This window comes from Melanerpes formicivorus, unplaced genomic scaffold (genome assembly GCF_026170545.1).
Source record: "Melanerpes formicivorus ecotype bairdi unplaced genomic scaffold, bMelFor1.0.p_v2 SCAF_762, whole genome shotgun sequence".
Taxonomy (NCBI): domain Eukaryota; kingdom Metazoa; phylum Chordata; class Aves; order Piciformes; family Picidae; genus Melanerpes; species Melanerpes formicivorus.
Window position 1 is genome coordinate 17,205 of NW_027143114.1, and position 66,223 is coordinate 83,427.

At 39.0% G+C, this 66,223-nt stretch overlaps 1 protein-coding gene across 1 annotated transcript; it reads left to right on the plus strand.

Moving 5' to 3' along the window:
- The first annotated feature begins 14,859 nt into the window (after positions 1 to 14,859).
- On the plus strand, positions 14,860 to 60,700 carry LOC137460797 (synaptotagmin-10). Its single transcript, XM_068170895.1, has 7 exons — positions 14,860 to 15,167; positions 27,856 to 28,213; positions 34,606 to 35,170; positions 45,439 to 45,559; positions 45,919 to 46,090; positions 47,537 to 47,666; positions 48,647 to 60,700. Exons 1-7 carry the CDS (start codon positions 15,017 to 15,019, stop codon positions 48,716 to 48,718), a joined length of 1,569 nt encoding a protein of 522 aa, XP_068026996.1. The 5' UTR covers positions 14,860 to 15,016; the 3' UTR covers positions 48,719 to 60,700.
- Positions 60,701 to 66,223: the final 5,523 nt, after the last annotated feature.

Consider the following 66,223-nt stretch of genomic DNA (forward strand, 5'->3'; position numbering starts at 1 on the left):
TTACCAGCACTAGTCTAATAGAAACTTCTCACCAGCACAGCAGGGGTGATGCAGTATTAGTGAGGTACACTACATGGCAAAATAAATTCATAACATCTACAGCTGAAGTCAGTACTTCTAGTCACTGAGTCTCAAAAATACTGTGCTAATGATTGACCATAGCGTGACCATTTTTCAAGAAGTAATATTCAGCAAAGAATAGCCATGTAGATGAAATTTGTTTCTCTTTCAGCAGATCAAATCTGAATCATCCTTGGGGAAAAGTGTAAGAAAAAATATGTCCTCATGTACCTCTTCTGTAGATAAACAGTAGCAGTTTTAGCATTCCACAAGAATAGAAAATATATTAAAAGATATATAATTATTATTTGAAGAAATAAATAGAAGTCTGTGACTGGCATTTCTTTATACGTAGATACAGACAGACATCCTCCTCCACCTATTTTATAGGTTTAACCCAGACATAATAGATAATATACATTAATCTCCATGCAAGCATGGAAGCCTTTCCTCAACAAATACTAACTAAACCATGTATTCATGGAACATTTGTGTGTGTATGAAAGTTGTGGGCTCAGGTTAGTAAAAATTAATTCACAGTTATTCATTTTATCAACGGCAGATACACATTTTAAGTTGAAGTATTTTTAAGATACAATTAAAAACACAAAACCCCCCCACAGCTTCTCTCTTCTCTTTATAAGAGATTTTAATAATTTTAGGTGGGTTGGATTGGTTGATGGGTTGGACACAATGATCTTGAAGGTCTCTTCCAACCTGGTTTGGTTTATTCTAAATAAAGTTTATTCTAAATATTTATATAACAACTACATGAAAGGCATCAAAAAGTTTTCATTCCTTCAATTTGTTACATTTCGCATCCCCTTGGAGATCATAAGTGACGAAGTTTGATTCTTTTCTCTGATGTCGTTTAAACTATTAGCATATTGACAAAAACTTATTTCAACCTACAGCATTTTATTTAGAATAAACCTTTATTTAGAATAAACCAAACCAGGTTGGAAGAGACCTTCAAGATCATCGTGTCCAGCCCATCAACCAATCCAACCCACCCAAACAGCTAACCCATCGCACCAAGTACCCCATCAAGTCTCCTCCTGAACAGCTCCAATGACGGCAACTCCACCACCTCCTTGGGCAGCCCATTCCAATGGGCAATCACTCTCTCTGTGTAGAACTTCTTCCTAATATCCAACCTGAACCTCCCCTGGCACAGCCTGAGACTGTGTCCTCTTGTTCTGGTACTGGGTGCCTGGGAGAAGAGACCATCATCTGCCTGTCTACAACCTCCCCTCAGGTAGTTGTAGAGAGTACTGGTATTAAAGCCAGTCAAAAGCAGCAAGGAATCAGCACCCTAGTTTCTTTATTAACAGATCACTTTTTTGCTGTAAACAAAGCCTGAAGGTTTTCTACTTTGCATATTTTAAATTATCTGTACCGAAAAGGGGAATAATGTCTATTGCCAGGACCTACACACACTATTCATTATGTCTGGAAAGAAAGGACAGGCTTAGTTCATTAAAAAATTGTTAAATTTTTTATTAGATCCTAGCTAGTTAATCTGTGAAAATGAACAAACTGCTTTGTCTCAGCGTTTAATAGCTTTCTGACATCTTGCTGTGAAATACGCAAGAATGTGCACAAGGGATGACTCAAGTTTTGAAAAGTTTTATCTTTTCACACTGTTTATCACATGAAACAGATATAAATACGGAGTAGTCTTGTTTAAGACACGGGAGGTTTTTTAATGAATATCTCACATTATGTTTACTGTCTTTTATACATTATTTTTGATCTATGATTTGATCTGAGTGCCCTCTACTGAAAAGTAAGATGAAGTGATTAATTATTTAGAACCCAAAGATGTAACACCTACAAAACACATTAGACAGCTGTACATTATTAAAAGATATATGTACGGATATATGGAAGGCTTTAGAGCAAAACTGCTGTTTCAGAGATAAGGGCATTATGCATATGCATACATACATATAATAAAAGGCAGAGTTCATTCCTTCTGCTTCCAATTTTCTGACAATATTTTTCTTCTATCATCTAGGATTATATAACAGCCCAAATCCAGTACATCTGTTGACTAACAGACATCTCTTGAGAGCTTGCTTCAAACCCCTGGAAGTCAATAAGAATCTTCTCATCAGATCAAATGGCTTTGGATTGGTCCTAAGTAGGTATTGGATATTAATCAATTACACAGACAGCTTCAGGACTCTTGTGATACTGAAGGAAAATAATAAACTAAGAAAGCCAAAGCAGTAGGTGATTGAAATTTGGACACTGAGAAACCAATTCTCGATGTGAATGTGTATAGTATATGTGTATATATATAAAAAATATGCACATATATTTCTCTGTGACAGGTAAAATTAAATGTTCATCTTGAATGCTAATTGGATTCTTTCTTCAACCATCTTCCTATCAACTAGGAACCACCATGATTCTATTCAAGTGGGATTGAACAAAATTCAGAATTTTGTATTATTGTATTTTTAAAGTGTTGAATGAAATCTTATTTACAGTATTTTAACCAGTACTTTTAACAAAAAAGTCTAAAAATTTAGACCCCTTTTTGTTCCAAAACTTCCATTGGGATAGTATAGATGTGCATTCCCAGTCTGTGTTGCAGAGGAACCAAGTACATTTTGATGTGATTTAACGTTGCTCCCAGCCAAAGGTCATACAGATTTTTGGTTCAGATGATTGATAAAGCCAACAAACTGTGATGCTTCTTCAGCATACTGTTTATTAAATGTGGATAAGAGTGGAAGCTGTCTAGTTCTATCAACAAAAATTAATGAGCTATAGATCCCCTGTCAATACAATGCAACCCCACACTCTCTCCAACATACTGCAGTATGATGTAGCACCAGCTCCTGAATCAAAACTAAAACTAAGTGCCTCTGAACTTTATCAGCCAACTTCACTGATTTTCTCCCCACTCAATACATTGCTCACTAATATATTGGTGTCAATCTCGGTCTCCTGTTCTAGCTTGTTTTTCCCATTTTAGTTCCTGTTTTAAAATTACCTTTTAAGAAAAGTTTGCTGCTTTTGAGTTTTGGGGTTTTTTTACTAGTCAGAGAAGACATTTATGCATTCATTTATTTCCCTAGTACCTGCCTTGTCTTTGATTCTGTCTTTTCAAATGTTTTTCCTTAGTTCCCCTGAAGAATCTCTTCTGTTTGATAATTCTCACCACTCAAGCTGTTGACTGACTACAGTTCATATTCATGCCAGTCTTTCTTCTGTTTTACACTTCATTTTCATCAGATGTGCTCACCAAATATCATGTAACTACTGTGTACTGCAAGTTTTTCTAAATGTTTTATAATAGATTCATTAGATGCCAGTCTCTGTTACATCTGCATGCTGATTTTTCCATGAAATCCACTTTCAGTTTGCATTTGACCATTACTTCCATGAAACATACCGATATAAATTGATTATTTCACTAGTTCCCAGTCTTACTGTCCTCTCTAAGGACTCAGATTTCTATCTTACTATTTAGAAATCATTAATAATGGAAGTAAATAATAATGTAGCTCTTATAACAATCTTATGGTCCACAATGGAGCCTCTGTGTGTTCTTTCATGTTCCAATCACACCCTACAGAACTCAGGCCTGATTGCTCCAGAGGAAAGGAAGTTAGGCAGGTTCTTACCCAAATCAGTTCCATTGCCACTCCATTTTCAGCCCTACCAGCAAATAATTATTCTGCCTTTCTGTGGCAGTCTGCCAAAACAGACACTGTGTGCAAGTGATCAGTGGAAGAGTTCTGGCTTCCCTGAAGATGAGTAGCTGAAGGAAGAGGCTGTACAACAGTGGTTGTACAAGAGTATTTTAGGACTCTTGTGACTTCCATCATAGATGATGTTGGAGCTTTCTACAAGTGTCACTATCTTAGCAGACTGAAATTCTAAATCACAGCATTGGACTTAATGTCTTGCAGAGGTTGTCATGTGTCTGTCTTAGTTGTCACTCCTTTGAAATCACTGGAGAAGAATAGGTATGCTAAGGGACAAATTTAGCTCATCTTAAGGTAAACAAGTAAGAGGGTTTAGATAAATCAGGGTACCATACCCACTTCTGTCCATAAGCTATAAATCTACAGTATAGATATCTAAAAGACTAATTCTACTCATAAATTATTCTACAGGTCTACAGGCCTAGATCTTAAGCACTCATGAGCTGTAGTTTCAAGCTTATCTTTATCTGAACTAGCACAATGGACACAAGTTCATGTAAAAGCTTTTAAGTTTATGAAAAACTTTGCTTTAAATTTTCTTTCATTTTGCTTTAAAACCTACATTTGTAAAGTTCATCTTCTCAGAGTTTTCCTCCTAAGGGCAACATTCATGTTAAGAAAGGAACACAAAGTACTCAATGTTGACAATTATTTGGCAGTGATTCTACCCTAAAACTGCAGATTGGTTTCTGACTCTTACAGTGAATGGGAGGATGCTGTAATTAGAGTACTCCAGATGTTTGTTCTCAGTCAGTTAATATGTGACTGACTCAAATGATCATTTTACTACCTTATCATGATATTTACTGCCTTTGAGTGTGTGTGTTGTAATTATATAGAGAGCTCACGTTTAAGAGAAAAAGGTACCTGTGACATCTAATTCTAACAAAAAAAACCCAAAAATGTAGGAGGGCAATTTTCCAGGTATACATTTTCTTAAGGGACCTTGAAATGGTAAAGCATCCTCCACAACTCTGTAATGTTCCCATTCTGACATGTGTTTTGTGAATGAAATACATATTACACCACCTTCTTGTAAGGACACAGAGATCAGATATCAAGAAAAGCTGCCTGTAAACCCCAGTGAATCATATTTTAGAGACTCAGATGTACCAGCAAGAATGTCTGGCTCTGCTCCCACCACTTTAACTTTGTGGCTCACTAGAATTTATTTATTTAAATACTGACTATAGATATAGATATAGATGATATATAGATGATATATATAGATATAGATGATATAGATGATACATAGATTAGATATAGATATCTCCTGGGTTTGGTGAGGATAGGGTAAATTTTCTTCACAAGAAGATGGGACAGCCAACAGGGTATCTGATACCATACAACCCCCATGCTCACTATATAAGGTGGGGGGTGGGGAGAGAGGGGGCTGGCACTGGTGGTGGCAGCAGTGGTTTGGCGCAGTGGGGTTTTTGGGGCATGGGTGTCAGGTGAGCATATCATATTTTATATTACTCAGTTTTATATATTGCTGATTTATTATTATTGTTATTCTCATTCATTTGTTCTTTGTATGGTTCCCCTGTGCTCAGTAGTGGCAAGGCCACACCTCGAGTATTGTGTTCAGTTCTGAGTTCCTCACTATAGGAAGGACATCAAAGTGCTGGAGTATTTCCATGGACAGGCCACAAGGCTCATGAAGTGTCTGGAGCACACTACCTGGAGCTGGGCTTGTTCAGTCTAGAGAAGAGGAGGCTGAGAGTGACCTTATTGCTTTCTACAACTACCGGAAGAGAGGTTGGAACGAGGAGAAGGCCATCCTCTTCTCCTTCATAATAAGCAACAGGACTAGAGGAAATGGTTATAAGCTGTGCCAGGGGAGGTTTAGGCTAGATATTAGGAAATACGTCTTCAATGAAAGGGTTAACAAATATTGGAATGGTCTGCTCAGGGCAGTGGTGGAGTCACCATCCCTGGGGGTGTTCATGTGATGTGTGGATCTGGCACTCAGGGACACACTTTAGTGTTGATCTGGTGCTGGGTCAAGAGTTGGACTGAATGATGTTTGAGGTCTCTTCCAACCAGATATATTCTGTCTTTCTGTGATTCTGTTCTATTTAACTCTCCTTATCACAACCAACGGAGTTTTGCATTTTGCTCCAAATTTCTTTTGCCCATCCTACCTGTGCAAGGGGTGTTCAGTTATGCGAGCAAGAGCGTGGTGCTCAGCTTCAGCTGGGCTTAAAGCCATGACAATGCATAATGACAGAATGACAAGTTAGAAATCTTGGCATGAAATCTTGATAAGAATATTCATGATTCAGTCACATTTGAAACACACAGATTTACATGTCTGTTACTCTGTTGCTGTTCCTGTTCTATATCCTCATCCATTCCAACATCTGTGTCTACATCACAGGACGCCTATCGATGTGGTGGGTCCATTGATAACATATTCTAACAAGCTGTAAAACTCCATTTTTTCCATAAACATAAAATTTAAAAAATAATAAATCATAGTGCACTTAAAATACAGTAGACCTGATATAGCCTTTACAATTGCTAAAAAGTGTGATCTCTGGGCAAGTTCTGCTGCTGTCGGTTTCTTCAGTGTGCACATAGTAGACCATGAAATTTGTAAATATTGTATTTTGAGATATGACAATGAAGTCAAGATAGATAGCCAGAGTTTGGGAAGGAGTGGAAGAAATCAGCATTCCTGGCATTTACTTAACACCATTTGCAAAACCTCAACTATTGTACAAGGAGGAGTCCACCAGGACATCTGACGTCCTGCAGGCCAAGTGGAAGAGAAAAAGCAAATCTTCAAAGAGGTGGAACATGCCTCTTCCAGTGCACCAGATTCCATAAGCAAGACTCTGCGTTATGCTAACACACTCTGTCAGCATCATTTCTGAGTGTATTCTCCTGACTGAAAAATAAACAGAGAGATGAAAAAAAACTTCCTGAAAGGGCTGATTATGCAAAATTGAAGTTGTGTTAATTAGAATTACCAGAGATCAGTTGCTTTCTCTCACTGAAAGAAAACAAATAAATAAATAATTTTACATATTATTAGAGAATAGAAAACAACCTTCTAAGCCCAAGACAAGTTAGGCCTATCATGACCTAGAAGGAAAACAGGCTCTCAGATTCAGCACATGATATATCACTTTATGATTGGGCACATTGCTATGGTCCCATGGTCCAGTCAATGTATTATGCAGCAGATGTTAAAGCATAAAAGACTTTAGCACAGCAAAGAGAATCCAATTAAGTGTCAATTGCCTAGATGCACCACTTTGGTTGAAAGTGGCCAAGGAGTATTGTATTCCTGCTGCCACCACCAGACCTTCAAAGAACATGTCTCACTGTGCAAATACCAAACATGGCTTGTAGGACATGTGAGACATCCCATTAGGGCAGCTCTTCACTTTTTATCCCAGAAGAATAAGGGCAGGTGGCAAGAAGAGAAAAAAGATAGCAGAGCTAGATTTATGCACAGATGAGTATTAAATTATATGTTCTCACTGTAAAAATAAGTTTTCTGAGTTCAATTTTCCAGCATCTGCTGTGAACAAGAAAAGTGAATTATGAGCCACTGGTTAAAAGCTGAGAATTAAGCTCAGTTCTGACACAAATGGACAGAATTTCTGTTGTGAGTAAATGGCACTGTACCCACCTCAGTGAAAGGTGAATTTGCCATAACATATATGAAGCTCCAAACTAGGTATGACAGAGATAATTAAGAAATAATGGCAATAGAATAGAACAATGTCACAGGATAAAGGTCTCCTGCCACTCAACAAATGCTGAAATGAGGTTCATTTATCATGAATGAATGTTGAGGCAGAGTTGGTGTCTCCAAAAAGCATGAAGTTTTACTCTTTTGACAATGCTTAGTAGCAGTTATTTGTTTCTATTATGTGGAACTAAATGATTGATATAGATGCAATAATTTTGTTCATTGGCTACTGATAGTGTAGATGAACAAGTGTTCATAAACACTTGACCTATTTTGTTCTAATTAGCTTAGACAGGAGATGCCTAATGTATTGTACCAAAAGAATGTAGTCCTTCAAAACAAATGTTTTTCTGGTTTTGCATTACCACAAATTACTTCAATGGGTTTCACAGTGCTCCACTGGGACCTAATCATACATTCACCACAGAGGCCTGCTGTGAGGGGAATACAAAATAATGGGCAAAAAAAAAAATTCCTTAATTCATTAGGCTTTTGAAATTAAATATTTTTCAAGCAAAATTTGGGGCTGTTACAGGAGCCACTCTACCATAAAATGATCGAGCACAGAGAAACAAAACCAGAACAAAAATTGGAATCACCAAACAAACTACCTGTGGACTGGATTCAGGTTGGTGATAGCATTTAGGAATCCATAAGATGCATACTCATAGCCATCTCACTAGAAGGTGCACAGAGATGTAAATTCACTAGATGCAGATGAATAGCCTGAATTCATTAGCAAAATCTGCCGGTGTCTACTATTCTAGTAGAAAAACATCTTATTTCACAAAGGCTTATGCTTAGCTTGTATTATGAGACAGATTATTTTGAGGAAGCTGGCTTTGAGGAAAAACTTCCAAAATCTGCTGAGAAAGAAAAAAAAAATCATAATTCTATTTTTCTGAGTTCTGTAAACCCACTTGCTTTGCAAATCACAAGATTATTTCAGCACAACGTTTTATGTACAGCTGAAGAGAATTCTCTAATACCAGTCATAAACTCATTCCTCAGTAAGTAAAACTAAGAGAAAGAAGGGAAGTTAACAGGAAGAAAAAAGGCAACAGGAATTGTTAGCATGCTACCATTCAGTACAATATGTTCTTTTAACAGACCACATCACACACACATACTTGAACACATCGCCTCTTTTTGACTATGTCTTTCTTCTGTTTCAAACAATAGGTGAAAAATGATAAAAATGGCAGGCGGTGTGATGCAGGTGATATAGCCAACAGGGCAGACACAAAGAAGGCCCTCAGCTAAGAAATAGCAGCCACAAAAGGCTTAATAGCCTCAAAAAGCCCACCTTATTTGTTAAAAAAATATAAAATAAAAATCTACCAGGGGAAACTCTACAGACTGCTTTTCTCACCTCTTCCAAGATGTAATTAGCCAACACACAACAGTTTGTGTCATCTGCCTGGAGCCAGTTCCTCATAGAGCACCGCATCTTCAACCACAGTCTCACTGTCTCCATTTAGGACTGATGATTAGCCAAATGAGGTTTTTCTAAGCACCTAATAATAATGACTTTTTTATGTATCAACTGCCAGGGCCCTGAGGGCACTACCAGATGACACTATCCCCATCCATGCTCTAGTGCTACCCTCACCCTGGCCACAGCTCAAGACCCCATTTCTGCCCCCCCAGGACCATCACCCTCTGTCCTAGTAACACTGCAGCAGGGCAGTGTTCCAACTTCCACAGCCCTGCCTGGCCGTGGCTCCCATCAGGCTGAGCCCACATCCTGGCCTATCTTCAGCCCATCTCTGGCCCCAGGGAGGTACTATATGCTCATGTCTGGGGCTGCACCCAATGCCCCACAGATGCCCTACTCCTGAATGGAGGGTGGGATGGGCCCTGTCTTGGAGGCTCTGCCCTCCTGCCCCCTAGACAAGGAGACCATGGCTTCAAGTCTGTGGCCCTCAGACAACTGCCACCTTTCCCATAGCCCCACAGCAGCATACTTGTGCATTTTGTGCCCATTAATCAATGAATGTTCACAGTTCCTTTGCACATAACTAGTTAGGTAGGCTTTAAAATTCTCACAGGGAGCAAATGATGTGCCACACCACATAGTCATTCCCATGGGACCACCAGGATTAGCTCTTGGAATCTGCTGGTTTCACAATCATTTCCCTACTCCTTCTGCTCAGCTAGCTACAGAAAAAAACATAAAACATGCTATAACTTCACAGTAAAAACAAAACAAAACAAAAGGTATTTTATTTAATTACCAGCTAGTAGCTTAAAAGCAAACAATTCACAGGATTCAGGACTGAGACAGCAAAAACTTCCCCAACACACATATCAGTTACAAAGCACAATTTGAACTGGAATAATCAGTTTGCCCTCTGTCCCTGAGTAATTATTCTCAAAGAACTAGAAGGTATTAAATCTCCATAAATTATTTCATGCCATGCATCTTTTAAAAACATTTCCACAAAACTGTTACATGCTGCTGATTCTCAGAAGTTTCTTCAGCTGCCTTTGCAGGTCCTGTAGGTCTCTCTTTGCTCAGATTTGTAGTCTTCAGTATCAGCTACACCAAATTATCAGGTACCAGGTAATTCCAGGAAATTACCAATACCACTTTTACCAGGTGCTAATGAAAGCACAAAAGTGAGAAGGGTAAATTGAGAAGAATCATGGGGGGAGGGGGAAAGGGGGAAGAGAGAGATTTAAACTGTTTTGTATTATTTCTAAAACTAAGATGGGGTTCCTATTCATAATTTTTGAGATTTGATGGAGGCAAGAGAATAAAGGATACCATAATGAGTTACTCTGTAACATGAGTCCTCATGTTACAGTTTGTACCGCAGAGGAATTAAGGGTCTCTCTCAAAGTCACAGAGACAGATGCACACCATGGCCATTCACTACTGCAGCCAGGAGGAGGCAGTTGTGAGTATTCAAAAAGCTGGAAGCTCTCTCCCAACCTATTTGTCTCTGATGACAAAACAATGACAAGCAATTACCTTTTCATGTCACAAGAAGGAAGGATGCAATTTCATGCATTGGATTCCTGTGCTAGCCTTTTACCTCATGAGCAGAGGCCAAATTCTGACCAAAATGATCTCATCTTTGTTCAGTCAGGATGCAGAGAATAGCAGCATTCCCATATCCAGATGATCTAATGTTTCAGCCTGTTATTACGGTACCTTTACATAGCTCATGGCACCCTTCCCCTCTAATTTGCAGGTTAGGAAGGTTCCATTTTGACTGTCTCCTGGTTTGCTGTATAACTATAATAATGCCTGTCAGACAGCTTCTATTTTATTTTTATTTTTCTTCTTTTTAACATTAGGAGTGAAAAGTATTTCTTACTCAAAATCAGAGGGTTAAAAATACACAGCTAGAGTAAAACAATCTTTAATGTTTCACTTTCTTCTACCCATAGCTTCCTAAAAGCTGGATGTTGAGATGTTTCTTTTCCACAGCTCTGTTGCTTTCTTAGTATCCTCATTTAATTGTAACTCAAGACACCAAGACTAAACTCTCAGCTGAGGCAAAGATACAGCTAAGATATGGGTCCCATCTTTTTAAAAATACAGGGAGTCCTTATGCAAAGACGTGAACATCCATCGCGTGGAAGAAGCTCAAGAGGGAGCTGTTCAAGACTACACAAGAGCAAATGGGGTTTGTCCCTGGGTGTATCTACAAAGCTTCCATTTGACCATGCCCAGCAGTAGCACTGATCGTAAGCTCTGCTTCAAAGTGTAGCTACAAATGCAGTCTGTCTAGGTGGTGCAGACATCTTTAGTATTCTATACTGCCACTCTATCTGAATTTCAGACAGAACTTCACTTCAGAAAGCAGTCAAAAGATATATGAACTCTAAAGTACACCATTACTATGATTATATTACACCTGTAGCAGAAAGGGTACTTTTTGCCTACGCACTAGACCAGCCCATTCTTCCTATGCAAATTAATAGGCTTTCACTCATTTACACCAAATAGTTCATGGCCTCCTGAAAGACATCTGAACCTTATCTGCCTTAGGCTACCCATATTGATTAAACTTCAAAAGCACTGTTTGTTAAAGAATACATGTAACAAAACTAGGCAATGCTCCAGTGTTTTTTCCAGTCTAGAGTGCAGTACCTTAACCACTGGTTAGATATGAGAACATGAATATATGCAATTAATGTGAAAAACAAGGACATTTTCTCCCTTAGTCAACATCAATCAACAGAAAGCACTCAAGCCAGTAGGAACTTGGTAATGACCAGTAATCATCATAGCAAGAGTGGATAAGGTCTGGTGTGATCACAGCAGCAGGCACCCATGAGGCATGAATCCACTGCATCCTAACAAATGACATATGGTGAGACAGCCTGAGAGGACTTCCAGAGGGGAAATAAAATAGCTGGACTTGTGGATACAGGGCACACCAGGCAACTGCATATGAATTTAAAAATTGTGAGGCTATTGAAAATCCAAGCAGCGGGAGCTGAAACTAGAAAACAAGCTTTTACATCCTTTCATATGCAGACAAAGTAGTTCTCCACTGAAAGCACACTTTGGAGAAAAATGCCATGATTCCTAACCTGGACTCATATTTTGGACTAAACTTCTCGATAGAAAAGTGAAGAATTTCCCTCATCAATAACTTGACCCCCAAGGACAAAATGTATGTCTGGATCTGATTGAACCTGATTGATATCTCACCAGCAGAATCATTCAACTCTTAGTGGAACTCTATTCTCATAGTACTTAGGCTGAGAAATACTATTCTGTTGATTTACACCCATGCTACTTACTCAGTAATAGGATTTAGATGGCAATACATTCAATAAAAGCATAGTGATACTACTTACTATGGCTGGCATCTTCTGTATGCTTATATGCATTTTTGGTAGTACTCAGGACAGTTAAGAGAGGTACCAGTTGGGCACCTCTCCACATCTGAAAACCTCAGTCTTTGATTTTTAATTTGGGGGGGTTTAATTACTAATTTAGAACATACCTGTTTATGCTTTCCTGTATTTAGGTACAGAATGTTATCAACAGTAAAGGTAATAAGATGTTACAGTCCTCAGAGAAGTTCTTGTGTGCAAAGGTGAACAATGTAAGTATGTACCACAGTCTCACTAAGTGAACAAGCAGGGTGACAAACTGATCTATGTGTGAAACTTTGACTCTGTAATAGAAATCATAGAATAATAGAACAGTTTTGGTTGGAAGAGACCTTGAAGATCATCAAGTTCAACCATTATCCCATCAATGCCAAGTCATCACTAAACCATGTCACTCGGCACCATATCTACATGTCTGTTAAATCCCTCCAGAGATGGTGACTCCACCACTTCCCCAGGTAGCCTTTGCAGAGGCAAAATATTTCACTTATCAACTGCGTGATACATCCATGGGCACAAAGACAGTCTATAGAAAGGATCTGAAATAGAACAGCTAAGATCTCAGCCTTTAAATGCAGCTCTTATTCTTGTTAAAAAAGTTTCTGTTCAAGACCCTCCATTCATCAGACTGTGTATGTATCTCCTGCGAGCTTCTGCTAGAGTTCTGAATATGCCTCAAAGATAAACAGACTGCTTAATTATTAGTTGCTGATGCATGACAGAATTTTGGAAACAGGACTGTAAATGTTGCATGAACCATAAATATGTTATTATTTTGAAGTTTGGAAATAGACATCAGTTGCCTTCACTGTAGCGAAAATATGTACATACCTTTTAATTGCTAGCAAGCCTATCCTCATGAGATGATTATACAGATTTAGGCTGTTATGAAGGTTAAATGACTATTCAAATAATACTATGGAGTTCTGTGTTCTGACTAGTTATAGTCTACACATTCTGGGATTTGTCAGAACATTTTGCAGAAACAACAGAGAGTTTTGACAATGTTAGTCTCTGGAAATGCATGAAATAGGGAATGATTTCTTTAGTAGCATTCGGTATTTCCAAAACACCTGATATATATATAGAAATGCTTTATGGAACAGAATTTCTGTTGATGATGCAGCTTGTATACAACAATCTCTTACTTTCCTAAGGTACAAAAAATACATGTGCATAAATTTATATGCATAAATGCATGAAACTTCACAATGCAAAGTGGGTTTTACGACTACCCATACTATGTAAAGCACAGAATTTCAGAATGAAAACTAAAATACACATTTCTGTATTATTTCATAACTTATAGTTCCTGATTGAATGTTACAAACTTTTCAAATGTTAATCTTTGCAGTTTGTTTGAGAGAATTATCAATTTTCCAGGTAACAGATACAAATTTTGAAATCTGGAGGGAAAATAACCAACAGCAGAACACAGCAGTACACAAATTAACTTCTCACGCTTATGAAACCAAGACATTCTAGCAGCAGAACTACAGGCAGTAAACTGCCTTTCAGCTATGCCTAATCAGAATTAAGTGTTGAAAGACACACATGTGCCATCGATGTAGAAACATTTTTCGTCACAAATATAAAAATGCATCAGGATTTCAGTAACTATAAGGACGAATTAGCAGTTTAAATCTTCTTTGGCTATGTGAAACAGTAACTGAAACAACCACTAGCAGTACAAACTGTACTGATTTTAGAAGTATGCTCAAGCACACACAGTAGTACCTGATACTTTCTAATATAATAAACCCCCCAAACTTTAGACAACTTGCTGAGGAAAGAGACCAGACAATCATAAGGTTATTCTAACTCCTTTCACAAGTTAAAGAAATAGCTGAATTCAACTATTCGGTAACTGGTGCTGAAAAGCGTAGCGGAGACAAAGTTATCTGACGTTGCTGGGTAGACCATATCGAACGTTACTCTAGCCAGGTCACCTATGAAATAACGTTCCGGGATAAATCACCGGAGCAGTTGAGAATAGACTCTACTTCGTCCTCCTGGTGCGATGAGCAACGCTCCGCACGAAGCGCACCGTCGCTACCGGGGCTCGGGGGTCGTGCTGGGAGGCGCGCGGCAGGCCTCCGACGGTCGCCACCAGCACAACCTCCGCACCACCTCGCACCGCTCCGCTAGTCCCTGCGCAGCCCCTGACCAAGGCCACCACCTGCTCTGCCGCGCTCCGACAGCAGCCGGCATCTCGGGAATCGTCCCGGGCACCACTGCCCTTCGCCTGGCCGTCGGGAGGGGAGGGCAAAGTTTTCCCGAGGGAAGCGAGTTCCCCCTCCCCCGCCACACGAGCCCCACCGCGCTGGGCTGCCATTGGACGAGCCGCCTCCCGAAACCCTCTAGGCACAAAAGGCGTTGCTAAGTGGATGCTTATTCTTTCCCCCTCTTTTTATTTTTTTTCCCTCCCCCCCCCCCCTTTTTTTTTTATGTCTAACCCTCCCCCCCCCACCCCCCTCACCCCCCCTTCACTACTTCATCGGTTCACTCGCGCGGCGCTTGCCGCTCCGCTCCCGCCGCTGCCGCCGCCGCTGCTGCTCCGGCCCGCTCCGCTCCCCGCGGGGGACTGCGCGGGTCGGGGCGCGGAGCTGTCCAGCGCCAGACATGGCCTAGCGGGCGGCGGCCAGGCCGGCCGGGGCAGAAGATGAGTTTCTCCGCGGACGACGGTGTGGGCAGTCTCTGCCACAAGGCGCTGCAGATCATCTCGGAGCTGTGTCTGGGCGGGCAGGTGGAGCGGGAGAAGTGCGCCGGCATCTTCCCCCTGGAGACCTCCCGACAGGGCATCGGCGGCACAGGTACCGGTACTGGCTCCGCCACCCCGGCTCTGGCCGCCGCCCGTCCTGCCGCGCCAGTCCTGCAGCTGCCACGAGTCGGGCAGCGCCGGCGTGGGCGGCTGGAGAGCGCAACTTTTTCCTTCGGTTTCCGTGCCTGTGGAGGGGGCGGACAGGGGGGCAGTCACACAGTCCGCTTTAAAATCGTCTCCCTCTCTCAGCCCGCAGAGGCTCCCGGGAAGCAGCGAGGGAAGAGCCGGGACAGCCGAGCCGCCAGCCTGGGGTGGAGGCCAGCGCGCCAGGGGCGACGGGGCAAATGTGGGGCACCGGGCGGGGGTGTGGAGGTGGAGACGGGGAGCACTGATAGTTGCCGAGGGGTGAGAAACCGCCGCCGACGTGCGGGTACCGCCGTCGGCTGGAGCCGCACCGCCGGAGTGTGCTCCTTTCCCCCTTTCGCACATTTGCCCCCTGCAGTTCCGCTTCAGTCAGGTTTTTCCCGTGACCGGAGTTTCTCTTTATGCAAAATTCTGGTCCGGGCTATTGCATGAGTTTGTGGAGCCGTGAGTACCGGGAGCGGAGGAGTGGGCTTTGTTTGATGCTCTTGTCCCGAGTGGATAGCTTTCTCCGTGCGGCGGGCGTGCCACTCGGAATTCGCACCCGGTCGCCCTCTGTCTTCTTCCCAACCGTCCTTCTGTGCTCGGTGTGTCGCGCCGGCAGCCCCGAGCCCATGTCTGGCCGTGCCACGGCAACCGATTGCACGGAGTTGCGGCACGGAGGAGAGCGAGGCGGACGGACGGAGGCAGGCGGAGGGGAAGGTGGCAGCTGCCGCGGCCCGGGACTCACCCCGGGATCGGGGCGCAGCTCGCTAAGCCACCACTTAAAGCATCTCTGCGGTGAAACGATAGAGCCAGCGGCGCTTTCAGAGAGGGATTTAAGATGTTTTACATCCCCTCTGTTAACCGATGAGGATGGCAAGTGGGAACCTGTTGAGGCAGGACAGCCCTCCGCTCCGGTCTAGGACTCGTCCAGGGAAATTCGGCGTGGTGGGGGGAGAGGAAGGGGGCGGGGAAGAGAAGTAGGGGAGTGGGGGAGAGGGAGAGGTAATGCAGGTTAATTTAAATATCCCGAAGTCATGAAACTTAACGGGGTTGGAATCAAGATTTAGACTCTTAATGGTGGTGTCTATGGTCACTGATTTCTGAATTTTCAGGTTCTTTGAGAAGCGGCTCTGCACATTGGTGTTCTGTACTCTCTGGACCCCTTGCTTTCCATGGTATTTGTTTTTGGGATGGGGCTGGAAAATTAGTCCTAAATTCCATGCTTCATTTAAACCAGAATCTATTCTGTTTGTCCATAAATGTAAATGGACAGCTTGCATTATGGACAACAAATACCAAGTTTACATCACAAATTAACACCAAGTCATGAAAAGCATCAGGTCCTCAGCATGTGCTCCAGCAGTGCTGTAGCTACCACCACAGCTGTTACTCCTTTTTCATTTTTTTCTTCTCTTCTCTTCTCTTCTCTTCTCTTCTCTTCTCTTCTCTTCTCTTCTCTTCTCTTCTCTTCTCTTCTCTTCTCTTCTCTTCTCTTCTCTTCTCTTCTCTTCTCTTCTCTTCTCTTCTCTTCTCTTCTCTTCTCTTCTCTTCTCTTCTCTTTCTCTCTTCTCTTTCTTCTCTCTCTTCTCTTCTCTTCTCTTCTCTTCTCTTCTCTTCTCTTCTCTTCTCTTCTCTTCTCCTCTTTCTTCTCTTCTCTTCTCTTCTCTTCTCTTCTCTTCTCTTCTCTTCTCTTCTCTTCTCTTCTCTTCTCTTCCCTTCCCTTCCCTTCCCTTCCCTTCCCTTCCCTTCCCTTCCCTTCCCTTCCCTTCCCTTCCCTTCCCTTCCCTTCCCCTTCCCCTTCCCCTTCCCCTTCCCCTTCCCCTTCCCCTTCCCCTTCCCCTTCCCCTTCCCCTTCCCCCCCTTCCCTTCCCCTTCCCCTTCCCCTTCCCCCCTTCCCTTCCCCCCTTTCCCTTCCCCTTCCCCTTCCCCTTCCCCTTCCCCTTCCCCTTCCCCCTTCCCCTTCCCTCTTATCCTTTCTCATATCCACTGATTTTACTGCAATATTACTTGCAGCATTTCTGCACATTGTCTGAAATAGGACCAATTCTTTCAGATCTCAGTACCAGCATGGTTCTTTTAGGGCTTTGAGCTTTGAACTTGAGGCAAGCACTGTAAGAATAAGATACTTGAGTTGTGACAAGGAGGAGGTGGCCCAACTTCACCTAGCCTGGCCAAGGCAGCAGGACATAGGTTACATGAGGGTCATAGTGTCCTTCCACTGGCATGGATCATGGATTTGTTATGCTTTGTAAATACCTACTACCAAGTACATTCCAATTGTGCAGTGTACATTCCAATTGTGTAGTCTTAGTCTGAATCATAGAAGGTTGTGTGAAGATAAAATTATCCTAAGATGCCTGGAAAAGTTGACTCTAAAAAGGTTAGTTTATCTGGCTTATAGAAACTACTGCACAGAGAGTCTGTATTAGGTTTCATATAAAAAACAAATTAATCTGTAAACAGGTGGGATGTGAAGGATAGAACAACGTTCCACAAGTCAAATGAAGTTTTGCTGTTTAGAAAATTGGTACCTTCAACACTTGCCTTGATACTGCATTGTAAGAGGAGCTCCTTTTCAGGCATTTCTTCAAAGTCAGCTGTTTTTTCATTTGTAAACCCTGACTAACTTGCAATTATTGTATTAGAAAAAAAACCTGATGATTGACAGACCAGAAGCTTGAACCACTAGGTCTCAGATGAGTTCCTAAATCTCACTTTTGCCTCCTTAAAAAGGAAACCATGATTAGATGATAGGTGTCAACCTTAGTGGTATACACACTATATTAAACATTGTCTCATTAATAACCCTGCTAAAGATCACATATTAATACTTTATGTCTTCAGAAGAAGAAGAAGAGATAGACTGTTGTTGATAATTGGCAATATAGTAATATGCAAACACTTGGATAAATGAGACATAAATATCACTCATATTACTTCTATGAACTGAAAGACTGTAAGTTTAGTTTCTAGACAAACAGAAATGTGGTCATTGAAAGGTGAATCATGCCATCTCTTGTGCTTTTTCAAATGCATGTAGATAATGTTGTCCATAGTGTTGAACATCCATAATTCCTGTCCATTAAAGGTAGAAATGTTGTTTCCCACCACCATTCTGTGAATGAAGCCATAAATGTTTGTAATTTTCAGATATACCTGTATCTCATATATAGGATCATAGCATCTGATATGAGAATTCATATCATGTAGCCATACCTTTCTCTGGCTCAGTAAATTCTGCACAGTTCTGGGGTCATGCAGCTGTTGCTGTATAGTAGAGAGGAGGAATGGCTAATTCAGCTCCATCACTTCTGCTCCATGTCCCAAATGATGATATGAGAAACACTTTCCCAGGAATTAGCTCCTGCAATAAGCACTGAAGAGTATGGAAATGAAACTACTGTATAAAGAGTAAGAAGATACTTGAGTTGCAAGAAGGACTACTGGAAGATGTGGAGAAGATAAAAGGTTGTGAGAAGATTATTACAGAATAGCGTTTTATTATTGCATGTTGTTGTGTTACAGAATTACAGCTAGGAGTCCAATGAAAATCCAGAAAGCAAATAGTCCAGATGATGATGTAAAGAGGAAAGGAATAAACCAATAATAGTTGTCTGTATAAAGATAGCATATTCTGTCTTTACATGGTGGGTTCATTCTGTTTTCCTCATCTCAAAAAGAACCTGTCTAAAAGTGTCACAACGATAGCATAAATAAAAATCACCCATGAGATATCATTAGAGGAATGAAGTCTAAAAGATGAGGAGAGTCATTTTGGAAAGGAAAGAAAAAATAGAACAAGCATTTCAGAAAGTTGAAAGCAGACTTTTCTATTTAATACAAGAATATAAACATGCTCTGGAAGTTGAAGGTGTTAAAAAAGGCAATGAACTGCTGCTGAATGGTTATGTTGAGGGATGTGATGATACTTTCTGTTCAGCTAGACCAGTAAAAGCAGCCAAGCTTTGTAGAGGAATAAACTACTTGAGACAAGAGACTCACTACTGAGCCACAGTCTCAAGGCAAAATCTGAAACAGTATTGACCTTATGACCCAAGAAATATAACTGGCATGCAGAGAACCTGGGTAGTAGCTTTTTTAACAGGGTAAATGTCTAGATATGAGAAAGCATAACAAGGAAAACAAACTGAAACTCAGATAAGATGGAGCCAGAGACACCATCAGAACAAAAATTGGACAGTATGGCTTTGGGAAGGCAGAGTACAAAATAAAGCAACAAAGCAGAAGGGAGAGATCTTCAGATTTGCTGCCAACAACAACAACAACAAAAAAAACCACCCCCCAAAAAACCCAAAACACTCCAAGCCAAACCAAACTAAAGGAAAATCAAACCAAACCAATCCCCCAACTTCCATGTGTTTGATTCCTCTTCTTTTCAGGGGAAATAAGAGTTTGAATATTCGTTGGGGACAAACACAGTTACATAAAAGAAACAACTGATTATGCAATATTTTTTTTCCTCTCAGTGACAACATCACCACCTGAAGACCCTCAATTACTGCTCACTGCTTGGGTCAAGAAGGGCAATCATATTTAGAGTAATGGAAAATTAATTTATGGAACACATAGCAAAGAATCTTGGTGGGATAAATAATTTTGTAAATTTGTAAGAGCTTTAGACAATTAGTGAAGATAGACATCTGCTGTTATAATTTCTGCCCTGGTAATTAAAAGGGCTATTAATTCTGTCATCTCAGAGGAATGCTCAAGTGCAAAGATGAGGAAGCTTTATGGTAGTTTTATGCAGTTAGATGACTGTGAGCTTTGTTCTGAAGGGTATCACATTTTTGGCAAAACGCTGAAATACCTGTGCAGCTGGTTTGCTTTTGTTGTGTACCTTCTTTATTTCCAGTAGATTTGGGCAAAATGATTAAGATGTTTGTTAGTTAATTGGATGAGTTCATCTCTACAAGCCAAGTAAATTATTTTCTAGAAGTGTCAGAAATTCATATACAGCTTAGTTGTATCTGTACATTGACTCAGGTTATCTGGTTAATAAAGGACTCTTAACTTAATCATCGCTCCTCTTTGTTTCCAAAGGAATGAAGCACACCAAAGTCCCAGTGGGGAGCATTTCTGAAAGTTAAGCCAAATGCATTGAGTGTAATGAGAGGAGCTTCAGCATCCTGCTTTAGAGACACATTTAAAATTTATTGTCTATCTTCTGTAAATGATGGGCACTTTCTGCTCTCTTTGTGGTTTTTTAGGCCTGCTGGTCCTGTAAAACTTCACAATCTCATTATCAGTTCTCATGGGAAACCACTGTTTATAACAGAGCTGAAAACTCCATTTCTTCCCTTCCTGGAGGGCATATATTAGCCATCTAGACAGGGTAGAGAGTGATACTCACTCTTGCTCTTTTCCTAGTCACACAATGAGTTCTTTAAGTTGGTTGTACAAAGAGCATCAACTTCTACAGGACTGTTTGTTATTAATCTAAAAAGTCTACTCACATTTTATTAACATGATAGTTTAATATGCAAAGTTTATAACCCTGTTCCTGATTGAGAGAGTCCTATGGAAATACCCAGGGAGTAAGAAAACACTAGAGCATCCTGCCCATGGACCATCTGCAGTATAGTCTCGCTATTCCTTGAAGAGCAATGTCTTGGATTATCCTGCTGTAGCTGGCATAAATCTCATGTTTGCTGTGTGCTGTCAGGCTTCTGATGGATTATTCAGTCCAAGTTCCTTTAAACATGCATGTGAGCACACATGCAGTTGCACACACACACACAGAGTGTAAGCTGTAGGTATACTTACACTGCCAGGAAACTGGAGAGAGAAGAACAGATTTATCCAGTACTGTGCTTGAAAGTTCTTCTCAGCTGTGCCAAAGCAAGTATGAAGGGGATCAGAAATTATTTGAACAAATGTGAAGATTACTGTAATCACTATAAGACTCATACAAGAGAGGAACATTTTTCTTTGTAAGAAGGTAACTGTTGTGTGAAGCAGTTGAGCATTCTGTTACAGAGAAATGTGATAAATAATAAACATTGCAGCAGTTAACAGACAAAAGGAATTGTTTACGATACGGCTCGCCACCTGGTCAGAACAAAGTTATTACCAGAGAGATACAGTCTGGTGGGAAAAAGGTGCAGGGTTACTGAAGAGTATGTTTTACAACATCAGTGTTAACAAGCTGTGAAAAACAGAAATGCACCAAATTCAGCAACAAAAGGCAGAACACGGACCACATTTATTTTACAAGCATGAAGGTATTCACAACCAGCGAAGTGCTCAACATGCAGACAGCAGTGATACACAGTAAAAATTTGATGAAAGAATCTTCCTCCATACAAGCTTTGCAGAGAAATGCAGGTGAAAAATACTGAAATGTTTGTAGCATCTGGGTCTCACCATATGTGTGAGATGTTCATTATATAATGCTGAGTAAGAATAAAAAAACATGACAATTCAAAAATTACGTTTGAGCTGCTTGAACTTTGTTACAGCTATGACATGCTTACGATTAATGGCAGTCCAGTAGACCTATGATGTCTTTTCACTTAATTTCTTGTCCAACAAAGGGTAAGGAGGGTTTCTTGCAGATGCTCACAGAGATGGCCCCACAAGTGTGAGTGCAGCATGAGATCAAGCCCAAAACTGCTTTGGGGTTTTTTTCTGTTTAATGGAAAGCAAGGCAGGCAGGCATGGGTTGAGCAGAGATGGTGTGGTGGGTTGAAGTTTCCCCCCAGCATTAACTTTGCCTGACCAACTCAGTTAGAAGCAAATGAAGCTGTGTTTACAAGTGAAAACTACACTCTATGATGGAATGCAATGAATATTTACACTCAAAATCTGTAACTAAATTTTAAAGGCATAGCCTAAAACCACCACAGATGGGAATTACCTCCTGTTGAGATTAACTGAGAGTTAAGAAGTAGAAAGGTAGGCCATTAAAAGCATTGGAAGTGGAGATAAATAATTTACATTTGGTGTGTAAAAGAGAGGAGCCAGTGTTCAGTGCAGGCAAAACACAATGAACGCAGTCAGGCAAAAGTGAAAGCTATCTTTTCTAATTACATACAGTACATAAGTTATGTATTGAGACTCTTGAATACATAGCTGTTGTGGCAAGTTCCTTCTGATGTCTGGAAAATAGAAGGTAATGTGGGCAAGGAGATGGCTAATAAGATACTGGTAAATCCCCTGTATCTGCTGTATGTCTTGCAGTCTGAAGTCCCATATGGGGCTTGAAATGGCAAAAGAGATTGTTCCATTTGTGGTTGGACAGATATAGATTATCAGATACATTAGTAGATAATAGCATCTAGATAAAATGATTTTAACAAAAGATGAATAATTTTATGTGCTGTAATCATGTAGTAAGTCACAGTGATACCTGATTTCATGTGATTCCCTTACTGTCAAGAAACATGCTATCACAGAACATCAAGATGTGATATAACAGACTCTAGATAGTGATGGATGTTTTGAACAAATTCAGACATCAGACTGAATAAACAGCCTAGGAGAGAACACAGTCATGACAGGGCTATAGTCAAAGGATTTGAGGAAGAGTACATTTCTCCCTGAGAACAGAAGAAGTCACATGTAGGCTTTTAAATGAAAGACTATTTTTGCTGTTTGAAATTTAAGTGGGGTGTTTTGACATGTTCAGGGTATGAGAGAAAATAGGATACTCTGCACCTGCCACTTTCTGAGGCATGCTAAAGCATTATATCCTGATCTGCAGGGATCTGAGTAAGAGCTAGTTGCAGAAGACTTACCAATGCTGAGTACAAATGAAGACCAGCAACTTTTTATCATTCTTCAGAATTCCCCAAGGAGAACTGAACAGAAGAAATGATGGGTTGGACTCACTAGTTCATACGCATGGGGATAAGGCATATTTATTGGACCCAGACCTTTTACAATTGATAAAGCTCTTGCTTCCCTCAAAATCCTAGAAAATCAGAAATGTATTGATTTACCTGACTGATCTGATGGCTGATGAATAAGAATACAAATTAAAGGTTAATTTGGAGTATTGTTTTTCAGAGTGAAGCATCAAGGGGCACTAAATAAAATATAAATAAACTTAATTTGGTTTGGAAATGGAAGTCTGGCAATCTGAATATTTGTCATGGTTGGAACTTCCTCCGAGGCAAGTTTCGAACAATAAAATGTTGGAAGCCATAGCACAGAAATATTTCAGGAGTCTGTCTAAATGTTTGTTGTATTACAAAGTGCATTTTGTGAGATTGTTTAATGGATTAGTAAAATGGCAAAAACAGAGACTATAATTTGTACAAGTGTTTGTAGAATTGGCTCCTCTGCTCTTGAGACTTAAGATGTCTTATGTGATTATTTCAGGGCTACAAAATATTTTCTGTAAAGATTTGGGATTGACTTAGAATTTGAAATAGTTTAAAAGAAACACCAAAAAAAAACCCCAAATCTTAGAGATGGTACAGGAGTACATGTTGAAAGGAGACACCAAGTTCTCTGAAGGCTCAAGAAATGTTTTGCAGTGATAAACGTGAAATAGAATTGCCTAGAAATGCTTTGATGGAATGTTTTTCAGCTGATAGTATCTATTCATCAAATTGAAACTCTGCTGGAAGGGATCAATTTTCATATTTCTGATTTTGAAATGTTTCCAGCACTTTCAGAGTTCTTAAACCATCCTGTTTCAACATTTTATAAATGGGGGGAAAAAAATAGATCATTTTCAGCTCTAAATGCTTTTCTTTCAAAGTGTAACCTCATTATGGCAGCCATCTCTAAACTGAGCTGGAAATACTGCAAGTGACCCAAAATTGAATTGCTGTTTTCTTTTCTTTTTCTTATTAATTTATTTTTAATCTATTTTTTTTTATTATTATTTCTGATAGATCATCAACATTTTCAAGAGTTCTACTTTTTGTCAGGCTATGAGAATGGAAAAAGAAAATTGTCCACCTGGTTCAATTTATCAAAAATGTTCCTTCAGTGGGCTGTATCTCTGTGTTAATATATTAAATTAACTTATGACAACATATTTTGTTTGCATGGCAAGGTTTTGTTCATGGGGGTGGCTTCTATGAGAAGCTGCTAGAAGCTTCACCTATGTCCAACGGAGCCAGTGCTAACCGCCTCCCAGATGGTCCCACTGCTGAGTCCAAAGGCAACAGAGGTATCACCTCTGTGATAACATATTTAAGAAGGGGAGGGAAAGCCCTGCACAGCTGCAGTCAGAGTCAAAATATATAGTAGAAACAACTCTGCAGACACCAAGGTCAGTAAAGAAGGTGAGGGAAGAAATACTCTAGGTTCCATAGCACAGATTCCCCTGCAGCCTGTGGTGAAGACTGTGGGAATAGAAAGAATAGAATAGAATAGAATAGAATAGAATAGAATAGAATAGAATAGAATAGAATAGACCAGACCAGATCGGAAGAGACCTTCAAGATCATCGCGTCCAACCCATCAACCAATCCAACCCACCTAAACAACTAAACCATGGCACCAAGCACCCCATTAAGTCTCCACCTGAACACCTCCAATGATGGTGACTCCACCACCTCCCTGGACAGCCCATATATAGAACTTCTCTGTATAGAACTTCTTCCTAACATCCAACCTAAACCTCCCCTGGCGCAGCCTGAGACTGTGTCCTCTTGTTCTGGTACTGGCTGTCCCCTTGCATCCAATAGAGGTTAATAATGGAGCAAATATCCACCTGTAGCGTGTGCTGGACCCCCATGCCAGAGCAGGTGGATAACTCCAAACAAGGCTTCCCTTGTGGGAAGCCCACACTGGAGCATGCTTCTAGCAGGACATGTCACCATGTAGAGAGAGATTCCATGTACTGCAGGTTTTCTGGCAGGCCTTGTGACCCTGCAAGGGATCCATGTTGACAGGCTGCACCTTGTAGAAGGGATCCATGCTCAGAGGGTTTTGTAGTTCATGAAGAACTGCAGTCTTTGGGAAGGAGTCATGTTGGAGAAGTTTATGGAGGACTGCCTCCCATGGGAGAGACCCCATGCTGGAGCAGGGGAAGAGTGTGAAAGTAGAAGAGTCCTTCTCCTGGGGAAGAAGGAGCAGCAGAAACAATGTGTGAAGAACTGCTCACAGCAACTATTCCCCATCCCCCCTGTGCTGCTGGAGGGGAGGAGATAGAGAAACTGGGAGTAAAGCTGAGCCTAAGAAGAAAGGAGGGGTGGGTGGTAGGTTGTTTTTTGAGATTTGCATTTATTTTACACTATCCTACTCTGTTTTGGTTGGTAATAAATTAAAGGATTTTTTTCCCCAAGCTGAGTCTGTTTTGTCTGTGATGGTAATTAGTGAGCGATCTCTCCCTGTCCTTATCTCAACCCATTAACCTTTTGTTATATTTTTCTCTCCCCTGTCCAGCTGAGGCATCCAGTCAGAGTAAACCCACCACAGACCATTCTCTGGCAATAAGGCCAACTCCATACTATTATAAGTGGGTCATCAGTTGAAACAGAAAGGCCACATCAAAACCACCTATTAAGAATTATCATTGTCTTGCTCTAATTCTTTATCTGTGCCCAGGAATTAGCTGGGAGTATAGTACAGTTTAAAACCACTCCAGGGACTGGTATAGGCAATTGGGTTTCAAGTCTTGGGCTTGTTTCCTGGCACAGTTAATTTTATTTGTACTTTGTAGAAGCATGTTTATTCTCTCATACAAAGACATGAATGAAGCAACAGCTGTAAATTAGCAACTACAAAAGCACAAATCGGAAGTACAAATTTGCAACAAAGTGATTAACCATAACAAGCTGTAAACTCAACATCTCTTAATGTCTTCTCTTGTCAAGATAGGACAGACCTCTGCAGAACATGGGCAAATCAAGTAAAAATTAACTGGGCTCAGAAAGGTTATGAGGCAAAACAGCAGACTAAAGTAAATAGCCTAATAATCCCTACTGGGAATAAATTTGCTACAAAATTAATATCCAAAGTTATTGTTTACTCCATCTGTTACATTATTAGGTATAATAATGCATCCATTCATTCTGTGGAAACATCTTAAATCAGAATTTGCCGTATGAATTTTTCATTAAGCTGACTTCCACATTCCAAGGGCTACAATTTGACATTTAACTACAAGCAAAAAAGGAGCACACCTTTCTCAAGACTGGCAGGAAATGGTCAAGGAGAGATACTTCTGTTCAAGGTGGCGCAGCAGCTTGTGCCAAAGTCTTTAAATCAAGAAGCACATCCTCTGCCAATTACCCCATGACACTGGCCAGGAGTAAGGTTGAACAGAACCATATCTTTCAGGACTACAAATATTTCCTATTGTCTTTTGCTATTTTCACAGATTTTCATGTTGAATGGGCATTAAATTCAGTGGGTTTTACTGAGAGCTGTATCCAGATGTTTTATACTAATAAAGAACATTCCCAAATTTTCAACTGGAATCTTCATCTTTCAAAGGGACCTTTGAGGTACATACTGTTCCACGGAGCTAACACATACCTAGAGGACTATTTTTCTTCCTGGAACCCTCTAGAAAAAATATATTTAAACTCTTGCTGCACTTTCCCACTGATTCATTTTAGTAGCCTAGAGCCCAGAGCTATGGATATAAAATATTAACTCTTAAATTGTCAAAACTTGTAACAAGCAACAACAGCCATTATTTGAGGGGCATTTAAGCAGGGTTTATTGAGTACTTTAAAAGCATATAAAAAGCTGTTTTCAAAAGGAAGGAGAGGGGGGTTTTAGTTTTATTTTACAGTATTACAAAATACTGGAAAAATCAAACTGAAACTTGTCACATCAAATTAAATTCCTATATAGGATTCAATTGGCATTTATGATGATCCACCACCTCCTAAAATACAAGTCTGTTCACAGAATTTTATTGGTATGAAATCTGTTCTCCTATCTTTGTGCTACTGGATATGCTGTGGCAGAAAAAGTCAAATACAGGGCAGAAGGAGTAGCTAAGTGTACAGTACAGTCTCTATTCAACTCAGGGCATTGTGTAGTGTACTCTGAAACTAGCTGCATTTTCAGAACAGAATTTTGCACACTGATGCATATGTGATGCCTTGCTCTAACATAGTCTTGCTCCAGAGCTTAAACTTGAATCCTAGAAATGTCTTGTTATGTCAGTCTATATCATGTCCTTCTTTATGCCCCTTAAAGTTTAGGCTTTAACATATTTCTGAAGCAGTTAGCACACAGAGTTTGGCAAATCAAGAATAAAATTGTGTACCAGTTTCTACATACATTCATAGAAAGTATTGACTGTTATTTGACGTGTCCCAGAGCAGACACTCCAACAACAACGGTTAGGAGTATTTTTGGGACCATTTGGATAGTCCTTTAATTCCTGAAAATTCTGACTGACTGACTAATGGTACAGATACTGGCTCCTGGCTTGAACAACAGTTAATGGAGGATTTGTGAAATAGTTATTACAGAATGATAACATTTCAAAGGTACAGGCTTAGGTACAGAAAGGGGAAAAAAAAAGACATTAAATAGGGCTTGAAAGCTCTACAGAAGATAATCAGCAAAATGCTTCGATTTCCTTAGCTGTGCATTTTTTAATCTTCTGGTTTTGTTTTTGTTTTTCTCCGTGTTTGTCTGTCATGGTGATCTTTGTTTCTAATTCCTTGCAGACATTTCAGTCAGTCTGTTAGCAGTAGTCGTCAGCTTCTGTGGGCTCGCCTTGCTGGTAGTCTCGCTTTTTGTCTTTTGGAAGTTGTGTTGGCCCTGCTGGAGAAGCAAACCTCTTACTCCCAATGTCAGTAATGTCCCTCAGAGCAACTCCAGTGCTCCTACAGAGGTTTTTGAGAACAGTGAGAAAAAGGAAGTTAAAGAAAATGAGAAACCTACAACAAAGGTACTTGAAGCTGCTTTGAAAATTAGCCACACTTCACCTGATATACCAGCAGAGGTCCAGAATGCATTGAAAGAGCATCTGATCAGACATGCACGCATGCAGAGGCAGATCACTGAGCCCACATCATCATCAAGGTAAGTCAGAGGCACTCATGTTTGTGGCTCATTTCATGGGAACAGGCAGAGCCGGAATGCACTGCTGAAAATTTCCAGGATCCTGGACTACACACTGATTACTTAGCAGTTATGGATGAAACAGCTGTCATGTGAAATGAAAGCCTCAGTGTCCTTTGAACAGACTATTTCAAAACATATGGGTCCTTTAGTTACATCATTGCTGGAACATGAAAAGATCAAATCTACCTTTTCTAATACTTTGTAAATGCTTATGTTGCTACTTAAAGCATGTCAGTTTTAGGGATTGTGTGTAGGAAAATCTATATCAGTGGTTTATAAAGTGTAAAAAGTATAAAGCTTATAAAGTACTGTAAGCCTAGCTTTCCACAGAGCTATTTTTATAGATACAGCAGTTGCTTTCACAGATGAAAGTTTCTTTCCCCCCTGAATGAATGACAGATTTGTCATTGATGACACATTTCTTTTAAGAGATCATTTGTGACTTAGAAAAGGAATTAAAATCCTAGTCAAAGAATGTAGATTCTTATAGACTAATCTTCAAGTAAAAAAGATTCTATATTGACCTTTAAATAAATGACAAGCACATCATATTCCTGAAGTTACTTATTTTCTATTAAAGTGGAGGACACAAATTATATTTTGCCTTAGGTACTGCTTTATATTGAAAAGCAGTGAAGATATGTGCCATGACCTATACTTTCAAACCATATTTTCTTCATAGCCTGTCAACAAATGTAAGACATGGAAAACAAACAGTAAACTGCAATCACTTTTTACAGTAAAAAAAGAGAAAAGTTTTATTAAAGAATGGAAAAATGAAGACTAAAGGAGAAACCTGAAGTATTGTGTAATGCTCTAAGTTAGGATCAAAAATACTGTAGAGAAAGTAGCTTTCCCTCAACAAACCTTTTGCTACCAAAACCATAAATAATAAAAGAATATAAGCTACATTCACAATAGTTATTGAAGGCACAAGACTGGAGAAGACACGTGCTTTATACTTTGCTGGTCTTGAGTGAGTCCCTGTGACAGTGTTTTGCCAGCTTAGTGCATTCCTTGCGACGGTGAGTGCTGCAGCGCTCTTTCATAGCCATTCTAACAGTGTGGAATAGACAACACATAACCACAGGAGGCTCCTAAAAATGAGAACATTCCAACCAGGAGAGGTCTACCTAACTTCAGCCACTAAACCATCTCCTGAATGATGAGCATGTACAACTGGCTTTAAGCCATGTTGCCCCCGGTTATGTCTAGCTCCAGCTACCCTATCTATCTGCTAAGAGAGTAAGCACAGTATCTCCAAGCCAATTTAGGGGACACTTCCAAAATACTGGGAGGACAACTTTGAAGTTTTAGCTGTTATACTAAACACAGAGGGACCAAAACTGATACAGCTTAGCATGACTAGGGTATTACACAACCTGCTGCTACCTAATAGTATATTAATTGGCAGAGTTTTTATCCATTACTTGTAAATCTGTAGGTAATCAAATTGTCTGACTTTCTGGACAGACAGAAAAAATAGCTGGCTAGCAAATGGACTCAAATAGTCCCTGTGGTACTATAGAGGAAGAAAGAAGTTCTTGGGACACGATCCAATGCTACCTCAGGCTGTGAAAATATTCCTACAGACCTCTAGAGTGATTTGGACTGGGATCTAACTGCATATAAAATATGTACGAAGCCAAGGAGACTTTTACAGAAGTGAAACCTACCATCAATCCTACTCTTTCTGCATATATTGGTAACTTTGTGAGGGAGTTTTTAAGCTTTTTTAATTATTATTATTCTCTCTAGATATTCAGGGTTAAATCTCTCCTGAGAGGGACATTTTCATTGTTTTTGAGTAACACTGATTGTCCCACCTTAGCCAATTAATAACAGGGTATTTGGAGACATCACCTTGCTTTTCAGTTTGATGAAAAACTCTGCACCCTTGGCCCAAAACATGTTTAGAATAAGATTTTTTAATTTTCTTTTAGTGATCCTGAATTTTTCCTTTCAGTATTTGTAAATGTATCTTTTTTTTCTATACCTCTGCCTGCCTTAAGGGAGTCTTAACCTTCTAACAGCCTGTATTAATTATTATGCCAAGCATGTTGTATGCCCATATTAACTATTAGTTCTAAGAATACCATGCATGAGATGAAGACTGGACATTTAGAACAGCTCTCTGGATTGCTCCTCCCTTGTGTTGCAGAATCTTTGATCACAAAATGACTAAAACCTAACTCTGTTGTGATGTATTGGGGACCTCCTAATAAAGGGAAACAAATAAAAGGGAGGTATAGAATCATAGAACCAATAAGGCTGGGAAAGACCTCAGAGATCATGAACTCTAACCTGTCACCCAACACCTCATGACTACTAAACCATGGCTTCAAGTGCCATGTCCAATCCCTCTTGAGCACTTCCAGGGACAGTGCCTCCACCACCTCCTCAGGCAGGATATTCCAATGGCCAACAACTCCTTCTGTGAAGAACTTTCTTCTCACCTCAAGCCTAAACTTCCCCTGATGCAGCTTGAGATTGTGTCCTCTTGTTCTGGTGATGGTTGACTGGGAGAAGAGACTAACCCCCACCTGGCTACAACCTCCCTTCAGGTAGTTGTAGACAGCAATAAGGCCTCCCCTGAGCCTGTTCTTCTGCAACAATCCCAGCTCCCTTAGCCTCTCCTTCTCTTGTGCTGTCTTCAATGCAGTGCTGCTTCAGTGTAGTCATGAGTCCAGAGTGATCCGAATTCACTAACTCTTAACTATATTCCATTGACAAAAGATCTAAGAGAAATATTTGTTCTCTGGATTGTCTACTCTACACTGTTCTCATCTGAGCTGGGGCAAATAAAAGGATTGCAGCCAATTCTGTGACAGGTTCCTGCAGCCATCAGATCCTAATAAAACAAATGGAAATCACATGAAGTTATCATTGAAGCATAAGGTTTTTAGGAGCCATTCAGAGCAGTAATAAAATGTGCCTGAGCACCTTTTATAGACTGCAGATTTAACATGGACATATATTAGCGTAGGGAAATGATGTATTTCTGCTTAACCAGAACTATATAATTTTCATAGTTCCTGGTAATATGAGAAAACCTCCTTCTTAAAAAGGAAAAACAAAAAAAAACAAAACCAAAACTCTTTAGTTCTTGTTCCTAGTTAACCAATAAAAGAAGTTCTATAACAGTGATGTTCATTTACAAACATTTTTGCTCTGTTTTAGTAAGAACTACTCTTCCTAGCACTTAGTGAAAGTATTCTGTAATATGGTTCAGTAACTTCTATGATATTCCTTTTTTCAAATGTTCAACTCTATTTTCAAAAGACATGCTTTTTGCTCTTTAGCATTGGGTGGAGAGCAGATTTTCAGGTCTGCAAAGACTGTCAGTTCACAGGAGGCACAAGACAAAGGCACAAAGACAAAAATGACATGCTTGGGAATGTTAAGGTTAAGGAAAAGTATGCAGGTCTTTTGAATTGAGTGACTGCTAGGAAGAAACAGCAGCCTCTGTTCTCTCTAAACACCACAACTACTGGATGTTCTTCCCTCTATTTGGTCCAAAGGTTTGGCCTAATGGCATTTGTGAAAGCTAGACCAAGTCCACCCCTCCTAAATCTCAAGTTATATCATAAATCAGAATCCTGTCTTTCTCATTTGTTGTGTATGTGGCAAGCTTACTGAATTAAAAATGAGCTTCACACTGTCATTATTGCTATCCAAGAACAATTTTATATGATACACTTACACACATATATTCTGCCACTCAAGATACATTTGTTCTAAGTTATGGAAAGTAGGTCTGTTAACAGGAGTGCTATGCGTAAGAGCCAGCAGAGGTTGAAGTACCTGTTTTTGCACATGTTGGTAGTTTCACAGCATTTTCACAACCTGATTGCCTGACATCCTTGTACTTCATTATCACAGTCATTAATTCCTTTGTTATTGCAGAACAAAAGAAGATAAATATGTTGCCATGACAACAATGAAGCATCTTAATAATTAACAGACCAATTAGCTGTCTTGGTGAAATGCTGTGACTCAGAAGAGATCCTAGGCACTCTGTAATTAGGACTTTGGCTTACTAGAGCAAAAGCACTGCTGGTTCTGATGGGGAGCAGCCATCCAGCTGCACTATTTTGCTTAGTGACATCTTGCAACAATGACTACATTCACCAGTGGATGGCATAAAGCTTGAGAATTTGAAAGCATGTTAGTCCCTTAGAACTCATAGTTTTGAGGCTTTATATGTTACTTTTACAACTATTAAGCTGGATGCTCATAATGCAAGAGAAGCTGAGGAAAAGATAACGTGTTATGTATCCATTTTCACTCAATCTGGAAATAAGATGGGGTCGGCTTCACTGTTTCCCCCTGCGTAGGCAGTATTCTTCACTGCTTGTCTGCGGCAGGATTTGAACATGATTATCTGGGTATCTCAGTATAACAGCTGCAGGTGTGAGGGGCACTCAAGAAGGCATCCCCTGCACAGATTGAATTAGCAGAGACTGAAGTAGCAGTAACACAGGTTTTCCTGGACTTCATTATGAATTAAAGATTCTAAAGAAGCTAGTGCTTAAATTGCTGCATGCACAAATTTTAGGTGGGGTTCACTTCCTTCCTCATGTTTTACACACCAATGTGGTTGTACTTCTCAAAGGACAGAGGCATAAGGCTAGCCCTGAGATTCCCCGAGGACAATATTGTACTTTTCTGACTAGTTAGGGCCTTTACACTCCTTACTTCATTCCAGGGTGGACACTGCATACTACAAATTCAGTAATTTTATCATTTGAGAGAAAAGAAAATCTTTCAACTTGTCTGAAAAAGCAACAACGATGACAACAACAAAAAGAGACAGTGTTATGAGAGGGTGTATTGTCTATCTAAATTTGAGATTGAAACACATGGATTTTTTTGAGCTGCTTCATATCTACTCTATGAAGTTCTCCCTCCCCTGTTCTTGTGTTGCACTAGAACTCCTGCCTGCACCTAGCAGCCCTGAAACAGCCCAAAGAGGAAGTGTTATTGTCTATTATTTAACGGCTGCACATTACCCTGTTGTATCTTTGCTCAGATGAATTGTGGTAGGTTTGGGCTTCATGCCTCCTGCAATCACTCCACTTACAGCTAAAATACAAATAATATCTATGAAATAAGTCCTGGTTGCTTTCAAATGGACAATTTACATTTCTGATTTAAAGAAAGAAACACAGCTGTGACAGCTCTTGTTTTCAGAACACAACACCACAGGGAAACCAAGCAATAAGGCAAGGCTGCATTTGGCATTAATAAGGAATTGATTGCAAAAAGCAGAGGAAATTCTGACAATTAAATTGTTTGGATTTTTAATGGCAATTACTTATGCTCACAGGAGGAGATATTGAGCTTTTCCAGTACGGATTGTTGAGGTAGTGAATATTGAGCTTTTCCAGTACAGATTTTTGGGGTAGTGAAGTACCAAGGAAATGTGAAAACGTCCCAAAAGCAAATTGTTCAGTGTGGGCAAAATGGTATCTGATGATGACTTTCTAGGAAGCTTTTTGACCAGTGTTTTCATACTGTTGTCAGGCAGGAAAGGTACAAATTTTCACTGATGTTCATGAGTCAAGATAAGCCCATAGACACATACACTTATGCAACACTGTTCAGAATCACGAGGATTGAAACATACTGTTTCTTGCTAGGAGTACAGAAATCAGCTTTGTAATATACTACACAGCAAAGTGTCAGAAGAGAAAGAAGAGAAAAAAAACCACAGAAAAATGATGAGCGAAATACTAAAATATATCACATCCAGAACAAAATGTTCCCAGTGTGATTGGAGAAAGCCTGTACTTCAGTGTAGCAAAGACCAAACAGGTGTCTGGAAAGTGCTATAGCATGGCAAAGCACTGTTCTGAAAACCTCCAGATACAGCTCTGCATGGTGTTTTCAGGCACCTTTCAGAGTGATCAGTGTGAAGCCTGGTAAGTATTTAATTGGAAAACCACCAAAAAACCTTGAAAAACCAGGGAGTACTCATGATGATTCTGCAAGTGATTTTTGTTTCTGCTTGACTATACACAGGCCCTAGCACAGTGGGATCAGGCAATGTTGGAACTGTCAACTTGTTCTGAGAGATCCTTAATTCAGTTTCAGCTATCCTGAAAACAAGGTTATAAATGCATGTAATGCTAGGACACTGGGTGCCTCTCAGGCCAAGAAGTCAATTCTGAACAATCATTTCCTCTCAAGGAAGTTTTAACACTTGCAAAACATTTAGGATGCATTATTTTAAAATTATTTTAAAGAAAGAAATTCTTACTAAGTTGGTCTTCTTGTATTTTCTACTTAGTAATAGCCAGGTCTTTTCCCAGAGATAACTATGACTCATTTTGTGTGTATGTGTGCAGGCACAATTCTTTCAGGAGGCACTTGCCAAGGCAGATGCAAGTGTCCAGTGTTGATTTTAACATGGGGACAGATCCAATTTTGCAAAGGGGAGAGACAACAACCAGCATTGGGAGAATAAAACCAGAACTCTACAAACAGAAGTCTGTGGATTCTGATGGACAACAAGAAGATGTGAAAACATGTGGAAAACTTAATTTCACTCTCCGATACGATTATGAGAATTATCTTCTGGCTGTCACCATTGTCAAAGCCTTGGATCTGCCTGCTAAAGACTTCACAGGAACGTCTGACCCCTACGTTAAGATTTATCTGCTTCCAGATAGAAAGAAGAAGTTTCAGACACGAGTTCACAGAAAGACATTAAATCCTGTCTTTGATGAAACCTTTCAGTTTCCTGTAGCCTATGATCAACTCAGCAACAGGAAATTGCATTTCAGTGTTTATGATTTTGACAGATTTTCTAGACATGACATGATTGGGGAAGTTATTCTTGATAACCTTTTTGAAGTCTCAGATCTCTCCAGGGAAGCCAATGTATGGAAAGACATCCACTGTGCCACCACAGTAAGTAACATATTCCAAAACCATTTATGTGTGATATTTTTGTTTCTCTTTTATAATTTGTGGTAGAGCATCCTGTTTTATCAGAAGTCTGAGGAACAACAAAAAAAAATAAAGTAAAAAAAAAAGAGCTGCAAATATATTCCTTTGAGTGGAGAGAATAAGATGCTTAGAAAACTGTAAAAATTAGCTACTAAAAATTCTTCAGGGAGCACATCGTCCCTCTTGTAGTCCGTTATGCAAATGTAAGTAAGGTTTATTATTTAAAGAGTGCATCACAACAGCCACTGCTTAGCAAGAACAATTAACATTGTCCAGTTATTCAAATACCTTGTCCTTCCAAATGACCATCTATTAAGAAGCAGGGCCCATCCTAATCTTGCTTTCATAGGCTAGGACTTTCATAGTTTGTGAAACTTGTGAAGGAAGAGAGAGAGGCTAAAAATGCTCAAAGTAAAAAAAATGTTCTTTCCTGGTTCCCTGGTGCTTAGGGTCTCCAGTAGATATACTTGTACTGCTGATGGTTACTAACAATACTTAGGCACAAGCAAGCAGAGTAAGGAAACAGAAGTCATTTGTTTATTCACAGAATCACACAGAATCACCAAGGTTGGAAGAGACCTCAAAGATCATCAAGTCCAACCTGTCACCACAGACCTCATGACTAAACCATGGCACCAAGTGCCACGTCCAATCCCCTCTTGAACACCTCCAGGGATGGTGACTCCACCACCTCCCACGGCAGCCCATTCCAATGGCTAACAACTCTCTCAGTGAAGAACTTTCTCCTCACCTCGAGCCTAAACTTCCCCTGGTGCAGCTTGAGACTGTGTCCTCTTGTTCTGGTGCTGGTTGCCTGGGAGGCCAACACCCTCCTGGCTACAACCACTCTTCAGGTAGTTGTAGAGAGCAATGAGGTCTCCCCTGAGCCTCCTCATCTTCAGGCTAAACAATCCCAGCTCCCTCAGCCTCTCCTCGTGTATTGATGACAGGATGAATTACAACCTACCAGCAGGAAAACCACCAGTATCCAAACATTATCTTTATTAACCTTGAATTCCAAACTCATCTTCTCTAGCTGTAATCTGGGGGGGGATTGAATGGTGAGATATAGGGGTTTTTCTTGGATTTGGTTTTTTAACCTTTGTGCTATTTATACAGATATTTTCCCATCTCTTGTTTTGTGGAGAACTATAAAACAATCTGAGTCATCCCTAAGTTTGAGTATGGGCTGGGCTTCCACAACAGGGATGAAAGGAGAGCAAAGCAGTCCTAGACACTGATTTAGTGAAAGAAGCTTCATCCTGTCCCTTCAACAGAGATAGAGACTTCTCATGCCTCTTTATCCAAATGTTTTGGTTTATACTTGGTAAAAAGGGAAGTGTAGGACTGCATTTCTAGAAGAAAAGAGGATGAGTATTTCCTCACTGGTTTGTGCATAAGCAGTGTGTTTCCAAGGAAAGAGAAATATTAGGAAACAGAGCATAATGGCCATAGTTTGTGAATGTGAATTCACAAAAGTAGCTGTATTGCTGGGTCTATAAAACTAATATGAACAGCCTCTGGCACACCTCCAGAAAACTTCATTTGTGTATGCTTAGTTTGACCAAAATCAGATTTCAGGTAAATTTAAGAACTGTATTCTCAAGCTTAAAATTGAATTTATGTTTAAGGTCTTGGAATAATAGCCCAATAACAATTTAAAAACTTTCTTTTAGCTTTGATATTATCTTCATTACTTCAGTAATGATTTAAATGCTCACTCATCCTTTGCAGTGGGTGTATGCAAGAGATTTTTAGCTGATAACTGGAATGGTTTTAGCAGATCTGAATCCCTGGACTGTTCATCACTGGGTTTTGAGCAGACAGATATGCCATGCCAAATTACGCAGTTGGGAGAGATGCTAATAGACATCTGAGTTAAATGGTTGCTGATCTTGGTGCTGAATTCTAACTCAAGTTTCCTGTTCACTATGGTTAGTACATGGAGTTATAGTGCTTGATTTATTCTCCTGGTGTTTTACTATATATGAAGCTTAGAAGAAAGAACAAAGTTATTGGATTTCAGCTTTTCAGCCAGTATAGTTTACAGTACTCTGGGTGTCTGAATCAGTTGTTTCCACTTAAACCATTAACAATAAACACAGTAAATGGATGTGTCTTCTATTATTGGATGACTGCATCAGATTTCACAAGGCTTACACTGTTCTCTGAATAGTACATAAGAAGCTGATGGTAAAATGAAGCCCACTTACTGTATGTGCAATGTGCTGCCTTGTGTTTTACATCAGCTATTTCATGTAGATTAAAAACTGGTCAGTGATAAAGATTTCAAGTTCTGCTGCTTCAGAAACTGCGAGATGAGGCAGCCAATCCTGCACAGGAATAAATAGTGCATACAATGTTAACCAGTGGGGAACTGGAGTCAAGCACCAGATCAAAAGTTTACCAAAGTCACTAACTACCAATTAAGTAACTAACAAATACTTGTCAGAGTCAATTTGACTTAGATTAAGCTTTGGGAAAAAAAGATCTGTCTGGTTCTACAATTAGTGAAAAATAACTGTCCTTCAGGCAAGCATGCTTTGAGGTTCATAAAGAATTTTTTTTTTAAACAAACTTGCTGTCTTGTTTTGTACTTACACAGTAGAGCATAGGAACCAAAATGCCATTCTGCAAATATGTTTCTCTCATGCTTCTTCCTTCTTCCCTTCTGCTCTGTTTCGTTGTATGTTCTGTGAGCATTTTCAGCCTCTTGTTCAGACAGTGGTTTGATTGTGCTGTTGCTAAATGATAGATGGTAGAAAAAGGTAGAAGTGTGTGGTGGGTTGAAAGCTGATCCTTCCTCGCCTCCCACCAGGGCAGAAAACAATGAAACTCAGACAAATGGATTGTAGAGTGGTGGGAAGTTTAAATGGAAAAGCAGTGAATATTTCACAAAGAACCACAAGCACAGTGACAAAAGGAGATCCCAAAGCATACCCAGAAGCATCCTAGCACTTCCCTTTTTCCCCACCTGAGGGTACACCCAAAACCCCCAGGGCTCTTCCTACACCACCACCACCCCTTTTCCACTGTTAGGCTAATCTCAGCTGGCCAGATCTGAGATTGCCCTTCCCTCTTCTCCTCCAAGCATTAGGCCTGGCCAGGCCCCCAGAGGCCTCGAGATGACTCCCCCTCCATTACCAGATAGGGACCATCTCCATAGGAGGGAAGAAAGAGGAAGTGTAGGACTTTGCAGGTGGGTTTATAAGGAGCACAGTATCACACAGTATCACTTAGGTTGGAAAGGACCTCGAGGATCATCGAGTCCAACCTATCAACACAGACCCCATGACTAGACCATGGCACCAAGTGCCACCTCCAATCTCCCCTTGAACGCCTCCAGGGTCGATGACTCAACCACCTCCCTGGGCAACCCATTCCAATGACGAATGACTCGCTCGGTGAAGAACTTCCTCCTCACCTCGAGTCTAAACCTCCCCTGGCGCAGCTTGAGACTGTGTCCCCTTGTTCTGGTGCTGGTTGCCTGGGAGAAGAGGCCAACCCCTTCCTGGCTACAACCACCTTTCAGGTAGTTGTAGAGGGCAATGAGGTCACCCCTGAGCCTCCTCTGAGCAGGACATTATGGGATGAAATACGCAGCTTCCTGTGTCCACCCACTGAACTGGACCCTTGGGACACCAGAGATGTGTCTTATGTGACAGCAACAGGGGGGCACCCAGCCCAGACTGCTACAAAGTGATAGATCAATGGATTGATCCAAAATTTAAAACAAACAAACAAACAAACCCAAACACAGCAGAAGTAGCTTCTCCTCAATTTTGAGCCTTTTACATCTCATCCATAGTCAAGAATTGTCTATTCAGAAGGTAGAGTGAGGGTAAAAATCATTTCTATTACTTCCTTGGAAAGAATGTAATTTTATGGCACAAAGCGTTGAACACCTACTGGACCTATTTATTAAGAAAATAAACTGGAAAATTTCAGCAGTGAAGAAAGTTGCCACAGGAGATTTTCAGCTATGCAAAGACTCTTTGTCTGTAAACATGATTTTAAAAATATTTGCTTGGACATCCGTAGAGAGTTTTCCTCTGGTACAGGAAATAAATGGTTTGGGGAAAATAAGACTGGATGGTTGCACTGAGTCATTTTTGCTGTTAAAAATGACGACTCTGGGTATCTACAGTTTGAATACTTTTCCCCCCCTCATAACAGTAATTTGAAGCTATGTTATAGAAGTGCAGGATTTGCCACCTCCTTTGCTCCTCCCACTCCCATCTTTATTATTTTCAACCATTGATATTTATTTTGTGGTTTGTGGGGTTTTGTCCTGATAATCTTTCATTCACATCTTTGTTTCTTTGTTACATGTTATGTTGAAAATCTACAGCTGTTGTATAATATGTAGCATGTACCTGTTGTAAGTGCTAAAGCATTTTCATTTCTAAATGCGAAATTTTCCAGGTAAATTTGGTGTAAAATCAGTTGTGGAAAAGAATTATCCTAGATAGATGATGATATTTATATCCCAAACTTTTGCTTATACATGAGTGATTGAGTTTGCAATAAACAATCTATCATTTACTTCTGTTTCTTTGACTAATTAAAAAATTTCAACTTGAGGCAGCTTGGGACCACCTGTGAAGGTTGTTCAGTGTATTCTAATATTGTAATTCTTAATACATTTCAGGAAATTAATTTGTAACATCACAGGCAAAGAAATAATATCAAATGGCTTGTTTAGTCAACATATATAGCTTCAGATTTTGCAAAGTTCTTGTGAGATTTTCATACATCTCTAGGGTTTTGCTACTCTCAAAATATACTGCATACTTTAAAAAATGAAACTCATTTATTGGAATTGCTAACAAGCACATAGGTGCAAATACTCAGTGTTGTAAAATTATTTAACACAGAAAGATCACCTCTTGTGATCTAACACTGTCTGGATGTTAAAGCTTATTGACTTCCTTTTATGCTTTTTCAAATGATTGATTGCTTTAGAAATCTCTGCCTCTAAAGTCATTGCCTAAAAAAAATTGGCAAGGGATTGTCAGAAACATTTTTTCCCCATAGGTACTTTGTGAGCCCTTAGTGAAACTGTGCAACTAGGTAAAAAAAATAAGGCTCAGAATTTAGATGAAAGCCATTTGCAGCACAGTGGTAGTCCCCTAGGGATGTTAGTCTAAGAACTGTCATATATTTGTAGCCTCTTGAATTATCTCATGTATATAGTTGGAACTTGATTATTATTTAGTTTTCTGACACCAGGCATTTCAGTGTTGCAGTTTTCTCATTTGTGAAGTGAGAAAGTTTTATCAGGACACGGATTTAATGTGATGCCCATGATGTATGATCACTGTCTCTAAAGCGCTTGGAATATAAGTGAATATCATTGCTGGAAAAAAAGAGATGTGCTTAAATAACTTTTTTAATAAGTGGGACAGCAGCATTTCTCTCAGTTCATTTGTCTCAAACACTTGCCAGAGTAGGATGTCACACAGATAATCTTGCTAGCTGTTCACCCCATCTATGGAAAGAGATTCTTCTGACTTCCTGATCAAACAAGAATGAAACCCATATCTGCAGTTCATCCAGAGCAACTGCAGGCATTATCTTTGCTTAGTTTCCTCCATAGTTTTCTGGTTTGTAAGTGGAAAAAAAAAATAGGATGCTAGGTCTTACTGAGTAGGTCACATTATTAGGACTGTCATATTTCTTAATGTTCAAAAAGCAGAACTATCAGGAAAATTTTTATCACCAGCCATGTAGTGGACTGTGGCCTACAGTTAGCCATCCTCATCACAATGGATTTAAACTATTAGTGTTTCTGGAAAAGCTTTAACACAATGTTAAACAGGTGTGAAAGAGTAAAGGCTTGTCAGTATAGAAGTATTTATCATCTCTATAATGGGAACAGCCCCTTTAAAGGCAAACTGGCATTTGTCATTTCTACGCAGGGCCAGTGATATGAAGGATTCACATGATCACCTGCTGCCGAGTAGCTGACAGAATACTCTGAGTCTGTCTTTAGAGGAGACATGTTGAGGTTTTTCATTTAGGACTGCTTCAGGTCTGCATGATAACTAGGAAAGACAATGGAGAGAGGGTGGGTTTCTGTCAAGTTACTGAAACAGGGAAGGTTTATGTAGCTATTGAATGTTTCTTTTCATTTGAAATGGCAAAGTATCTGAATATTCTGTTTTGCTAGAGGTAAACTGCTGCTTTCAGTCTACTTAAAGAAATATTAGATGGATGAAGAATTTGGTTTCCATAAGGGAAGTTATTATGTCTTTGTCCAGGTGGTACCATGGTAGCTCTGCTAAGGTACACAGCTTGACTGACTTGCTGAGCCCTAAATGATCTGAGTTTCTTCCTCCAAGTACTGTTTCAGAAGACCATCTTTATATTGGAACTTACATTTGGGTTGTTTTTGAGCTAGTAAATGCCGCAGTTAATTCACAGAGGTACATCTGTTCTCAGCTGTTCCAAAGCTGCAAGAACACCTGGCAAGATGGAACTACCTCCCCACCAGTGCAGAAGACAGATGGTTATGTACAGAGAGAGTGACAAAAGTACCCAGGAGGCTTCCCAGGGTGCTACTGAGAGCATTCAGCTTGCTGGACCCAGAGTGCTTTCTCAGGGATACTTCTCTATGCAATCAGGACTGCAATCAGCAGCTTCACTTACACAGAGCAATCAGAGTGTCAGGCAAAAACAAGCATTAGGCCTCCACAAGCAGAAGATGCTGTCATCATAGAGCAACAGGCTGTATTGCTTCCATACTGTCTTCCACAGAAGGCAAGAACAGGCACAAACCTCACTGATTCATTTCCCAGGACAGCAGCTTAATCAATGAGTGGTGCTGGAAGGAAGAAAAAGAACTGGATTTTGTATGCAAAGAATAACAGGAGAGAAAAATAAATATTTGCTGTAAGGACAAGGATTCAGAAATAAAATTCTCATGAGAGCTGGTAGAATTAGCTCTCCATTTAAATTTCATGTAGCAATTTCTGTGACTGCAGAAATACCAACAAATTATAGATGCATGTATGAGAAGACAGACAGACAGACTGATAGATTTCTGTATTGCTCTTTCCTGTCTTTCTTTTAGCCCTTGATCTGTACCTCAAAACCAGGAGTGTCTTAATACATTTTCAGCTGCCTGAGGGGATAGGTTTTCCTCTTCTTTCCACCCAACCTCAACATTTGTTGTTATGTTCTATTTTATCTCTGATTCCTGAAGATTGAGGTCACTAGTTTTTGTTGGACAGAATGAATATAATATTTTTCTAAACAGAACAAGAAAAAGGGAGATAAATCTGTCCTTTGGGGGAATTACCTTCCTGCAGTATTCCTGTAATCCAAAGGTATAGTTGTGCCAATGCATTTTACTTTAAATTTGCACGCTGTACCGCAGACCAATTTTCAGTATGACTAAAGGAAGCAGCTCAAAGTCTAGGAATGTAACTTTCTTAATAATTTCTTTGATGTCTAGAAAATTATTAGTAGTACAGACGCTTACCCAAAATACAGCAGGAAACTGAAGAGAAAAATATTGGCAACTTTGTTTGGAAATCAAGCACAAAAATTCGTGCTTCCCTTAGCGGTTTTGATATGCTATTCTCACATGGAATCTTTAAAACATCATTTAAATTGCTATTAATGGGGAAAGTAATTCTAGATATTTAAACTCAAATTAAGAATTAAACTAATTGCTTACTGCAGATTATTATAATCTGAATGATGGAAGTAACAACAAGGAAGTTGTTGAGGGAATTTAACTTCTAACGCAGTACTGATTGTACAAATACTTGTTACTTTAACCATGGAAATTAATGACACTCAAGTATCAATACAATTGTATACATTTTTTAGTTCCAATAACATTTACATAGCTAATGATTCCTTAGCTGCTCTTCTAAGAATTTGTTTAAATTGCAAAACTTGAAAAACTAGGAGAAAAGAAGACGAAATAAACATCAATTTAAAAATGGCCTCTAGTTCATTGCACACAAATGGCACCTTATTTCAAATATCAGATCACTCATCCTGCCAACACAGGAAGCCAGTTAAATCTTGTACTATAGGAGGGAGACTGGAGAAGTTCTTACACTGTCATTATGGTCTGAAAATACTTTTTCCTGTGGGGTGGTGATATGTGACAAGAAACTACCCTGAATATACAATTCTATCTAATTTCTCCCTGAATTCCTAGCTAGAAGATGTCTCTTCTGTGGAATATAATGGAAACAACTGGTATAATTAATTAAAGTAAGAGACACCAACTCTTTCCACAGCAATGACGGTTCTAAAAATGCAGTCAAGTTAATTGATACTTCCCTACAAGGGCTTCAAGATTCTCCTCACATCCCTCCCATGTTTATCTATACTGCGAGCAGAGAGCATAGCCTTTGCAGAAATGCTGCCACTTCTGCCCTCATAAGTGTAAAAACAAGAGCACTGGTGCCTAGTTTGTCTGAAAGAATAAGGACCTCTTTTAATATGAGTTTGCCAACCCTGGACTGATTCCCAAGAGCCCCTAAAACAGGAAATGCAGACAGATCTTTGGTAACCTGATGGAAAAAAAAAGATGATTAACACATCCATTCAGATGTGGTTGCTTGTGTGGGATGAGAATTACACTTTTTGAAGAATGTATCTTCTATAGCTAAAAAGAAATGTGTTCATCTCAATAGCTGACATACACATTTGAGATCAGTATTTTCTTTGGTTTATTTTTGCTCTGGCATCACTGCACCAGAAAATGGATTGGATGGTGAGGTAAACTGGGAGCCATAAAAATAACTGAAGCTGGTGTAGTGCTTGCTGCTGTTCCAGTTCCTTGGTTCTGTATGATGGCTTCTGTACACAAAAGGGAAATAAATTAAAAAGACTTAAGCAGTACCAACAAAGAGGTGGGTTTTTGGTTGCTTCTTGTTGTTGTTGGGTTTGGTTGTTGCTAGAGGGGTTTTTTTTTTGCATTAGTGCAGCTATGCTTGGTGCTGGTTTTTCTATACCTGTTATTGGAAGTCAGTGGGAGGGAATCATCACAAGCATCTGTAAAGCTGCTGTTAATTGCAATATAAGCTCAGTTAAAGAAGAAAAAGGACAACTCAAAACAGGCCTAGGAAGGAGATAAAATTTATTCAAGTAGCATGCAATTCTGGGTGAACACATGATACATGTAAGACAATCTGAAGCATAAATAAAAATTTGCATGAACAGTAACCACTGGGTCCAAGCTTGTATATATATAGTTGTATTTTGTTTGAGGTGAACTGTAATGCAGATGTGATGGTTGAGGGTAGTCTGTGCCTTGGCTTCCTCAGATTTTCTTGTGCTGAAAGGTTCTTGTCAGATTACTTGTGTGATCTTAATTATCTAACATACTATAAAGTGAGAAAAATACAAATTTTCTTGAGCAATGTGATTCTGAAGTAATTTACATCCTGGTTTTAAATTACAATTCAAATCAATCCTGGGCATTTTAAAATGTTACTCATGATAATCAATGTAGTTCCTGATCATCAATGTGGTAGACAAAGACCGACATGAAGAGTTTAAAATGCTGAACCTTACTTTGTTCATAATTTAGCTCCAAATTCATGAGCCTTTAGCGTTCAGATTAACAGAACAAGTGTATGGGAGGAAATGATTATATTCTGGACATAGTGCATAACTTTAATCTTAGTCCTTCAAAAATTCATAACACTGGGGCTTCACCCAGTCTGATTAATTTTCAAAGAATATGTATTTTAATGACACATGTTCATATCTTAATCCCCACTTGCCCTATGACTTGTAGAGGTCCTAACAAAATATGGTTTCTTCACTCAAGTATGAAGAAAGACCAACTACCACAGCAGACACTAGGAGTAGAAACTGAGTAAAAGTACTAGGACTTTCTATTCCTTACTAACCAAAAAGACACTACAAAACTGTCATCAAACACCAGATGCCACCAAATTCAACACAAACGCATTAGGAATCCAGACATTGTTGGCTCTGCTTTCAATTTAATTTCACAGTTTAGTAATTCTAGGTCATGCCACTAAAGTATTGTCCTGTTGGTACTTTTTATTTTATTTCATCGAAACAACTTTTGAAAATTGTGACCTTTTCTAAATCATCTGAGGGTACAAAAGAAGCCTCTCCAAATTACCAAATAAGTCCTAAATTTTTGCATGATCTGAAGTGAATTGTTGGCAGTATGATCAGGTGTCTAATAATTGCCTTTCTTTTTTTCTCCTTTTTTTTTTTCCCAGGAAAGCATAGATTTGGGTGAGATCATGTTTTCCCTTTGTTATTTGCCTACTGCCGGGAGAATGACACTAACAGTCATCAAGTGTAGGAATCTGAAAGCAATGGATATAACTGGTGCATCAGGTGAATTTACTTCTTTTTTAAATAACAAGGAAGGGTCTATTAAGGGAGGGGATAAATAGGAACTCCTTGGGTTTTGCATGTTTGGCATGGCTGTGAAATGCAAGTACCAGGACAACGAGTACAGATCCTGTTCAGATCTACTGGCTATCTTTGGCCTGGGAGTCAGCATGATTGTTCAGAATGCCTGTATCTTCCCTTTGCATTGACAGCATATTGAAAACAGTGTTTGCCAGGGGGACTAAAATCTTTGTAATTTTTTTGTCTTACCAATACAACATTCCTACAAAGAGCTTTGCTCCTATACCTCCCGTTTGAACGACCAATGTCCAAATGCACACAACTGATTATCTGTTACTCAGATCCCTATGTCAAAGTGTCACTGATGTGTGAGGGTCGAAGACTGAAAAAGAGGAAAACCACCACAAAGAAGAACACACTCAATCCTGTTTATAATGAGGCTATCATCTTTGATATCCCTCCTGAGAATGTGGACCAGGTCAGCCTCTCCATTGCAGTGATGGATTATGATCGGTAAGCACAGTTTGCTTTCTGACCACTAACCTTCGGTGAGAAGTTTAGGGCAAGAAACTGCCTTCTACCTCCTTTAGCACTCAAGTAGGCTCAGTGTCACAAAAGACCTTTGGGTCTTTTCCTTAAGAGGTTTAGAGCTTCCACACCATTTAAAGCTCGGGTCATTTTATCTGTGTCATAAATAACTGTGATGGAGGAGAAACCATGGCTCAATCTTTTTACAGGCCCTTAGTATTGGCATACATTTCTGTCCCCATCTGGTGGCTGGACTATGTAAAAGCTTCATAGCTCAGGTATGCCTCCCAGATAAACACCTCTAATTTCTTTTTAAATGGCAGGGATTTGAAATCAAAGAACATTTGGATTACTAAAAAATAGATTCTAATTACTTTATTTGATTGAGTAATAATTAATTATCAGATTGAATCAATAGAGAAGCTTTGTAACATTTCTGTTCAGTCCTTGCTGATAACACACAATTTTCTGTGTCCATACTGAGAACTGACAGGAGGAGACTCCTGCTTAGAACATCTCAAGGACTGCGGGTTAAACTAGACAGTGACTGACAGAATTATGCCCAAGCCAAGCCTGCTTCATTCAAGTGCTATTAGTAATGAGCTCTTGAGAATGCAGGGCAAATAAATGGTGAAAGTCCAATTTAGTAACATGAATCTTCAGATTGTTTTTCCTTGCCATCAGATTTCTGATCATCCTCCAACATCTGTCAGGATGTGAAAGTCAGATTTCTCAGTCAGATGTGAAAGGAGCACTGCAATGCCATTAGGGAGAGAAGAGTACAGCAACTTGCACACTTTCAGTCCTCTTCAGCTGCTCCTTTCAAAGTGTTTGCTAAGAGAAAGTTAGGAAACATTGTTCTAAGGTACGTATGGGCAAGGGGCAGGATGCTATTTTCCAGAGCCCCTCAACAAGTCTATGGAGCTGCCAGGGGTTTGAAGTATTAAGCCCATTAAAGCTACGCCTCTTGCCTTTCACATTTTTGACTGAAGTTCCAATGACAACAATAAGAGATGGCATATACTGTGAAATGATGCCTGAAGGAATTGTAGCAGGAAATGTATTCCCCATTTTCCTTCACATTCCTCTTCTACAAAATTTAAGCACACTTTCCTTCTATATTATTGGCTGTATAATAGTCCTTTTCTATCCTTGTGTCTTTTGGATTGTAAACTTTTAACGGTAGGGGTCATGTCCTCGTTGCTATTTTTGTAGCTGCTAGAAGCACTCTGGGAGTGTCTGGAGGTTTTTGATGCTACCATTACAGAATTTAATATTTCTATACTCCACTAAAACTAACATCTATAATAAATAACTTGAGAACTTTGACCATGTATTCTGTGCTGCACTAAACCAGTAAACAAAATTATACATCAGAAGTTATTAAAACTATTTTTATTTTTAAAAAATCTGCCTCTCTGCAATTCTCAGGGTAGGGCACAACGAGGTCATTGGGGTGTGTCGGACAGGAATTGATGCTGAAGGGCTTGGAAGAGATCATTGGAATGAAATGTTGGCGTATCCACGTAAACCAATAACTCACTGGCATCCACTGATAGAGGTAAGAGGTAGCAACATTTTCTCCTCAGTATATCGAATATTTTTCTCTCTTTCACACTTGCGTGCTTCTGAGAATCATGAAAATCAATGCAGCATCCATGGAGCATCTCTAAGATCCTCAGCACAACCTCAAACAGTTTGCATGGATTTACTTATTACTCAAATGTGCCGTTTCAAAAGTGATGCACTGCTGGTGTTGTAAGAGTAAATTAAAACATTTAAAATTTCCAGAGATTATAAGAAGTTTACATCACCTTAGAAGAGATCATTTGCAAGTATTTCAAAAGCAACCATTTCCTATTCAGAAAATCTTTAGCACGAACAGTTACATTGCCAAAACTTTAATCTGAAACTGGCCTGCTAATTAGGCTAAATTGAGGCAACATACCAGCAGCTACCTCCAGTGTTACTCAGACACTTATTGGAAGCTTACTCAAATGCATGGGAGATGATATCTACAAGCCCCTGGTCTTGGACCTCCTTTCCAACCTGCTAAGGACACATCTTAATGATTTTTTGTATGCAAAATGCTGATGGTTTTGAATTTGTAAAGATTCATACTGAAGCCTCAAGAAGCAGTAGACCCTTTTTGGGGACATAGAGGATGCACTTTTCAAGCCCTGTCTGAAAGGAATCTCTATAGAAAAATGAGTAACTGTCTGAGGCATCACAGGCCATGTGTTTTCTGCACTGCATGGCAGGTACAGTGACAGGAAAAGCCCAACAAGGCTTCAGTAAAACACCTTAAGAAAAGTCAATGCAGGAGTGAAGCCTTTTTTTAGAGGTTTGTGTCAAACGTATTAGGGACACTTTTAGGAGATCACTTTAAGAATTTCCTTTATTAGTTCTGTCAAAGACTTTGATCCAGAAAGAGTTTAGATAAGAATTGAATTTGTCTTTGAGGGAGTCTCTCATCCTCTGAAATGAGTGTAATGCGGAGCCACTATGCTCTGATTTTTAAATCTGACTCTTTTCTTGCAGTTACCTGGACGAGCAACCAGTTTTGATAGCCAGGGATCTTGTTCATCACCAAAACCACCGCTCACACCCTAATGAACAAGAGTGGTCTCATCGTGTTCAGCGTCCAAAGCTTCCTTGTAGCTCGCATCGACATAAACAGAAGGTTTGGCTTCCGCAGATGAACAGTATCCATAATTTTTTATTAAAATACATTTTTTTCTATTCTAAGTCTTATATTACAGTTTGTAATTTCTTAACATACAAATGAAGTTGACTTGAGCCAAATATAACCCTTCCTCATACGAATCCATTCATCTGTTTTCTCACTGGCATATATCCAGCATCATATCCAAGCAGTGTTTTGATATGCCCTAGATCTTTGCATAGACAAAGAAGTCAGAAAACAATCCCTTAAGCAATTCAAAACCACTGCAGCTTGTAACACCTAATTCTTTTGAGAAAGAGCAAATAACCATATATAGCTCATGAATTAAATTTCTTCTAAATTGCACTAAATCCTCTATGACTTCTCAAGATAATTCTTCAAACTGAATGTTGCACAAAAAATCAACTGTTGTTGTGTTTTGAATGTTTGGAAAATCAGTTCATACCTTGAGCAGGGAGGAAGGGCTGACCAAAAGCACACTGAAGCCAATAAGAAGGACACTAGTGGCTTCAATGGGTTTTAGTTCAGCCTTTATGGAACAGGTCTGACAAGTGTATCTATGCAGTTATAATCTTCCATCAGTCAAGATGATGGCTGCCCCTACAGGAACTCATTAGTTTGTCCAGCAAAAACAACCAGACACTTGTGTCCAAGCAACTGTACTCACTGGCTGTTTTGCTTCAGCTACCTGCTGGTTGATGAAGAGCTAGCTTGGATGTCTCTACATGGCGCTGAACAGTGCATGTATGGGTATTGTGGAAAGCTAATGTGCCTGCAATGAAATGTGTGAAAGCTAATGCAGCTCCACAGGGGGGTAGGTGTCTCCTGATGAGGTGCATCCAACCTTTTCGAAGCAGCTTGTTTGCTACTCTGAAGTAAAGGAATTGATTTATTGTATTTTAGCTGTTAAAAGAAAAAAAAAAAATAAAAGAAAGAAAAAGAAAAAGTAAGAAAGAAATTGACCAAAACCTGCAGTTACACAGAATATTTTTCCAATTCTTGATTTATAGTGAAAGTATTGTATTTCTTTGAAGTTATTTTGTGTAATTGCATAGCTCATACAGAATAGTTTCTGGTCCCTGGCTGGATGCCTCTGGAATGATATGCTAAATATGAACTCAGTGTACATTTTGTGTCAATATACAGAGAAAGAAACTGAAATACAACAATTTGCTAAACTAGCATACTCATTTATTGGACTACACAGTGAAAGCAAATTGAATAAAAAGTATTGCCTGAATTGAGCTGCTTTAGAGACTGGAAGAGAGCCACATATTATTTTGCAGATTTAACTGGGTTTTTTTAACACTGCAGTTTACCTCAGTCAAATAGATTTCTTTTTTTTTTTCTATTTGTGAAGAGCATGACAAGGACTGCATGATTGGGACTGAGATTTTGAAAGCTGAACTGTACCTACAAAAAAGGTTGAAGTGATGGCCCTTTTTTTGTAGCTTTGTAAAGAGAGCCGAAAATGTTTTCCAACATACTTTTTTACAGGAATAAAAACTAGTGTCATATATCAGAAAAATGCCAATGGAAGATTGATTTTCAGTAATGAAAGAATTTGTGAGAATTAATCTAGTTACAAAGGGAAAAGATAGTTTAGACCGACTCTGAAGAACCATATTGGCCTGGTTAGTTCAGCCTGGTTGACACAGAATATGTTTACGAAGATCCACTCCCTCCATTCTGCTAACTAATCTCTAAGAGAGTCAAATATTCCTTGAAGTATCTTAGATGCTCCAGGGAAGTTAGAAGGCTGTTCTTAACATCATGGTATTTCTAAGACCAAAAAAAAGTTGAGGCAGATTTTGTACTTTGCACTCTGTTTCTAACAATGCAGCAAGCAAGCAAATAAATAAGTAAGTCTTTAAGGCACACTTTACAACTTAAAAAAACCCAAGCCAAATAAAAATTACTCCAGTTCAGTTTTTGAATGTCTGTCCCAGGTTGCTATTCACAGCCTCTAGACAGAAATAGTTTTGCCACAAGAAGGCTGATAATGCTGAGCACAGTTCCTCCCTGTTCAAGGCTGTATTTTCATCACCATAAATACAGAGCAGCCTTGCAGAACTTCATTCCTGTCTGCTGTGGGTAATTTTTTTACCAGGAGAACAGGCTTGCCTCTGTGGGTTATCATTGTTACCATTGTGAGACTCTGTGGCCTACATAACTTTCATCATGATTTTTCAAGGTTGATGTAGAAAGAGATACATATTCCTGTGAAGAGTGAAAAACTACTTTGTATATACATTTATCTTAATATAAATTATATCAACAGTGGCCTTTGTGGCCTAGAAAATACTTTTTGTAATGTGGTACTGTAACAGTTAATTATTCTTTGCACTTTTTTTGCACCTAATATCCAAAAAGCTAACAATTCCACGATGAAATGTAGCATAAGCGTTCAGCAATGAGCAATGTCTTTTAAACTATTTTATTGTTCTCTATGAGTATCCTGTGTGTTTCATTGTAAGTATTAAGGTATTTCAGGTTTTGTTTTCTTCAATTTAAGTTGTCAAACACCAAAGGAATAATAGCTTAGTTTGTGCTCTCTTATTGTGTTATTTATGGTATTGTTGATAACAATAGTGGACAATTTCTGTGTCTAAACTTGATTTATGGGTGCTCTGCATCTACAAGAAACTGGACTGAAAAATTACCATGATATCTAGCTTCAAAAATCATTCCCTAATTAATGATTTTTAATCTGTTGTCATTTATTAATTGAATCATGCAAACAATGATATATTCTTTTTTCCCACTGCTTTCTTAGTTACCTTACACGACAGAGTATATATTTAGTGTAACCAACCCATTGGCTTTAGAGCCTGGTTCACAAGTTACTCTCTGAGCATACACATAAGTGCACTCAGTAAAAGGTTAGCACATATTTAGTCAACTAATACATTGCTTTATGTATCTATGAAGAGATTTCAAATATTATAATTGGGAGAAGTTGTAAATTCCATGCTCCCATCCTGAATGTTTTGGGCTTTTGTCTTATCCACATTTCTGCCACACCACAAAGATTAGCCTAATCTGAGCAAAATCAAACCTGACAAATGGTTGGTGTAAAATATCTTTTAGTAGTCTTACAAGAATTTGAGAAACTCACGTTCTTAAAAGCCTGTGTCATTTTTACTGAAATGATTGACTGGAAACAGTAGCAGTACTTCATAAGAATTGTATTTTGCACTGCAGAACTTTTGTATAATTTCACAACAGTAAACTACAGAACTGTACAGAGAAAGTACATGATGGATTAAGTGGTTCCAGGGGAGCCACTTTGTATTTATTTTCAATAATGCACTGTAAAGTGAAAAATCCCAAATACAAATGTATCTAATGAGCCATTCTAGTCTTTTGGGTAAATATTGTTTTCAAGCAATTGTTTCCCTTCCCCTTATTAAATAAGTTTTCAGGGACCATTAAACTTGCTCTAAGCAACCATAAAATTGTTATTAGGTCTATGCAAAACATTAAGCAGGACCCCAAGCCACAGGTAGATTTAAGATTCTAGTGGCACTGCACGTAGTAAGATAGGTGAGCATATGCTCAACAAGATGTAAGTCACATATTGTACTCCATGATCTCAACTTTAGATCACCATATTGTATATTTCTGATTATATGGCCCTTCCCCTCACTCTCCCAGCAAGTAACTATCTCTTTCACCACCATCTTTTCTCTATATTGGGCTTCTGTTCAAGCAGTGGAGCCCTGAATCTTACTTTTGTCTGCAGTGCTGCAAGTTGACTCATGGCCTTAAAAAAAGTAGTAATACTAAACCTGTGGAGTCCTGACCAAAATGTGTTGGGTAGCTAAATCGCTCATCTTCATGCTACAAAGAGTTAGCTGTCAAGGAAGTAACTTCTCATCTCTGCAGTCCCTTACAATCATCAGAATTTCAGAAAGTACTATCCTGAAAGATAAGATCAGGGGCAGAGAAAGTGGCCAGAACCAACATGATAAAACAAAACTTAGTGCACCAGGACGAAAGCTTTCCTGCAAGATTTCTTCTTCAATACATGGGATTGTTTTGACTTCTTATGTTTAAGTAACAAATCTCTATATTTTTTCTTAAGAATCATAACCACATTCAATATTTTTGAAGAAATATTTGAGCAAACATGAAACATTTTCATTTAGTTGATTTTTTATTTCCTAAGGGAAAATGCAATTACTTCCTGATTTCTTTCAATGGGTGCATTTTTTGGAGCAATATTAAGAAAACTTTGAGTTTCCAAGAAGAGACTTATTTGATTCATCCATTTCTCCTATTTCTCAGTTTTGTAATTTGCTTCAATGTAATCCTTTTGAAAGTTTTTAACATATGGTGTACAACAAATACATGGTAGTCTACTTCCAAGATTATTTTGCTATGTCTTTTTAATCAATTGACTGCTTGTATCTTAACAACTTTTATACGTACTGACTTTTTATTACAATCCATTACTTTAGCAAGTTTTACACATCTGAAATCATTTTACTACACTTTAAAGTCTGTAAACGTGTAGAAGGGTGTGTAATTATTTTAGATCTCAGTGACAGAGTTCTGCTCTTGCTGAAAACAACATCCATAAATGTGCCTGCAAAATTTGAAACCCTCCATGTTAGAGCATGCAAAAACCTAGATTTGCACATACAAGTATTTGCACTTACACAGTGTATAAACATTATTATTTAGCACTTCTATTTCAACAGAATACCCACACTTAATCAGACATATCACAGAATTGTCAGGGTTGGAAGGGACCCCAAGGATCATCCAATTCCAACCCCCCTGCCATGGGTGGGGACACTTTCCACTAGATCAGGTTGCCCAGAACCCCATCCAGCCTGGCGTTAAAAAAATCCAGGGATGTTTCAGTTCATGCTAAATATTGGACAAATCTATACTGAGTGACAGTTCCTTGACCTGAAAAGTCCAAATGAGTTTATTTGTAGAAATTAATATGCTTGCAAATTCTGTAATCTTTAAAATACAACTCTATGTTAATTAGACAGTGAGGTGATTTTTGGACAAAGCTCATCTAGTATATGTTAGACCACCCAAAATTTGGGCAAAATAAAGTGTATATGACAAGAATATTATATATGTATCCATATTTTGATAGAAATATTTCTCTCTTGTTCACACTGCAGCTGAGACTAAGTTTAAACCCTTTCCTCAAGATTCATTTTCACTTAAGTTAATAAGGCTTGCCAGTCTAATCTGAGCTATCTACTGTCAGAAAATAGCTAAATCATGACACAGAGCAGACTGCAGAGATAAAAACAGACAGTAGACACACAAGTATTCAATATAATTGCAAACACTGGAATTAAAAGCTTCCTTTACTGTACTATAAAGCAGGAATAAAGAAGGATAGAGTCAAAATTATGCATAGGACTTAATTGAGGTGCTGATCACAGCCATTTACCATTTTCAAGGCAAATACTACCTTAACTCTAGTAAGTGTCTTGTCTTTGCCAAATGAATGAATATCTCCGGCACAATTCCCTCTCTCCTTAGCCCCAGCTGGAAACTGTCAGTTTTTTAACAGCACACAGGAAACTCAGAGATGGTTCTCTTAACAGAAAATGAAGCTGCAGGTGGGATTTAAATATCACAGGGGAATCTGGCCAGGAAAATGGAACTAACACCTTCAATCTTGTGCTGAGTGCTAGAGGATGCTTGATGATAGCAAGTGCTCAGACCTATGATTTTATTTTTTTATCTGATAGTACCTCTACAATGTTATTGTTGCTGGAAACCTTTCCTTTACTGGCTTAGAAAGTAATCTGCCTCTGGTATTACTGTGTAAAACTTTTCCACCCAAGTATAGACCATGACATTTATGTTACAAGGGATTCACTTCCCTGGAAGGGCATAAAAATCATGTTCAATTTGCAAAGAAAATTTGGCAAGAAAAAAATCACTTAAAGCTTTGCACTGTATCCTCAAGATGACTCTTCACTTTGTTGGTACTAAGGACAAGCATTGGTATCTTAAGTGATCCAAGGGAGGGCATTTCGTACTTTATTGTTCTGCCCGTGTTGGTGAACCATGTTAGCTCTACAGAAGACCTTCAGTATTAACACTGTCAAAATACAACTGATAAATAAAAATACAGGTTATCTAGGTTATCAATGTACCAACTCTCTCTATAGTAGTAAACACATATCAACTCCCTGATACATAATTCAAAACATTGTGCTCTGAAAGCTGGATCTGCAGGAAGTAACATAGCTGCTATGATGAAAGTGGAGAGGCTCTGTAATTATTTATTTATACAATATGTTGAGTTGGCTATTGATCTTGAATTAGATGACTTCAATAAGTAGGTGTTAGGAGGGAAAAAAAAGAACAACAGGTAAAAAATGTTTGGCAAGGAAGTACCTCTTAAAAGATAGTGAGACTTACAAAATGTTAGTGTCCATCCTGGTGGCCCAGGAAAAATACCTCTCATCTAAAAGGGTCAAAATCCAAGCAGGCATAGGGGGAAAAAATCAAAAAGATATATTTCAAAAGCACAGGAAAGAGTGAGGGATATGTTTCAGAAAAGACAAGATTTCTGTGAACAGGATGGGATGCAATCTGCTGCTGTAGTTCACAGAGAAATAGGGGTAGGTTACTCCCCCATTAAATGAAGAGAAAGTAACTGGCAGGACAGATATGCATATGGACTGCTATTTTCAAATCCATTTATTTAAAATATTTAAGTATACCTATCTAAGCTTAAATATTTAAATAGCATTCTGCAATGGATTCTGCAAATCCATTCAGACTGTCTGGACTACTACAGTTAGTAGAGACACAATGTCCTGGGCCCTACATAATTGTAGGAGAGTCATGAAATCCTGCCTCTCATCTGGACAGATGAAGGCAGGACACCTGACAAGTAAAGAGACAGACCAAAGAAAGGATGAGAGCACAGATATTTCATGACAGCTTCAGAGCTCACAGAGAGCTTTACCACTCAGATATTACCAAGGGTATAGCAAGAGTGCTAGTAGCATATTTTCATGACAGTAACCTACCTACCCTGTATATGGTTTTCCTCTCCCTCAAAATGCAGGCAGAGAAATGTTTTGGAGAGATTGTTTTGTAAAATAGTTTGGGATCTTTTCACACCTTAGAAATTCCAATCCCTGCAGAAAATAAAACTCTAGAACAAACCAAAGTGGCTTTCCTGCATAGAATAATGGTATATTTTTAAGACATGATATCTTGATAGTTCTTTGAGTTAGAAGGAATTACTATGTTTTCTATTATAAAACAGTACTTTCTAGAGTCACAGAATTCCTACTTGCCTAGTCCTTGTGCAATTCATAACAGAAGACATGCTCTAACAAATGCTTGTGGACAAAACAGGCATTTTAAGCACTTAAGATTCTTAACATCTGTGTGTTGGGATAGCTTCTAGGCTAGTTTCAAGGGAAATGAGATATTTTTGTGAAGTAGTTGCATTTCTATAAAGAGGATAAAGAGTTGTTTTCTTTAAATATACTATGAGAAGACACTGATAATTGCATAATAAGTGAAGAGAGAACAAGAAGATATCTAAAATCTAGTATCTAAATGGCATCTGATCCATGAGCATGAGAGAAAAGAGGGGGAAAACCTACTGAGCCTGTAAAGAGCTCTCTAAGAAAAAAAGCTATTTAAAAGTGGAAAATATAAAGAAGGGGTGAGTTGAGAGAATTTTCAGTAGTCAGAAATGTATGTATAGCAGACAATTCCAAAGAAGAGTTTTTTGATGTAATTCCCCTGTCTGACATCTTGTGCTGCCATTTGCAAACTCACAAGGGTGGTGGGAACCATGCTGCAGAATTTGTGTCTGTTCTCAAACATCCCTCTACCTCACATATCCTTTATCCCAGGGGATTCAGACTGCAAAGAGCACTGGTAGTTGTTCATGGCACACTGCTGGCTTGCAGTCAGATGCAGTCCTCTCAAGATGCTCTAATGGTCTCCTGTTTATTTGCACCTGGCACAGATTGGAAAATCTCCAATAGATGAAAAATCTTTTTTATATAATGCCACCTCTTCTCATTTTCAGAGTTTCTGACAATCAGTACATGAATTACTAATAGGAAACCCCTGAAAATGCTGCTGTGATACAGAAGGTAGTGGCTTTGTTTTCAAATCAAGCCTAAACTAATACTACAAAACAGTGGACAAACCATTGAGCTGTTGCAGGTGCTAATTCTCCAATGACTCACAAAACTGAAGTCATAATTATACTGTATTTCTCTCTTAATACCCTGCAGGTCTTTGTGTATGAAAAGGGTCCTGGAACTAATGTTCCAGATAAATCCCATTTCCTCCTGTTCTTCCTGTTCATGGAGGTTCAGCTGAATAAGGAATTCTTATTCCTTTGTCCTAAATTGTCACATGGTACTGGGTGTGCTGTAATTGTTTCACCCTGGGAGTGGCTGCCTCTTACTGAAAATCCGTGTGATCAATGGAGGAACATTACTTCTCTCACCATGGTTTTCTGAGGCTTAATTGCATAATAACAGTTACAAGGGAAATTACTGCATAGCTGAATGAGATATGGAATTGCCAGATACAATTGTTATTGGCCAATGTATGCATGTGTGTATAGGTGTACTTCTTTATGTAAACAGACCTTTGGCTACCATGGAAAATGAAAAAGATTTCTTAGATTCTCCAAAGAGCACTTTACACTCCTACAAATATTCCTTTCAAGCTTTATTTAAGTGTTTCAGGATCTTTGTTATCCTTGCAGCACAAGAACTTGAATCTTTTTAGGTTGTCAGTCCACCATGGCAACTTTGTGCCAGAGAATTAAAATCACTAATGGAAAAGCTTTATTTTATCCAGCAACTGAACCTGCACAGCTAGAACTTTTCTATATTATTTTGAAAGGGAGCCTGGCATTATAAAGCTAAAGCTACTTGCCAGTAGCAGACAAAATTGTATTTCCTAGCCAAGTTTTAGAGAAGCTCTGTGGATGATACTCTAAAATATTGAGTTTGATTCCACATACTCTCCAGAAAAAGAGCAGCCCAGGAAGTCAAAGAGTAGTTCCTATGTAAAGAAGGCTTGATAACAAGGAACATGTGTTGAGATTTCATTCAAATTATTCCAAGGCATCTTTCAGAATTTTTTACCTTGTTTTCTGTACTGTTGTTAAAAGTTATTTTTTTTCTTAAGACAAGACTTCATAATTTAACCTCTAACATGGCAAAAAGTGGTACTAAAGTACCTATCTACTCATGCACTGAAAATAATATTGATGAAAAAAAAATTAAAAGCCTTTTAGCAAAAATACATGTGACAGCAACATATAAACATGCTGACAAAAATACATTTTACTTTTTCCATTATTATTTTCCTTTCCTAAATACAATTAGAACAGTTTTGCCTCCCTTTTATGGACTGCGTCAAGAAGAACAATGAAGGGCAAATGCATCTAATGTAGCTTTAGAAATCCTTGAAACAAGATGGCACAGAACAAGATATTAAATTCAGCCTTCTAAGGTGCAGTTTTAAGAATACACACTTCTATACTTAGCAATGCTACAAAAGCTTGCTGGAAAATATTTATTACCTTACTTCCAATATACAAGAATTATAGCATGCCTTCAAAAGGAGCTTTCTTTTAGGTCTGTCACTTATTATCTTATATGGAAACTGTTCTTGTGGTAATTAAAATGAAACATTTCTTTTTAATGTCATGGTAACAGATTATTAAATATATCCAGTAAAATTAGTCTGTAGGTCTTTTTAGGATGTAGTTTCATTTCAAAGCATTACATACCTGACCAGCCCTCAACTGAAATCTAACAGGAGCACTGCTATTGATTTTGGCTGTGTTTGCATTAGGTTGCATGTGATGATGCATCATAGTATATTATTAAACTAAACCAGCAAGCAATCTCAAGGCAAGCAGAACGAATTCTCTTATATCCATCATGGATGTTTGTTACTTGCTGACAATTCAGACCATACCAAAAGTCCTCAGTGCATCTCTAGGATATGAATTACTATTGCAAATGCTAATTTTACTAATATGAGTAACAATAATAATATAGAAATATGAGCCACAGATGCCTAATTTGGTAAGTAAATATGTCTGGTCTCTGTAGTCAGGCATGGAGGTCAGATGTATCTTTACCAGATATTTCCTTCTCAGTAGTGGCCTGCAGTTTTCCACATGATTCCATTTTGCTACTGAAAGTCAGAGAGTATCTATAAAGACTAAACATTTACTATGTAACATTTAGATAGTCATGTTGCACATCAGATATAAAGAACTTCTTGTCATTCTATATTTCTATGGAAAATATTGAACAAAATTTACTTTTGTTAAATAGATAACTATGTCTTAAGAAAAGGAAAATATATAGATATATATTTAATATTGATTCTTCTTTCTTTTTCTTCCAACTATGAGTCTAAATTCTTTGTATTCTTCTGTATTTAGGTAAGTAGTCTCAACAGGATACATAGGACCTAAATACACATGGATGTCTATGGATGGGATATGGCTAGTTCTCTACCCTACATGTAGGCACTGTTGGCATCCTGATATGGAGAGGCACCCCTGACTTGTGCAAGCTTATGCTAGAAGCACACTTCAGCACCTTCCACACTAGTGTAGCTGTGCTTGCTAGGATTGTAGCAGTCAAAGTCAAACGGCATTTTTCATTGTCCTTCTCTGCCTAGTCCTCACCACCTCAGGCAGCAGGACGGAAGCTCTGGCTCCTCTGTGTGCCAGCCAGATGATCCTCTAGTCACTTGCAAGGACAGTCCCCAAAAGCTTCTTCTTCCTTCTCATTAGCTTGTAGTTTGCACTGTGTTCAAGCCAACTAGTTTCAGTGCGCTCCTCTTGAGAACTAAAGCAGGGAAAGTAGAATACAGAAACTAGCCACATCTTCACAATGCTACATTTTTCTAGTATGTGTTTTTTCTCTGGGGAAAGCATTCTCCACCGTGTATGCTTCAAAAGGTAGGAAGTTAAATTGGAGTTCCTGGCCACTGGCAACACAACAAAAAAAAAAAAACAACCAACCAAAAAAAACACCACCAAACAAAAATAAATAAATAAATCTATAAATAGATAGATAGATAGATAGATAGAGACACAAAAGAACCCCCAAGAAAAGGAAAAAAATATAAACACAACCCAACCAACTGAAATTCCACCCAATATTGAAACACTTAGGATTTCTAAATACTAAAAATAAGGACCCAATACAATCCCTGTCAGAATAAGCACGTTTGCTGTGACAATGTGGGGCCCTGGTCTAGGCCCTACCTGGCCCAAGCTCTAACAGAACTCCCTACCTTTAAACTAACCTTTATTAGATCAGAAATGTTGCCAAGTCTATGTAGCTTTCAAAGAACTGAAGAGTTCTTTTAAGATTTTGTCTCTTCTTGCTATGTGGTGTTGGCTGACCAAGATCTAATGTTAAATACCTGACTGTTTCAGTACTCTTTATTCAGTGTTCATGCTGTGACCTTTTAAATGAAGTCTGTGATTTGATACTTAGGCACTGTTCAAGTCAATATTCTTGGCTTCTGCATTATAGAGACAAGAAAACAAAACTTTTGGAACTCGTGTTACTGGCTTTTTGTATGCGCTAAATGGCCACTTGTGAAACTTGACAGCATTAAAATTGTACTACTGGTAGTAAATGGGGGGGGGAGGGGGAGGGTTTGCACTAGCCTTTGAGACTCGTAACACATTTGAGTATTTTTACAATGTGTTCTCTAGAAAGTGTGAATCTATTTGTCAGTTCTGGGGAAAAAAAAAACAAAACTATGTTACAATGAAACCTCAAAAGATGTTATGAAGTGTACAGTTTGTGATAATTTTATATTAAAAAGACAAGAAAAAGAAAAGAACTACTTTGAAATAGTTTTATTCTAATTGTTTCGTATGTATTTTGAACAAGAAATAAAGTGATTAAAATTATTCACCTTTTCTTTTTTTTTGTCCTTCTTTCTTTCAAAGGAAACTGTTCCAAGCGAAATAGAGTTCAGTGGGTTATAATTACAGAGATCATCTTTCCCTATTTATTCTCTCCCTTTTCCATGTCAAAATTTCTGTGCACCTATGGCATATTCTCATTGGCACAATGCTTTAAGATCAACTCTAAAAGGGAATAAATTTTGTTGCTATGAGTGGGAAGACCAGCCTTCTTAACCTTTTGGTGCCAGGTTGAGTACCCATGCCTATATCCAATTGTCATTACAGAATGTTGTCTTCATTAATCTGTTACTTGAAAATTCTACATCATGAAGAAGTAAGATGATTTTTTGCCTTCAGCTTTTCAGGGCTGGGGATAGAATATCTTCAAATTAAACAAACAAACAAAAACAAAGATATTGTCTAGCTGGAACATGTCCAGAAAAGGGCAACAAAGCTGGGGAGGGGTTTGGAGCACAAGCCCTATGAGGAAAGGCTGAGGGAGCTGGGGTTGCTTAGCCTGGAGAAGAGGAGGCTCAGAAGACACCTCATTGCTGTCTACAACTACCTGAAGAGAGGTTGTAGCCAGGTGGGTGTTGGTCTTTTCTCCCAGGCAACCAGCACCAGAGCAAGACGACACAGTCTCAAGCTGCACCAGGGGAGATTTAGACTGGATGTTGGGAAGAAATTCTTCATAGAGAGAGTGATTGCCCATTGGAATGGGCTGCTTGGAGAGGTGGTGGAGTCACCATCACTGAAGGAGTTTAGGAGGAGACTTGATGGGGTGCTTGGTGTCATCGTTTAGTTGATTAGATTGTGTTGGATGATGGGTTGGACACAATGATCTCGAAGGTCTCTTCCAACCTGGTCTATTCTATTCTATTCTATTCTATTCTATTCTATTCTATTCTATTCTATTCTATTCTATTCTATTCTATATAAAACAGTTCCATTATTAATCATTACTTTGTATAATGCACTTCACATTATCTTCCATTTCCTTCTATGATATTATTTATGGTAATCTTAAAAGTCATTATGTCATATTTTGAATAATGGGTTAACTATTCAGTTTCTGGCTATCAAAATATTTAAGATTATTGAAGTATTTAACTTAGAAGACATAAGCATAATTTCCTCATTGCCTAATCATTTAGATCAGACAGTCAAGAACCTTCCCACCATGAAAATGAAAAAAACAAAAAATATACAAAAACTTTGGACAGGATTTAATTGATGTTAGTTTGAATTGGTGCTAATGAAAACATACTATAAAGCAATGATGATACAGGACACACACAGACTCAAGCGTGTTAGATACCTTGTCATTTAGTGGGACAGTCCCCGTTAAAGGGAAAAGCTAAGATGCACATGCTCAGTTTCAGTCAGATATGACCTTTTTGTTTGTTTGTTCTGCTACCTGCTTAATTCTATCTGATTAAAAATGGAGGGGGAAAGCTTCACTGTAGTGAATCTGCAGCAACGGAGAACATTGTCCAGAGAAAAAATAGTATCCAAGTTCAACACACAAGCAATTACCCCTTGGCCAGCTTCTGTAATTCTCCTGAAATGAAATTAGATGCATAGTATTGAGGCTCCAATCCTGTGTCTGATCTCTGCTGGCTGAACATTAATCTACCCTAAGTCAACTTTTTGCTAAGATATTAAATGCAGTTCTGAGATCTACTTCAATTCAGGGACTTTGTTTACATCCGTGTTTGAAAGATTCAGTTTTCTTTGAGACAGTGCTTGTCTTTATCTAGCAAGTGTAATGCCATTCCACTTTTTCATTGTCTTTCGTCTTAACATGTCCTCTTTAATATATAAAATGCTCATTTTCATTAGAGGGGTAGGTTCTGATGGCTATGAGTAGTACAGTTTATTTTGGAAAATCAGCTGCCATTCACATAGAAGAAATACTACTTTCTCTAGTATTTCATTATAGTCTGTGTAATATTACTTCCTCTTGAAGTTCTAATTCTTCTACTACAGTAATTCCTGAACATTTCTGCATTCCATGCAATAACCAAATTCATTATCCCCCAGAGGAGCTGGAAAACATCCAGCTTAAAGTGGGGCAAGAACCAGAAGAAACCCGAAGCAGATTTCTGAGGAAAAAAGAAGAAAGGAGGGCAAAGAAAGATCTGAGAGATTTAGCCTTCCTTTTAGTCCTGCTCCACTCAAGAATCATTAAATGGGCATTTTCCAAGGCAGTGTGGTGCCTTCTGCTCAGCTCCACAGCACAGGGTGAATAAGGAGGGTTATCAGGCTGGTGGTACCAGGGCAGGGTATCAGGCAGGTCTTGTCCTTCTGCAGCACTGCATCTCCAGCCTGGCCCCAGTATGGAGCTCAGGTTGTGCTGCAAGGTGATAGGCTTTGCTCTGATCCCTCTTCTGCACCTACTCTTGCAAATGAAAGGGCTTATGACACAGCATGATATGTAGCTTCCAGAATATCATGTGTTTTTCAGACAACATTATCATTTGGAGAAACTTCTGGTGGTTTTCCACCTTGCCTCAGAATTATGCTAAAATGGTTAACATCCTGTTTAATTGAGGAGAGAAGAATGGCTCCTGTAAAAAGCCACACTGCTCTGCCCTTTATCCCATTGAAAAATAAGCATTAGAAAATCAGTGATCAGAACTAAATCCAGATCTCCTGTCTTCTAGGCCACAAAACTACTAGATGTATTTCTACTTTCCATGGAATCCATGAGAGTCTCCAAAGGGAAAATTTTTTTGCATATATGAAGGCAGAAAATGAATTTATATATATATATATGTGTGTGTGTGTGTATAAATATATATATAAAATATATAGTTCTGTCTTATCCTCCTAAAACACATTAGTTCAGATAAGAAAACAGAAATATTCTTTTCTTACAATGTTGCCTACTATGTCATTCTAAAGGTTGAATAAAGGCCCTCCTGCTGCTATTGTGCATAACAGAATCTGTTGTTTAACTCAAATGACAGACCCATGTATTTCTAGAACAAAAGATTCCGCATGAACTCCACTCTCTGTGCTGCTTGTATGCAGCTCAGTTGATCACAGTGATGGTTATAATCATACTAAATAGATAATTCAAAAAGCATTAAGTCTGTGGCAGTGTAAAGACAGAAATCTTTATTACACATCACATTCTGGAGGTGGTATTTTGGGAGGTGTCATTTGCACATGCACTGATTTTGCCTAACATGCCCACTATGCTTAAATTGCCCAATTACTCTCTCTTTTGGGATTTCAAAATGCAGCTATCACAGCCTAAGTTCTTCTGCTGCAAATGGTGAGCATACTCACTGTCCCCTCAGGTGCTTTTTCTGCCTTCTCCAGCACATAGATTTTTTTATGTCCTCAGGCTTTACATTACACCTCTTCAAAAACAGGGCATTTGTCTTTGTGTCAGTGTCATATATAGAAGCATAGAAAGACTTGAGTTGGAAGTGTCCTTAATGACCATCTATTTCCAACCCCCTCCTGCCATGGCAGGGACATCTCCCACTAGACCAGGTTGCTCAAAGATTCATCCAGCCTGGACTTAAACACTTCCAGGGATGAGGCATTCACAACTCTCAGCAACCCTTCCCACCCTCATAAGCTTCTGTCTCAAATTTCAGACCTTCTAACTGACAAGGTAGACATGGGAAACACCTGGCTGGAGGGCATTGCCTCCACACATCTTACTGGCACAGGGAACTGGAAGTTTAGGGTTTTTTCTGGGCATTACGATCATCAGAAGTGTTTCACAGAAGGAAAGTTGTAGCAAAACTTTGTTTTGGAGTTGTGGAGTTGTGTTGCAGATGTGAATGTCCTAGGAAATGGATCTCTGTCCTTCATTCCTGAAACTTTGTTTCTAAACTGTTGATTCTAAAATCTGATAAAACCAATCCACTAAGGTTAAAGGCTGGGAATTGAACCTGTCACACAAGCATGCCACACACAAGTATTAAGCATCAGAAAGAAACATTCCCAACTCTTCTTCCCAAGCTTCATGCACTTATGTATTCAAAATTACTATCCACTGCAATAGAAAGGGAATAATTCTCACTGTGTCACAAAACATTTTATTTGGCAGCAGAAACTGCCTTAGCTGGGGCAGAAATGTTCTTTAAAGAGATCAGAATAAATTTAACCCACCATTCAGGATGTTTCAGAGAAGCAACCTTTGGGGGTGACAGAGGGAAGAAGTCCCAGGATAGATGAGTGAAAGGGGGGAAAAATGTATTGTTAAACTACACAATATTTGGTTGCTCTCAGCTGACTGCCATTAGTTCCCTTGTCCTGATCACAAAGTGACTTTGCATAAATATCTCTAGTAGTAAAAAAAAAATGTCAGTTAGGCAGATAGAACCGTTGCTCTGTTCTCAGTTTTTAAATCTTTCAGATGAGAGAAGGAAAGCTGTCTCACACTCTCTATTCACAGTCACATGGGGTCTTATGTAGCTGATTGTGATAACCTGCCCACAATGTGGTAATATAAACAATTTTTGCTATCCATTTTATTGCATAAAGGATTCACTAGCTCGTATAAACTCTGATAGTCTTCCAAGTGCAGTGGATGATGTATAATTTTGACTGACATTGTCTGGTAATATTTATCCGTGTGATTGCCTGCCAGCAGTAATTGGATTTAAATATTTAACATTTGAGTTCTAATTGGAACTCAAATATTTAAGTTATTTTATACAGACAAATACAGGCTGCATACTCAAGTAAAATTATATCAAGCATAGCTTTCAGAAATTCAATTGTAAATCTGTAAGTGCACGCTGTATGAATGACTGTGTAAGCATATTAATGAAATTAAATTCTTTTAAAGTGTTGCTTTTTTTTTCTTCCTTTTTTTCCCCCTCTCCTGCCTCAGGAACAGTACATGTGGCCAGGAAGCTCCCATCTAGATTTTTTCCTGTTTAGCAATGAATGTACACTTCTATTTTGTTTCAGCTAGAGACACTTCTGATTCAGGCATGCCACCCTTTGGCACAGTTCAATTGCCCCCTTTCCTTTGCCCTTCATGGCTGATATCTAGTGACTGAGCTGAACCTCACTTCTCATCCCAGGGCAGAACTTAAAAATCCTGGTAAAGTAAGTGTAATCTGTGACACTTCACCATCTTCATGACTTCTCTTTTTGCTTCAGGAGGGAAGACACATGACAATCCTTTTTACAACAAGTTTCAGACTTCCATTTAGAATATTTTGGAAAAAGCCAAATCTTGCCCATTTCCAACTTTCTCTACCTTTCTGTCTGCATGAAGAGGAAAAATATGACATGAAACCTTTATTTTCCTCCAAATGACCACAGCCCTGTCATACAACAGCTGTAAAAGCCAGTGTGGGGTCTTGATTTATCTTCCTGCGCTGTGTAAGACCTTATCCTGTCTTCAAAGCAACTGGCTACACTCAGGTCCTCTATTCCACACAAAAGAGCAGTACCACCCGCACAACCCCAGAAACATATTGTTTCCCACTAACATAATTTATGTTAGTGGGAAACAATATGC

Excerpts from the sequence above, each read along its gene's own strand:
- LOC137460797 (XM_068170895.1), top strand. The coding sequence starts at position 15,017 with ATGAGTTTCTCCGCGGACGACGGTGTGGGCAGTCTCTGCCACAAGGCG. Across the intron at positions 15,168-27,855 it reads ACAGGGCATCGGCGGCACAG|ACATTTCAGTCAGTCTGTTA; the intron begins GTACCGGTACTG and ends AATTCCTTGCAG. Across the intron at positions 35,171-45,438 it reads ACATCCACTGTGCCACCACA|GAAAGCATAGATTTGGGTGA; the intron begins GTAAGTAACATA and ends TTTTTTTCCCAG.